The sequence below is a fragment of the Pimephales promelas genome, chromosome 25, assembly GCF_988280905.1.
Source record: "Pimephales promelas chromosome 25, fPimPro1.hap1.1, whole genome shotgun sequence".
Taxonomy (NCBI): domain Eukaryota; kingdom Metazoa; phylum Chordata; class Actinopteri; order Cypriniformes; family Leuciscidae; genus Pimephales; species Pimephales promelas.
In genome coordinates this window covers 8,332,776-8,384,248 of record NC_142793.1, presented here as the reverse complement: position 1 = coordinate 8,384,248, position 51,473 = coordinate 8,332,776, and the positions used below count along the sequence as shown (strand labels likewise).

Sequence of the window (51,473 nt, the reverse complement as noted above, 5' to 3'; positions counted from 1 at the left end):
CAATAGTCAATCAATGTCAAATTGCCAATACATTGGTTTATATCTTGCATAATTAGTGCAGTTGTTTAGAGTTTTTAACTACACTGAGACTAGATAATCAGTGTCTTTATAATGTGTACTTTGATTGGAAGTGCCATCATTTCTCTGGTCTCCACATTTCTGCTTGAAAAATGCGAGTTTCATTTCGTGCACGCGCATATGAACGCAACACACGCGACGCGGTTATGTTTTCCGAGCTGTAGTAAACAAACAATGTTGTTGCACTTTGTCGTTTATCAAAAACAAAACGTAATAAATAATGGTATTTTACTCTCACTTTTGACGGGCAAAAAGTGATGCAAGAGATGCACTGCCTGCCCAGACAAACCATCAAACTTTGCGGACACTAGTGAGGACAGAACACAAGTTTACCTGACTGCTGTTCCCTCAATTCACTCTCATGTTTTTCTTCTTCCTCTTTTCGTGACGAGAAGGATAGTTTCGCTTCATTTTGATGCATCATGGTCGTACACATTAATTAGCGCACGACACGAGATGGAGGCGCGGCCTGAGTAATTTGCGGTGCCTTACCGCACCGGTCGCGTGCAGTCTATGGTCTCGTGGAAACAGTTTGACTTTCAATTTTTTTTTTTTTTTTTTTTTGGAAGTGAATGAGGCTTTGCGATTTTTATATTATTTTTTGTCTAGGCCTACGTGAAATTCTACATCCATTGTAAGATTTTTTATTTTTTTTTCCTCAGAAGGGCAACCTGAGTCGAGAAGGGCATATGGGCAGTTGCCCGGGCAACCTGAGCAACCCCCCTGTGCACGTCCCTGCTACTGGGGATGAGAATCAAGCCACTGTTGCTTGTAAAGTGATGAAAGTGGACTTTGTCTTGGCATGTAGTGGCTTTCTTCAGAAGGTAATCACACCTGGGTTTATTTTTATAGCCTGTTGAGCAATATTTGATTTCAAAGCCTGAAGAAAAAAAATTCATATACATTTTTTGAATATTTGAGCAAAAAAAAAAAAAAATGCTGCCTTTAAGAATAAGACGAAGGTATCTCAGTAGACAGGATGTGACACGATCACTGGATTCAGACGTGCCTCGTCTCCTTCCTGCCGCCATGTGGAGGCACTGAGGCCACATTTCTCAGTTTTCGGACGCTATGGTTGTAAACCATAAACTAGTAACTCTGTTGTCCATTCTGCTGTAGTCTCAGCCTCATGTGTCATTGTGGTGTCTGTCAGGAGTTTAAGGATTAGTTCACTTTTAACAAAACTTTTGCTGATAATTTACTTACCCCCATGTCATCCAAGATGTCCATGTCTTTCTTTCTTCAGTCGAAAAGAAATTAAGGTTTTTGATGACAACATTCCAGGATTTTTCTCAATATAATGGACTTACATGGGAACCAGACGGTCCAAGTTCGAAAAGACAGTTAATAACAGTTTCGGATGCAGCTTCAAATGTCTTTAAACGACACCAGACGATGAGTAAGGGTCTTATCATGCGAAACGATCGGTTATTTCAAAACTTATTCCAAAAATGAAGTTTTATTAACTAAGTTCGGGAGGAGCATGTTCAGATAACACGAGTGGACAGCAATCAGCAATCAATGATGAGAGGGTACAAATCAGCAGTCTTACCTCGATTCATTGACAGTTTGCAGCATCCCTCCTCCACCCCTTCTCCACACTCCTAGTTCTCCACACTCCTCTTTCTAAAAAATCACTTACATAGGCGGGGAGTACTCTGGGTTCGGGCTGAATTCGAGCTCGGAGCCCTCCCTCCGTACAGCACGCCAAATACGCATTAAATCTTATTCCTCAATTATATGTAAGTGTGAACTCGTGAAATGTAACTTTTCTAAGGACAAATGCTAGCCTTGCTCTATACTGTGAGGCGCGTTTGTAATACGTAATACGTAATTACGTGCAAAAGGTCACGGGCGACGTAGCCGGAAGTACAGAATCAAAATCGTCCGACATCGTTGTTTTACCTTTTAAATCCTTTTTTTGTAAACAGCGTTTGAGTTAGTTTGCACGTTCAACCTATGCGTTCAACTTGTAAACACTGACTTTGTACTTACGGCTACGTCGCCCGTGACCTTCTGAACGTGATTCAGTATCCTTCGTATTCGTATTTCGTATCCTTAGAAAAGTTACATTTTTGGAATAAGTTTTGAAACAACTGATCGTTTCGCATGATAAGACCCTTATTCATCGTCTGGTGTCGTTTAAAGACATTTGAAGCTGCATCTGAAACTGTTATTAACTGTCTTTTCGACCTTGGACCGTGTGGTTCCCATGTAAGTCCATTATATGGAGAAAAATCCTGGAATGTTTTCATCAAAAACCTTAATTTCTTTTCGACTGTAGAAAGAAAGACATGGACATCTTGGATGACATGGGGGTGAGTAAATTATCAGCAAAAGTTTTTTTCAAAAGTGAACTAATCCTTTAAGCAACTAATCACACGAGAAATGGGACATCCATTTACTCATTCACTTCCGTTCTCACACATGACAGAACACAATACTTCAAATAGTTGTCACAATGTAGTTGGGGTTTTGGTTCCTAGACACTGTCACCTTTGGCTTTTGGCTTGCTTAGTTGGAGACATTTAATAATAACAATTATTATAATAACAATAATATTGATTTGCCCGCATTGACGCCATTATATGAAAACTGGACTAAGCTGAGGTGCGTTTCCCATACAACGATGTAGTTCGCTGCTTCACTAGCATAGTACGATGCATCGTTGAAATCAACTAGCTAGTCACGACTGTTTCCTGAAACCCATTGTCGCAAAGTATCATTCAACCACGTTGAATAACTACTTTTAATTAAACTGTTTGAGATCCAATTAATGCTAGATTTTTTATATATAAATTACAGACATGTAATCTGAGGACTATTTCTAATTGTTCTCAGATATTTTGCTTTATTACCAGACTCAATATTTGGCTCGTTCTTACACAGTAGAGAACGTTCGCACATGCACACTCTTCAAAATCGGTACTTTAAATATTTTGAATATTATATTTGTATGAATTCTAAATAAAAGGCACCGGTTGCACTGAATGTCAGCTAGCTTATTTTGCTCAAGATAAGGATTTATTACCTCCAATTGTGTTCTCTACCGATCCACCTGGAAAGGGTCAACTGGATTTTCAAAGGTTTGTGAAGAGTTTTTACAGGCTGGTCTGTTTTAGGCCTTATTCAGAGCCAGGCAAGACAGGTATGAAATCAAGGCTGTGAGGACTTGACTGCAAAGCTTTAGTAGTATCCTCTGTAAGATTTCTTGGAAAGATATTTCATCAGCAGAACAATCCAGCACATTAAATAACCCACAGAAGAGATGTATGTCTATCCATGATTCCTGTTGAAAATCAAAGATGGTGTTGCTGTAAATAAGGTCTAGGGGACACCAGGGATGAAAGTAACACCTTTCACTTGAGCATCGGTAACTCAGCAGTTTGTGCTCTAAAAACGTTATACATCGTAGCCATATTTGTCTGCTACAAATATAACTTACGTGGACATGTACAACACGATCACAGATTATGTGAGTTATTGTCAAACACAAAGATTTCCATTGTTACAATTTACCCCACTACTGGAGTGAGTTGTAACACAGTCTCGGGATAGACGTAACAGTGGGAAAGTCGTGACCTAATGGATAGCGAGTGCGACTGGTAACCCAAAGGTTTCTGGTTTGATTTCAGTACCGGCGGGAAATGACTGAGGTGCCCACCACAGCATAATGGTTGCCCACTGCTCCGGGGGTATGTGTGTCATGGTTTGCAGTGTGTGTGTATCACGGTTTGTAGTGTGTGCGTGTCACTCCTATGTTCCTAATTAGTATGCACTAACTTGTATGGGTTAAGGACAAATTCTGAGAATGGGTGGCTTGGCCGACGCTGAAATAAGATTCACACAAACTCAATTTATTCAAGAATGTTATTGAAGAACAAAGATGAAATGATGGTTCAGTGTGGGTGATGGAAGAAGACAAGGGGTCGGCGAATACTGGAGCTTGTGTGCTTTATTATAATCACTCTTTCCACGGCGACTCAGCGCTCTGATGGAAATGATGGACATGTATATTAATTCTAAAAATGTCCACAAAAAAAACGTATGTGCTCAATTGAGGTGGATAACAGGATTTTCAGGAAGAAAAGTTTTTATTGTTTTTTATTGTAGATACTTGCATAATCTAAAGTAGCTGTAGTGTAATTTGATGCTTTCCATTCATGCTAACTTCAAACCAACATGCTAAAACAGTTAGCTAAGATGTGGCTGTAACAAGGGATAGTTTTAACAGTTCAATAAAAATGTTACTACCAAACCCTTATGATGATTCCAGTTAGAAATCACATCCCCTGTTAAGACAAAATAAGAAAAAAGTTTTTTTCAAGTCATCCTCATTTATATAGCGCTTTTAACCATGTAGATTGTTTCGAAGCAGCTTTGAGATGAACATAATTTAACAGAGATTGGTTTGATTGAGGGATTGAGGGATTTATGTGGTAAATATGTTTCCATCAAAGATTATGGATAAAAACATTTTTGGTCATAAAATGTACCAAAATGTGCTGTTGATCACAGTAACAGCACTTCTCTTGTGAGCTCAAAAAGGTGATGCAGTGTATGATATTGATGGCATCACCAGCTCTTTTCTTACGCGTCAGTGTAATGGGATTTTCAGGAAGAAAAGTTTTTATTGGTTTTTATTGTAGATACAGTTGACTTGCATAATCTAAAGTACTGTAGCTGTAGTGTAATTTGATGCTTTCCATTCATGCTAACTTCAAACCAACATGCTAAAACACAATGTCCCCTGTCGTAGAGACGATTGCTGCGTCCCAATTCAGAGGCTGCATCCATGTCCAACGGCGTCACCGCGGCGTGAAGAGGGCCGTCCCAATTCAAAGGCTCCTCCAAATGCGACCATGGTTTCCTGTGAAATGAAGGAAACACCAAATGATCCTTGGCTGGCTAATCGAGCAGCATTCATTGCACACCTGTGATGACAGGATTGTTTTTAGAGAAATTGCCAAATTACACTTTTAAACATGAGTATTGGGTTTCAACTTACTCAACTGTCCAATGAGACAAATGGAAAAACAAAAATAAAAACAAAAATTGTAATTGTTAAGATGCAATATAGTTTATATTATTTATGTCTCCGTACTGCTCAAATGTTGCTGTAGTTGGTAGTTTTTTGTGTTATATATTGTGTCTCTTTTTATTATTTTTATTTAATGTTTAAAAAGTCACAAAAATCAGTATTATAAACTTTATTTAGATGTGCCATGAATTTTAGTAACTGTGCTGAAAAAAACCTAATAGAAAACAAATGAAAAATGTAAATTTCTAAGGGTTTCTAAAGGTGTCTTTTTAAAATAAATAAATGAACAAAATTACATTGTCTAAATGCTTGAGTATATTGTCTGACCAATGATTTTTTAAACTTTTAGTATTTGTACTACAAATTCCACATTTTTCTGTCTTTCCTTATCCTGCTCCTGTCCCAGAAGCGTCCCGCCTTTCCATCTACAGATAAATCTCTTCTGCTTTCTCTAAAAACCTCAGGATGTCTATAAATCCTAACAAAAAAATCACAATACTCATGTCTTTAAGGAGGAGGGAGATAAACTTGCTTTTCACTCAAAAGTTAGACAGAAGAAAGTTTGAAAATGCAGAGCCTAACACTTTGACAGCACTAAGCTGTCTAAACTTCAGACGACCTAACCGTGTCTCACAGATTTGAGGACAGGGGGTTTGAAGTCATTTGCATGAACCATTGTACCACACAAGTTTGGCTTCTCTTTTTTTTCTGATGAGAGCCTTTTGGCCATTTACTTCCACCCTGGCTGGCTGTTTGGAGCCGTGAATGGCCTTCACTCCAGGCCCACACAAAGAAGCCTTTGTGCCACTGCTGCACCATATTCATCATGTAATGCCTGTTAGACAAATCTGATTGGACGCTCCTGTCACTTTGATGTGTGTTCAGGGGGCGAGCGGTTTGGTAGTGGTGAATTTCACTCTCTTGCTCGCTCTCTCTTGACCTTTAGGCCTAATATAGATGGGAGGTTCGGGTGCTGTGCCGGGGATGGAGACCCTCATTATGTGCGAAAGCAATTTCATAACAATTACTTAAGTCGCACAAAAAACGGGTAGAGATGATTGACGTTACTTTACTCTGGCCTGAACAAAACCCAGATTTGAGCAGAATAACAGATGAATGTGTAGAGTGTGGACTTAATTCAAACAATTTTAATCCCCCCCACCCCCCCACACTTTATTCACCCCTCAAACACCCCCCCCCCCTTTGTGGCTCTTTCACTCTTTTCAGCTTTCCATCCTTTTTTTTTTGCCCAGAATTCCTGATTTTCAGGGTAATTCCACACAGACAGAGCTGCTAATTAAGTTCATTAAAGCAGGGGGCTGCTAGACTTCTGATAGTGAGCTTATATCTGTTTAGAAATCTGACTGTTGGAGCTGGAATTCACTGAATTGGCTAATGAACCAGGAGGTCTGGTTGGTTTGGCTGTTTTTGCACTATTTGCTGCTTTCGAGTGGAATCTTTATTCTATGACATGAAATTGAACTTTTGAGTGAAAATGAGAGATGGGGATCTTTAAAGTTAAATTTACTGCACAACCTCAAATGTATAGGCAAGACAAGTTTGTTTAGGAATGGTTTGTAGGGAATTGATTCATAACTATAGAATCAATTCTTTTATCACAGGTTCACGTTTAGAGTCTGTTTAGAGAGAATGGTTTTAGAGAGAAACAGTTTTAGAGAGAATGGATTTAATAACAAATGATCATTTCAACGGAAGTGAATCAATCATAACTTTAGCAGGAAAATAACATAACATGGTATAAAAGCAAACCAATCTCTGTTACCTTAAATTGTATGTTTATCGTAAAGCTGCTTTGAAACAATCTACATTGTTAAAAGTTAATTGCGCTATATAAATGAGGATGACTTGACTTGACTTCAAGTCAAGCTCTAACAGTCTGCGTGACACAAGAATGAACCTCATTGGTTCTCGTGGAAGCTCAAACGTACTGTGTAACACGAGAATAAACACGAGACTGAACCTCATTTACCCCTTTTCCACCAAAAAATAACTGGCTCGAAACTGGTGCTGGTTCAAAGTTGGTTCGGAGTTGGTTCAACTTGCGAACCCTTTCAGAACCTGTTCAGAGCCCAGGGAACGACGTTGTTTCGTCACTGTCTCGCCGTCATTTGTCTTAGCTAGAAACGCTTGCAACATTACTTTGGGATTACCTCTAACTCGTGTAGGTCTACCAAGAAGGCTTTAAAAACAATTGAAATATGTAAGTCTTTTAATCTTCTCTTTTGATATGATATCTTTTCTGATTAGTTATGTTATGTGCCCCTGTCTTTTTTTCTTTCAATTTATTTGTTCTATATTGTGACTGTTTTGTTGTTTGCTTATAATGTTTTCAATAAAAAAAAACTGTTTTTTTTTTAATAGAAATGCTTGCGCCAACTTCAAGCAAAACAATTATAAAGGTGGACTCCATTGTGTTTCTGCAAATGTTTCTCCTGGCTTTGCGATCCTTTATTATGGTCAGAAAAGATGTTTAGAACACATCTAAACCCAGCCCAGTCCCTGACGTAAGCATGACGTGGTAAAAGAACGGTTCTAGTCCAGCAAAGAGTTGGTGCCGCTTTGGAACCAGTTTTCCTGGCCGAGAACCGGTTCTTTGGCTGTCGAAACACAAAGAACTGGTTCGCCCACATGCTAATAAACCTCATTGGTTCTTGCAGAATATCAAACATGCTGGGTAACACGAGAGTGAACTTCATTGGTTCTTGCTGAAGCTGAAACGTGCTACATAACACACGCGAATGAACCTCAGAGGTTCTTGCAAAAGCTCAACCGTGCTGTGTAATAAATACGTGAATGAAAATCATTGGTTCTTGCACTTGATCAAATGTGCTTTTTAATATAAAAACAAACCTAATTGTTTCTTGAGGAAGCTCAAAAGGGTTGCGTAACATGAGAATGAACCACATTGTTTCTTGCTAAAGCTCAAACGTGTTTCGTAACACGAGAATTGAACCTCGTTGGTTCTTGCAAGAACAAAATGGGGGTGCGTAGCACATGAAAATAAACCATATTGGTTCTTGCAGAAGTTCAAACTGTGTAACACATGTTTGTGTCCAGCCTCTCACGGGGATTTCGGATGCCCCAACGCCTGTGATGAGACGACTCAACGCCTGTGATGAGACGACTCAACGCCTGCGATATGCTATGGCGCCGTTTGATTCATAAACAATATTTATATTTAATATTTATATTTAAACAATATGAATGTAAGCCAGAGGAGAACTGGCCCCCGACTGAGCCTGGGTTCTCCCAAGGTTTTTTCTCCATCCAATCTAATGGAGTTTGGTTCCTTGCCACTGTCGCCTTGCTTTTGGCTTGCTTTGAGCTTGCTCAGTTGGGGTTATTTAGTGTTTAGCAATGTTGTTGATCTGTGTTGTGCTACTTTCATGTTATCACTGTGAAGCTGCTTTGATACAATCTGTATTGTGAAAAGCGCTATATAAATAAATGTGACTTGACTTGACTTGACATGTGAATGAACCTCATTGGTTCTTGCTGAAGCTCAAACATACTGTGTAACACGAGAATGAACCTCATTGGTTCTTGCTGAAGCTCAAACATACTGTGTAACACGAGAATGAACCTCATTGGTTCTTGCTGAAGCTCAAACATACTGTGTAACAAGAGAATGAACCTCATTGGTTCTTGCAAAAGCTCAAGCGGGCTGCGTAACAAAAGAGAACAAACCTCATTGGGTCTTGCAGATCCTCAAACGTGCTGCGTAACACTAGAATGAACCTCATTGGTTCTTTACAAAACTCAAACGGGCTGCCTAACAAATGAGAACGAACCTGATTCTTGCAGAAGCTCAAATGTGCTGTGTAATATGAGAATGAACCTCATTAATCTTGCAGAAGCTCAAACGTACAACGTAACATGATATCAAATGTTACACGGGTCCATGCATACATAAATATATGTCGGCTAACAGACTGTAATACATGACGCCGGTGTATGCGCGTAACGTGCATGTGTATGTGTGTGTGTGTGTCCATGCACAGTTGCAGGCTTACCCTGTGACATTTACTCCCCCTTCCCCAGACACCACTCGTGGTGTCCTGGAGAGGAAATCTGCGGTGCAGTTTTCCGAGCCAGTCCGATAGACAACCTCAAAGTCGAATGGCTGCAGAGCCAGGAACCACCGTGTTATACGAGCATTCGTGTCTTTCATTCGGCCCAGCCAAACCAGTGCCCGATGATCAGTTTCTAATTTAAACCTCCTACCCATTAGGTAGTACCTGAAAGAGTCCAAGGCCCATTTGACCGCCAGGCATTCCTTCTCTACGGTTGAATACCGTGTCTCTCGTGGAAGGAGTTTCCTGCTGATAAAAGCAATGGGTCCTTGTTCTCCCTGCAAAAGTACAGCCCCAAGGCCAAATTGTGAAGCATCAGTCTGCACTGTAAAAACTTGGTCAAACTCCGGACTCTGCAACACTGATTCTTCACATAAAGCATCTTTCAAGTACATAAAAGCACGCTCACAGTTTGCAGTCCAATTAGGCTTGTTGGGTTTGTTCTTCCTTGTGAGCTCAGTAAGGGCTAAGGCTTTCTCAGAAAAGTTCGGGATAAAGCGTCTATACCACCCCACCAGGCCAAGGAACGACCTTACTTGCTTCTTGGTTACAGGCCGCTCAGCCTGTTTAATGGCCTCCACCTTTCCAACCTGAGGGCGTATGACTCCATGCCCCAGCACATGACCAAGATAACAGGTCTCTGCCTTAGCTATCGTGCACTTGTCTGAGCGAATAGTAAGACCAGCATTTTTTATTCGATTTAACACCTCCTTGAGATGTATCAGATGACCCTGCCATGTCCTACTAAAGATAATGATGTCATCCAAATATGCCGCTGCGTACTTCTCAGTTCCACTAAGGATCTGATCGATCATCCTCTGAAAAGTCGCAGGAGCCCCATGTAGCCCGAAAGGAAGCACGCGGAATTGGTAGTGCCCAAATGGAGTCTTGAACGCTGTAAACTCTTTACTGTCTGGACTTAAGGGCACTTGCCAATAGCCTTTGCACAGATCAAGAGTTGTGAGGTATTGTGCACTACCAAGCTGTTCAATTAAATCATCCACTCTGGGCATAGGGTAAGGATTAAATTTGCTCACCGACTTGAGTTTTATAAAGTCCAAACAGAACCTTAGGGACCCATCTTTTTTTGGCACCAGCACAATGGGGTTGTTCCACTCGCTTACTGATGGTTCTATGACCTCTAGTTTCTGCATAACTTCCAACTCTTGCTTCATGATGGGCACCAGCCTTTCTGGAACTCTGTACACTGGTTGTCGGATCGGTTTCACATCCTTCAAATAAATGTGATGTTGTACTAGATCTGTCTTCCCAGGTGTGTCCTGGAACAGCTGCTCAGGTATACAATTTTGCAACTGACTTTTTTGTTCCACTGTCAAATGCTGAAGATTTAAAGGGTACTCACTTCCACCAACAGGCAAGAACTGCTCCTCTACTTCGTCCTCTTCCTGTACTGCCCTTACCAAGAGGTCCTTCACCTCCGCTCTTACTGGTTCTGGCTGTGCAGGCGGACTGTGCCATTTTTTCAACATATTGACGTGAAAAGTCTGCAAAGGTTTATTTCTGGATGGCATTTCTATTTCATACGCTACTGGACCAACTTTCTTCCTCACTTGATATGGGCCTTGCCATTTGGCCAACAGTCGGTTCTCTGACGTTGGAAGTAACAACAACACTTGCTCTCCTGCTTGGAAAGTTCGGGACCTGGCCTTCTGGTCATACCATATCTTCTGTTTCACTTGTGACTCCTGCACACTCTCCCGTGCCTGGGTGGATGCCAGTTGCAACTTCTCTCTCATTTTGAGGATGTACGAAAGAATGTTCTGCTTGGTGGGCTTGTCATTGGCTTCCCAACTGTCTCTCAAAACGTCCAATGGACCCCGAGTCTGGTGAGCAAACAGTAATTCAAAAGGAGAAAACCCAGTGGATGCTTGAGGAACTTCACGGTAAGCAAAAAAAGGTAAGGCAGCCATTTGTCCTAGTCTTTTCCATTCTCAGACACAAACTTCTTCAACATTCCTTTTAAGGTCTGATTAAATCTTTCTACCAGACCATCAGTCTGGGGGTGATACGGAGTAGTCCGAACTCTCTTAATGCCCAGTAACTGATAGACTTGTTTTAGGGTACGACTCATGAAATTGGGGCCTTGGTCAGTCAAAACTACTTTAGGAATGCCTACATGTGAGAAGAAGTTTAACAGTGCAGCCGCAATCTGTTTTGCAGTAACGTCTCTTAAAGGGTTGGCCTCGGGGTATCTGGTTGCATAATCACAAACCACCAAGATAAAACGATTCCTTTTCTGACTTCTCTCCACCGGTCCAACAATGTCCACCCCTATCCTCTCAAAAGGTGTATCTACTGCAGGTATCGGAACAAGAGGTGCCTTTGCAGGTGCCCTACCAACTGCTAACTGACACTCAGGACAGGTTTTGCAATATTCTTTCACTTCGGTATACATACCGGGCCAATAAAACCGTTTAGAAACTCTCCTCAATGTCTTCATGAATCCCATATGACCTGACCAAGGAATTGAATGGCTGAGCTCTAACACCTTTCTGCGCTGAGATTTGGGTACCACTAACTGTGAACCTTCCTTTTCACTCTGTCTGTAAAGAAGACCTTGTTCCACCATAAACGTCTCACCATACAATGAACTCACAGTTGCATCTTTGCTAACTTTCCCAAAACATTCAGACAAGGTAGCATCCTCTTTCTGAAGCTGTCCTAATTCACTGGGTATGACAAACTCTGACTCAGCAGTCTCTGGTTCTTCCCACTCAAAACTTTGTCTGTTGTGAGCTATCAATCAAATCTGCCACTTTTTTCCTGCGTTTGTCCAATCTATCTTCCTCCGACAACCCTTCTTCAGCTAGACTTTCTTCCAGAAAAAACGGCATATCCTGCAGGGTGCAATCTATCGAATCTTCAGTTTGTGCTACCCGGGTATACTTTTTCGACTGCGCTCTAGTAACTATCCCACACCAAGCTGTCTCCTGCACTAAGTCTGCTAATATGGGCATATCAGTTCCTAGCAACACAGGATAGGGCAGGTTTGTGGTAACACCTACATTCATCAAAAATGACTGCTTGTTAACCTCCAAATACACCTCAGCAGTAGGTAATTCTGACTTATCTCCATGTAGACAACAAACCGTTACGGTTTCCTCAGTCCATGACTCTCTAGCTATATATTGTGACTGTACTTACGTACGTGTACATCCTGCTTTAGTTTGAGAGAACGAACTACCCCCTGACCCCACAGACTTACCTCTCGCCTCCGGGAAGACACCAGAGTACCGAAAGGCCCCAGAAGATCCCTTTCGCGCTGCTATATAGGATTCTACCAGGTCAGCTGCTTCTCCTGCGGTACTGGGATTTCTCTCCTTCACCCAGATCCTCACCTCCGGATACAGCACTCTCATATACTGCTCCAATACCAAGGTCTCCATTATCTCGGTTTTACTGCTCACGTCCAACTGGACCCACTTTGAGAACAAGTCTTTTAAGCGAATGTACAACTCTGTTGGGGACTCCTCAGTGTCGGTGCTCAATGAACGAAATCTCAGTCTATGTGTTTCTGGACTAATCTCATATTTCTTGAGAATCACCTCTTTGACTTTGTCATAGTCAGAGGTAAAGGCAGGTGCCATGGCGACAAAAGCACCTCTCGCTTTTCCAGTGAGCAAGGGAATCAGATGAATCGCCCAGTCTTCTCTTGGCCACCTGAATACTTCTGCCAATTTCTCAAAGGTGGTCAGAAAATGTTCCACATCATCACTGTTTTGTAGTTTTGGCAATGGAGGCACATGATTCAGCACTCGTAAACCTGCCTGGTCTAAATGGGCAACTTTATGCCTGGCATGCTCCTCGTCCATCTGCATCTGTGTGACCTGATGATTGAGGACCTTGTACTGCTGCTCACGTCGTACCGACTCTTTCTCTTGCCTCTCATCCCTGTCCTTCTGGTACTCCAGAAAGGCTTGAAACATCCCTGCCAGGGCTGTCACAGCCCTATCTCCTGCGGTGGTTGGGACCTCAACAGCTTGGACACCTTCCTCTGGAACGCCACCCACTGCACCTTGATCTCCTTCTGACCCCTGACCCCTGGTCTTCGGTGGCATTTTTAAGTTACAGTCACTTTAGCCGCTGTTAAACACCAACTGTTATGAAGCTTCACTTCTGACACCAGATGTTATGAACGCCTTGAGCGGTTGGAGGCTCCCATTGACAAAGGAAACAGTTGGCCAGGGTTAACAGTGCTTTTATTGCAGTGCAGGGTGACAGTCACTCAGAATTTGTGGAAAAAACAGAAAAAACAAAAAACAAAACTTAGAGGCAACCAAATATATGACTGCACAAACATATAAGGTCAAGCAAAAGAGCATAACCTGACCTGTGCAAAAGCACTACATAAGTAGTATTTTCCCAGAGTTACAAACTCACAAGCAGTCCATGGTCTGTCTAGACCTCTCCTTCACCTCCTATCTCTCAACTCCCCTAATAACTTTCTGGAGTCATTTTATAGCCCTGACTCCTCCTACTCTGGAACATACCACCTTAAAGGTAACACATTTCATACACTTACAGGAATGCATGATAATAAAGAAAACAAAAACAATAACAAAAGTAATAAATAAAAATAAACAAATATATAATAAATCATATCCACAAGTATATATATATATATATGTATATTCAAAGAAACCCCATAACTTAAAAACTATGAGAATAAATTGTCCGGTGACGTCATTTACATGAACGCGCCGCTAATTGGCGCGGACAAAAGACCTATAAATAGACCGGATGTTCAACCGAACAGATTTGGCCAACGACTCATCACAACATGGTAAGCATCATCTATATCTCTTCCACTTTAATCAATAAAATATGTTAATCAAATACTCGTGGTGGTGATTTATTTCCGCATGAGAAAAGACACTTCTATTAGCATAATCATATGCACTCGTATACGATTACTAGTGGTCATAACTCAGATAAAACTACACACAGACCATCATACAACAAGTTTACAACACAATGATATAAAATGTTACACAGGTCCATGCATACATAAATATATGTCGGCTACAGACTGTAATACATGACGCCGGTGTATGCGCGTAACGTGCATGTGTATGTGTGTGTGTGTGTCCATGCACAGTCGCAGGCTTACCCTGTGACAACGATCATAAACCTCATTCTTTCTCGTAGAAGCTCAAACATACTGTGCAACACGAGAATTAACCTCATTGGTTATTGCATTAGCTAAAACAGGCTGAATAACAAATGAGAATTGACCTCATTGGTTCTTGCTGAAGCTCAAATGTGTTGCGTAACACAAGGACTATTGCAACTTTTGCTTAAATATTGGGGAAAGATACTCTTGTTTCATGTAGTGGTATTTGTTACCCTCTTGTTCCTTGTAGTTACAGGGTAAGTAAGTACAATAAAAATGCATACACACAATCATCACTGACTCAGAAACCTTTATTTATTATACAAGCACCACAAGAGTCTTAGCTTTTCTTGCCTTGAAACATGTTAGCCCAAAAATTTTCAACATCTGCAAAAAATAAATAAATCTTTTTTTATTTAACCTTTTTTTATTTTATTTAAAATTTTAATTTTTAAAAAGCCTATACAGTATGTATTGATACACAATTGCCACAAAAAGGTACGCAGTGAATGTTCTCACTAAATTGCTCCCAAATGTTAGATTGTTGTATCTTAATACAGCCTGGTCTCTGTGACGATCAGCAGCCGTGGTGCCCTCGAGAGCCACTAGAGGGCACCCTCTCCCCATGTTTGTTTCCCCATGGACTCTTTGTGTTTCATTATGTTCAGCTGTGTTTCATTATTGGTTATTGAGTTCCTTATTTAAGCCTGAGTTTTCCCTGTGTCCCTTGCGAAGTCTTGTTACCCTGTAAACGTACAATTCCGAGCGTTATTCCCTGTTCTGTGTCTCCGTGTTTCCCTGGACTCTTGACCCTTGCCTGTTTCCTGGACTGCTCTCGAACCTGTGCTGCCTGCCTCGACCATTGCCTGTTTAGACCACGAGTTTCTGGATTGCCCCTTTGATTAAGTGTTTGCCTGTGTTCATGTCTGCTTGCTTTAATAAAGTGCTGCACATGGATCCGACCGTCTCTGTCCGTACGTTACAGAAGACTTCGCCAAACGAGGATCCAGCAGACTTTCTGCATCTATCCGCCGTGGTCAAGACCCGCTCTTCAATGCTAGCCTCTCATAGTTCTCAGCTGGCGAGACTAACTTCTCTCCTCGAGGAACTAGCTAGCTCCGTGCAATCATGGTCTCCGCAGAGCTCAAGCACAGCGGCTAATCAAGCCCAAACCCCCGCTGCACCTGTTCCACCGCAACCCAGTGTGAGTACCGCATGCAGTAATTCCAGTACGCCGTTTCCCGAGAAGTTTAATGGCTCACCTGAAGCGTGTGAAGGATTTCTGCAGCAGTGCAGCTGGTACATGAGTCATCAGCCCCAGTTATACGCCTCGGATATCGACCGCGTTTCTTTCATCTGCTCACTGTTAACTGGAAAGGCTCTGGAGTGGGCAGGCACGTTTTGGGAACCAGGTGGGATGTCGTTTCCTTCTTTCGACGTGTTTACCGCCCTGTTCAGAAAGGCTTTTGAACTCCCCGCAGAAAAGGAGGGTCTCGAGGAACTGCTCTTTTCCCTGCGCCGGGGAGGTTCGTATGCGGCGGATTTCTCTCACTCACTCCGCACGCCGCATAAGCCTCAGCTCGCTAAACTGTTTGATCCTCCCTTAAGGACCGTCAGAGGAGCTTCTAAGCATATCGTTCCTGCCAAAACCACTCATCATGTCGGACCCCTCGAGCCCGTATCCCGCACTGGCCCTGTTAAAAGTGCTGTTCCTAAGACAGCAGAGGTGTCGCGGGTCGAACCGGAGTTTGAGAGCGTGCCAGCCGACTCGAGTGAGTCAAGTGCCGAGCTGAGTGAATCAAGTGAGTCAAATAGCGAGCTGAGTGAATCGAGTGCCGAGTCAAGTGAGTCAAGTGCTGAGCCGAGTGAATCAAGTGTGTCCAGTGTTGAATTTAGTCTGTCCAGTGAGTCTTCAGTTCAAGTAATTGAATCTCCTCTTCAAGTGAGCGCTGCATCTCCTCTTCAAGTGAGCGCTGCATCTCCTCGTCAAGTGAGCGCTGCATCTCCTCTTCAAGTGAGCGCTGCATCTCCTCTTCAAGTGAGCGCTGCATCTCCTCTTCAAGTGAGCGAGTTGTCCAGCCAAGCGAGTGTGTCTAGCCCTGTGACGCGCCGCCGCAGGAGGAGAAGGAGGACTCGTTTGGTTCGCCAGGCCCCGGTGAGCGTGCCCAGACTCCTCGCCCTGCCGGCCCCGCCTCTGCGCCTCGCCCTGCCGGCCCCGCCTCTGCGCCTCGCCCTGCCGGCCCCGCCTCTGCGCCTCGCCCTGCCGGCCCCGCCTCTGCGCCTCGCCCTGCCCGCCCCGCCTCTGCGCCTCGCTCTGCCGGCCCCGCCTCTGCGCCTCGCTCTGCCGGCCCCGCCTCTGCGCCTCGCTCTGCCGGCCCCGCCTCTGCGCCTCGCTCTGCCGGTCCCGCCTCTGCGCCTCGCTCTGCCTGCACCCTTCAAGCTCCGGGAGGCCTTTCCTGTACCCGTTCACCACCCAGAGGTTCCTCCCGGGAATTTCCCCAAGTATTTTTTGGGGGGGGGCAGTAGGTACTCTGTGGGGGCCATGGAGGTGATCCTGACATGGACCTCTGAGTCCGTGAGGGCCATGGAGGCGAGGCTGTCATGGACCTCGCCTGTGTCTGCTCCGCCCTGGCCGCCATCACGTCCTGCTCCTTCCTGGTCACCCACGCTCCACGGCCCCAGGCCTCTCCATGTGCCGGGCCTCCTGCCTCTCCATGGGCCTGGCCCTCCATCCCAGCCCCCGTTGACCTCCCCCCGGAGCTCTTAGGAGCGTCTGGAAGCCGCTCCTTAGAGGGGGGGTTATGTGACGATCAGCAGCCGTGGTGCCCTCGAGAGCCACTAGAGGGCACCCTCTCCCCATGTTTGTTTCCCCATGGACTCTTTGTGTTTCATTATGTTCAGCTGTGTTTCATTATTGGTTATTGAGTTCCTTATTTAAGCCTGAGTTTTCCCTGTGTCCCTTGCGAAGTCTTGTTACCCTGTAAACGTACAATTCCGAGCGTTATTCCCTGTTCTGTGTCTCCGTGTTTCCCTGGACTCTTGACCCTTGCCTGTTTCCTGGACTGCTCTCGAACCTGTGCTGCCTGCCTCGACCATTGCCTGTTTAGACCACGAGTTTCTGGATTGCCCCTTTGATTAAGTGTTTGCCTGTGTTCATGTCTGCTTGCTTTAATAAAGTGCTGCACATGGATCCGACCGTCTCTGTCCGTACGTTACAGTCTCATTGTTAATACGTAGCTATTTTACGTTTTTGCAAAGATAGAAAACGTACTTTTTAGTACGTTTGGATAGATGCTGAAACGTATAATATAGACGTATCTGCAACATTTAAACGTAACATTATTACGTTTTTACAGCTACAAAACGTAAACTATTTACGTATATTCTATATCATAAAGATATCTGGATAGTTTCCCTTTTTACTATTTTATAGATAAATGTAAGATCCCGTAACCCTAATCCCAAACCTAAACATACCCATTTTATACTTAATATAAAAAAGGATAAAACGTAACAGACAGGTGTTGGGAAAGGGCAGTTTTATTAACAATATAGCATTAAAATATATTTTGAGCCACCTACTCCTACCCCTAAACCTACCATAACAATTCCTTAAAACTACGTAAAAAAACTACAATTATGAAGAAAAACATAACTAACAGACAAGTATAATCACAATAATTTATTTATTGCGAAAATGTCAAAACCGATACCAAAAGCCGTTCACATGATGAAGCGTTGCAGTCGCAGTCTTCTCTCTGGCAGTATTGTAATAGTTTTGTATGAAGTACAGAGCAGAAATTAAATTACTAATGAAAATGTTAATCCGGCTTCGGTTGGTTCGCGCTTCTCCATTTCAAAATTCAAATGAACTAAACTAACCAACCGTCTACAGTCCTTCATGTCGCAAACTGTGACGAAGCAGGGAAGAGCCAATGAACGTTTGATATCGCTGCCGTAAAAGATGACGTATGGGCGCAATATTTGAATTTGAATTCATCACCAGCGCGGGGTTTGACTTGTAACGTTACGGTCGCTGCTGAGAATGGAGATCAAGACTGGATAAGAGGCTGAAATCGCTGAATTAGGAGTTGTTTCTTGCAAACAATATGGATTCTAAAGATTTGGATTACATCAAACTATTAAAATTGATGTCTTTTGTGAATTTTTGTTGTGTTTTATAGGAGAAAACGCTTTATGTGTCTCAAGGTAAATAAACTATTACAAAATGGTTGAACGAGTAACGTTAAAGAATGTATTTTTTAAGGTTTTATAGTGTATTGTTTAACACCATGCAGGCGAAACGAGCAAAATGTTAATATTTATGAGTATTATATCAATAATGCGACTGAAAACTTCATTAATAAGACAGTGGGATGCAATAGTCAAAACATAATGCTACGATATTAATATGCATAAATTGTGATACGTACAATGTGTACGTCGGTGGATTTGTTCATACGTAAATAAATTACGTTTTTGTGCTGTCAATACGTAAATATTTTACGTTTTAGTACTGTAAATACGTCAGTATTATACGTTTCTGCGCATATAAAACGTAATTATATATACGTATGATAGAACGACACTTTACGTACACATACATACGTATTCTCATGAGATCACGTTGCTTAATAATAGAATAAGTACCCCTTAGTTCTATAATACTATAAATATTTTGGTAACACTTTACAATAAGGTTCATTAGTTAACATTAGTTAATGTTTTTACTAACATGCACTAACCATGAGGAATACATTTGTTACTGCATTTGTTTATCTTTGTTACAGTTATTTTTATTCGCTTTGGTACTATTTTCACAAGTAAGGTGTACATTTTCAAAACTCTTAGTACAAAAATCCAAACTGATCACACTTGTAACGCAGCTAGTCATTCTTTCAAAACCTGATGTAATGCTTTCAGTCAGTTGCACATGTTTTCAGTCCACATAATCATTGTTTCAAACACAAGATTATTGTAATATGTAATGAGAACATTTGGTTTAATCACTGAAACACAACAATATGATCTTCTTTCAGTTTAGTACTTTTAACAATCAGTTCATCCAACAGCAAACAATGCAAGATACATGTTTCAAATCGGCCTTAGAAGTGCTGAAATGAATATGCTACAGTACTATAAAAGACAGATTACACAGTTTTACTGTAACATTAGGCAATACACTTACAGTACCCAACATTTACGTACATAATCTATAATTTCCAAATACCCATCATATATGTAGGCCTAATCAAGTGAAGGATCAATGAAGACATCCTCTACAGTCATTTAGGCAAATTATAGTTTTTATTTTTCAGATAAAATTGTAACATAGGTATACTTTCTATAATGAAATGTAACTACGTAAATAAGAACAAAACATAACATTTAGTGCACACATTTGGCCAATTGTGGTTACCACTATGTGAAATCAATTAGCTATAACGAGTATTCATCATGTGAGGTTACATGTAATTTAATGTAAGTATTCATACAAACACACATTTTATTTCTGTAGTTCTCAAAATTCATATACTGTATATTGCTGAATTGAAAATTTAAAGGGTACTCACTTCCACCAACAGGCAAGAACTGCTCCTCTACTTCGTCCTCTTCCTGTACTGCCCTTACCAAGAGGTCCTTCACCTCCGCTCTTACTGGTTCTGGCTGTGCAGGCGGACTGTGCCATTTTTTCAACATATTGACGTGAAAAGTCTGCAAAGGTTTATTTCTGGATGGCATTTCTATTTCATACGCTACTGGACCAACTTTCTTCCTCACTTGATATGGGCCTTGCCATTTGGCCAACAGTCGGTTCTCTGACGTTGGAAGTAACAACAACACTTGCTCTTCTGCTTGGAAAGTTCGAGACCTGGCCTTCTGGTCATACCATATCTTCTGTTTCACTTGTGACTCCTGCACACTCTCCCGTGCCTGGGTGGATGCCAGTTGCAACTTCTCTCTCATTTTGAGGATGTACGAAAGAATGTTCTGCTTGGTGGGCTTGTCATTGGCTTCCCAACTGTCTCTCAAAACGTCCAATGGACCCCGAGTCTGGTGAGCAAACAGTAATTCAAAAGGAGAAAACCCAGTGGATGCTTGAGGAACTTCACGGTAAGCAAAAAAAGGTAAGGCAGCCATTTGTCCCAGTCTTTTCCATTCTCAGACACAAACTTCTTCAACATTCCTTTTAAGGTCTGATTAAATCTTTCTACCAGACCATCAGTCTGGGGGTGATACGGAGTAGTCCGAACTCTCTTAATGCCCAGTAACTGATAGACTTGTTTTAGGGTACGACTCATGAAATTGGGGCCTTGGTCAGTCAAAACTACTTTAGGAATGCCTACATGTGAGAAGAAGTTTAACAGTGCAGCCGCAATCTGTTTTGCAGTAACGTCTCTTAAAGGGTTGGCCTCGGGGTATCTGGTTGCATAATCACAAACCACCAAGATAAAACGATTCCCTTTCTGACTTCTCTCCACCGGTCCAACAATGTCCACCCCTATCCTCTCAAAAGGTGTATCTACTGCAGGTATCGGAACAAGAGGTGCCTTTGCAGGTGCCCTACCAACTGCTAACTGACACTCAGGACAGGTTTTGCAATATTCTTTCACTTCGGTATACATACCGGGCCAATAAAACCGTTTAGAAACTCTCCTCAATGTCTTCATGAATCCCATATGACCTGACCAAGGAATTGAATGGCTGAGCTCTAACACCTTTCTGCGCTGAGATTTGGGTACCACTAACTGCGAACCTTCCTTTTCACTCTGTCTGTAAAGAAGACCTTGTTCCACCATAAACGTCTCACCATACAATGAACTAACAGTTGCATCTTTGCTAACTTTCCCAAAACATTCAGACAAGGTAGCATCCTCTTTCTGAAGCTGTCCTAATTCACTGGGTATGACAAACTCTGACTCAGCAATCTCTGGTTCTTCCCACTCAAACTTTGTCTGTTGTGAGCTATCAATCAAATCTGCCACTTTTTTCCTGCGTTTGTCCAATCTATCTTTCTCCGACAACCCTTCTTCAGCTAGACTTTCTTCCAGAAAAAACGGCATATCCTGCAGGGTGCAATCTATCGAATCTTCAGTTTGTGCTACCCGGGTATACTTTTTCGACTGCGCTCTAGTAACTATCCCACACCAAGCTGTCTCCTGCACTAAGTCTGCTAATATGGGCATATCAGTTCCTAGCAACACAGGATAGGGCAGGTTTGTGGTAACACCTACATTCATCAAAAATGACTGCTTGTTAACCTCCAAATACACCTCAGCAGTAGGTAATTCTGACTTATCTCCATGTAGACAACAAACCGTTACGGTTTCCTCAGTCCATGACTCTCTAGCTATATATTGTGACTGTACTAACGTACGTGTACATCCTGCTTTAGTTTGAGAGAACGAACTACCCCCTGACCCCACAGACTTACCTCTCGCCTCCGGGAAGACACCAGAGTACCGAAAGGCCCCAGAAGATCCCTTTCGCGCTGCTATATAGGATTCTACCAGGTCAGCTGCTTCTCCTGCGGTACTGGGATTTCTCTCCTTCACCCAGATCCTCACCTCCGGATACAGCACTCTCATATACTGCTCCAATACCAAGGTCTCCATTATCTCGGTTTTACTGCTCACGTCCAACTGGACCCACTTTGAGAACAAGTCTTTTAAGCGAATGTACAACTCTGTTGGGGACTCCTCAGTGTCTGTGCTCAATGAACGAAATCTCAGTCTATGTGTTTCTGGACTAATCTCATATTTCTTGAGAATCACCTCTTTGACTTTGTCATAGTCAGAGGTAAAGGCAGGTGCCATGGCGACAAAAGCACCTCTCGCTTTTCCAGTGAGCAAGGGAATCAGATGAATCGCCCAGTCTTCTCTTGGCCACCTGAATACTTCTGCCAATTTCTCAAAGGTGGTCAGAAAATGTTCCACATCATCACTGTTTTGTAGTTTTGGCAATGGAGGCACATGATTCAGCACTCGTAAACCTGCCTGGTCTAAATGGGCAACTTTATGCCTGGCATGCTCCTCGTCCATCTGCATCTGTGTGACCTGATGATTGAGGACCTTGTACTGCTGCTCACGTCGTACCGACTCTTTCTCTTGCCTCTCATCCCTGTCCTTCTGGTACTCCAGAAAGGCTTGAAACATCCCTGCCAGGGCTGTCACAGCCCTATCTCCTGCGGTGGTTGGGACCTCAACAGCTTGGACACCTTCCTCTGGAACGCCACCCACTGCACCTTGATCTCCTTCTGACCCCTGACCCCTGGTCTTCGGTGGCATTTTTAAGTTACAGTCACTTTAGCCGCTGTTAAACACCAACTGTTATGAAGCTTCACTTCTGACACCAGATGTTATGAACGCCTTGAGCGGTTGGAGGCTCCCATTGACAAAGGAAACAGTTGGCCAGGGTTAACAGTGCTTTTATTGCAGTGCAGGGTGACAGTCACTCAGAATTTGTGGAAAAAACAGAAAAAACAAAAAACAAAACTTAGAGGCAACCAAATATATGACTGCACAAACATATAAGGTCAAGCAAAAGAGCATAACCTGACCTGTGCAAAAGCACTACATAAGTAGTATTTTCCCAGAGTTACAAACTCACAAGCAGTCCATGGTCTGTCTAGACCTCTCCTTCACCTCCTATCTCTCAACTCCCCTAATAACTTTCTGGAGTCATTTTATAGCCCTGACTCCTCCTACTCTGGAACATACCACCTTAAAGGTAACACATTTCATACACTTACAGGAATGCATGATAATAAAGAAAACAAAAACAATAACAAAAGTAATAAATAAAAATAAACAAATATATAATTAATCATATCCACAAGTATATATATATATATGTATATTCAAAGAAACCCCATAACTTAAAAACTATGAGAATAAATTGTCCGGTGACGTCATTTACATGAACGCGCCGCTAATTGGCGCGGACAAAAGACCTATAAATAGACCGGATGTTCAACCGAACAGATTTGGCCAACGACTCATCACAACATGGTAAGCATCATCTATATCTCTTCCACTTTAATCAATAAAATATGTTAATCAAATACTCGTGGTGGTGATTTATTTCCGCATGAGAAAAGACACTTCTATTAGCATAATCATATGCACTCGTATACGATTACTAGTGGTCATAACTCAGATAAAACTACACACAGACCATCATACAACAAGTTTACAACACAATGATATAAAATGTTACACAGGTCCATGCATACATAAATATATGTCGGCTAACAGACTGTAATACATGACGCCGGTGTATGCGCGTAACGTGCATGTGTATGTTTGTGTGTGTGTCCATGCACAGTCGCAGGCTTACCCTGTGACAACGATCATAAACCTCATTCTTTCTCGTAGAAGCTCAAACATACTGTGTAACACGAGAATTAACCTCATTGGTTATTGCATTAGCTAAAACAGGCTGAATAACAAATGAGAATTGACCTCATTGGTTCTTGCTGAAGCTCAAATGTGTTGCGTAACACAAGGACTATTGCAACTTTTGCTTAAATATTGGGGAAAGATACTCTTGTTTCATGTAGTGGTATTTGTTACCCTCTTGTTCCTTGTAGTTACAGGGTAAGTAAGTACAATAAAAATGCATACACACAATCATCACTGACTCAGAAACCTTTATTTATTATACAAGCACCACAAGAGTCTTAGCTTTTCTTGCCTTGAAACATGTTAGCCCAAAAATTTTCAACATCTGCAAAAAATAAATAAATCTTTTTTTATTTAACCTTTTTTTATTTTATTTAAAATTTTAATTTTTAAAAAGCCTATACAGTATGTATTGATACACAATTGCCACAAAAAGGTACGCAGTGAATGTTCTCACTAAATTGCTCCCAAATGTTAGATTGTTGTATCTTAATAATAGAATAAGTACCCCTTAGTTCTATAATACTATAAATATTTTGGTAACACTTTACAATAAGGTTCATTAGTTAACATTAGTTAATGTTTTTACTAACATGCACTAACCATGAGGAATACATTTGTTACTGCATTTGTTCATCTTTGTTACAGTTATTTTTATTCGCTTTGGTACTATTTTCACAAGTAAGGTGTACATTTTCAAAACTCTTAGTACAAAAATCCAAACTGATCACACTTGTAACGCAGCTAGTCATTCTTTCAAAACCTGATGTAATGCTTTCAGTCAGTTGCACATGTTTTCAGTCCACATAATCATTGTTTCAAACACAAGATTATTGTAATATGTAATGAGAACATTTGGTTTAATCACTGAAACACAACAATATGATCTTCTTTCAGTTTAGTACTTTTAACAATCAGTTCATCCAACAGCAAACAATGCAAGATACATGTTTCAAATCGGCCTTAGAAGTGCTGAAATGAATATGCTACAGTACTATAAAAGACAGATTACACAGTTTTACTGTAACATTAGGCAATACACTTACAGTACCCAACATTTACGTACATAATCTATAATTTCCAAATACCCATCATATATGTAGGCCTAATCAAGTGAAGGATCAATGAAGACATCCTCTACAGTCATTTAGGCAAATTATAGTTTTTATTTTTCAGATAAAATTGTAACATAGGTATACTTTCTATAATGAAATGTAACTACGTAAATAAGAAGAAAACATAACATTTAGTGCACACATTTGGCCAATTGTGGTTACCACTATGTGAAATCAATTAGCTATAACGAGTATACACACATTTTATTTCTGTAGTTCTCAAAATTCATATACTGTATATTGCTGAATTGAAAATCTATAGGTTTACCAAATGATTAATTGATTACAGTTTTTGCCCATTGCTTGAACACTATAGACACATGCTTAAACCAAAGTAACATAACCTGAAGTTGTTCTTACTATACCTTAAACAAAGTGTAACCATACCTTAAACAAATGCGCTGCTTTGCACTTTAGTTGCAATTCTGTAACACACTTGCTCCTTTCTGCAACACACTTGCTCCTAGACACTACACACTATTTCATACATAAGACACTTAGTTCAAAAATGAAATCTCAGGGTACCATTGGGAAAACACATCTATTCAAAATACAACACACATTGGTTAATTGAAAAGACATAGACACACACCTGAAAACACTTACTTACAAAAATGAACACCAATCAGCCAGCTACAAAAATGCCTCAGTTAAGCCGTTTTGAGAACTTTGCAAGCATGGAGGCAGGGAGAGCTAGAGGCAGAGGAAGAGGAAGAGGAAGAGGAGGACAGAGAGAGAGAGGGGGACAGAGAGAGAGAGGAGGACAGAGAGAGAGAGGAGGACAGAGAGAGAGAGGACGAGGACGTGGTCAAAGAGGCCACACAAGGACCATTATTTCGGATGACATAAGAGCAACTTTGGTGGACCATGTTATAAACCATGGCCTGACTATGAGGGAAGCTGGGCAGAGAGTCCATCCTAATCTAAGCCGCTTCACAGTTTCATCCATAATAAGGACATTCCGACTGGAAAACAGGTATGTCTTCAACTCTCTACTCTACTCAGACTGTATCTAGAGTATTTACAGTACTGTACCATATCACGTTACTGTATCACATGTATTGTATTCCAGAGTGCTAAAGCTCCTTTTTTTCAACAAAAGTGGTAGTTTTGTGAAACATACCATGATACTGTAACGTGTTGAGATGTTTCAGTGCTGTATATGGTAAATACAGTAAAGTTCAGTATACACAGTACTGTAAAAAAGAAGAAAACGAGAACAATTTGTGGTTGCATTTTTCTGCAGAATGACAAGACGACCTGCTGGGGGTGGACGCCAACGCATGTTCACGCAACAGCAGGAACTTGCCATAGTGAACCTAGTCAGAGCAAACAATGCAATCCGTCTCCACCAGCTACAGCAACAAATACTTGCAGATAGACAAGTATTCAACAACATAAATCGAGTAAGCATTACAACTATCAGACGGATCTTGGTAAAGCACCACATGACCATGAAGCAACTGTACAGGGTCCCATTTGAGAGGAACAGTGTCAGGGTCAAAGAACTTCGACATGAATATGTGCAGGTAAGTGTTTCAGTCCTTTACATTTACAATAAAGAATGGGTGCACAGTAACAGATGAATACCACTGGATTAGTACCACATAGATTCATTCAGAAAGCTACACCGGTATCTTTGTGGTGGGATGGGTCGGTTCGGTTCTGTATAGTAGTGTAAGTGTGTGCTTTGAGTAAAGCCATCCACAAAATGTATTTTTTGTTACAGAGAATCTTGGACATGGATGGGGCTGCCCAGCCGCATGAATGTATTTACATTGACGAGGCTGGATTCAACCTTAGCAAAAACAGACGACGGGGACGTAATATCATTGGCCAAAGGGCAATTTTGCACGTCCCAGGGCAGCGTGGGGGAAATATCACTTTGTGTGCTGCCATAAGTCTTCGAGGGCTACTGCACCATCATGCCAAACTGGGTCCCTATAATGCACAACACATAATAACATTTCTAGATGCCCTTCATGATGCAGTTGTACAGGATGGACCAGAGCAGCCCAGGTTTGTTTTTGTCTGGGATAATGTCAGTTTCCATCGGGCTGCTCTGGTCCAGGACTGGTTCACAAACCATGATCAATTTGAAATTCTGTATTTGCCCCCTTACTCGCCATTTTTAAATCCTATAGAGGAATTTTTTTCCGCTTGGAGATGGCGTGTATATGACCGCCAACCACATGCCCGTATGCCTCTTCTGCAGGCAATGGAGCAGGCCTGCAGAGACATTGAGGTGAGGTCAATCCAGGGATGGATTCGGCACACAAGGGGATATTTTCCCCGATGCTTAGCAAGAGAAGACATTGCTTGTGATGTTGATGAGATCCTGTGGCCAGACCCCAACAGACGGCAGGATCCATAAGCCCACTTGCGCACAATTGTGTTTTTCTGTGTTTATACGTAATATTGTGTTGTTTGTTTTATTTTTGATTTAACTGAATTTTCTGTACTGTAAAATATACTAATTTAATAATTTTGAATTCATTATTTCATTTTTTGGTAACTGTGAAAACATGCCCTCTATGGAATTGAATAAAACATTGACAACAAAAGACTGTAGTTTTTTATATAAAGTAGACTAGTGTGTTGCTGCTGATCTGAAAGTGTATTCATATGATGCAAGTGGGTATCATTTTGTCATCAGAGTGACATTTTGACAAAGGATTGTTAGGTTTTGATAGTAGAGTTTAAATTTGACATAGATGTGAATGGTTTATTTTCCAATGTTGTGTCTTATTTGCTTTTGTGTAGAGTTTTGACACAATGAGCCAAATTTAGCAAAATGTGTGTAAGCAATGGGCAAAAACTGTAAACATTAAGATCAGTTGGATTAAATAATAGACAAAAGTATTAAACTGAACAAAAAGAGATGCAAATCAAAAGTTTGATAGTAAGAGCTTTATGAAAGGCAGTTACTGTGAATGAAACAATAATGTAGATGAAACACTTATTTTGTGTTGTGACAAGGATACTTTGTGATTGTGTGAATTGTACTAACAGAGTTGAAAACATGATGAAATGTTTGAAAAAAGTGCACTTTTGATGATCTGTTGTGATATTAGCACTAAGAGTTTTGAAAATGTACACCTTACTTGTGAAAATAGTACCAAAGCGAATAAAAAAACTAACAAAGATTAACAAATGCTGTATATGTGCTATTCATTAGTTCATATTAACTAATGTAGTTAACTAATGTTAACTAACGAACCTTATTGTAAAGTGTTACCAATATTTTTTTTTTAATTCTCCAAGTTGTTTTTTGGTTGTTCCCCTTTATTCCCCAATTTTTACATATTGTTTCAGCTTCTACATTTCAGCTTCTGAAACAACCAATGAGATTCATTCTCATGTTACGCAACCCTTTTGAGCTTCATCAAGAACCAATGAGGTTAATTCTCATATGTTACGCAACCCTGTAGATCTTCTTCAAGAACCAATGAGGTTCATTTGCGTGTTTTACGCAGACCTTTTGAACTTCTGAACCAATGAGGTTAATTCTTGTGTTATGCTGCCCGTTTGAGCTTTATCAAGTACCAATGAGGTTCATTTATGCGTTACACAGTATGTTTCAGCTTCCGCAAGAACCAAGGAGATTCATTCTCATATGTTATACGCAACGCAACCCTTTTGATCTTCCTCAAGAACCATGAGGTTCATTCGAGTGTGTTACACAGACCTTTTGATCTTCCTCAAGAACCAATGAGGTTCATTCGCGTGTTTTACACAGACCTTTTGAGCTTCCTCAAGAACCATGAGGTTTCATTCGAGTGTGTTATACAGACCTTTTGATCTTCCTCAAGAACCAATGAGGTTCATTCGCGTGTGTCACACAGACCTTTTGAGCTTCATCAAGAACCAATAAGGTTCATTCTCGTGCTACGCAGTACATTTGAGCTTCTGAATCAACTAATGAGATTCATTCTGATGTTACGCAACCCTTTTGAGCTTCATCAAGAACCAATGGGGTTCATTCTCGTGTTATGCAGCCTGTTTGAGCTATTGCAATAACCAATGAGCTTCATTTGTGTCACGCAGCACGTTTGAGCTTCATCAAGAACCAAGGACATTCATTCTCATATGTTATGCAACTCTTTTGAGCTTCCTCATGAACCAATGTGATTCATTTGTGTGTTTTACGCAGACCTTTTGAGCTTCTGCAAGAACCAATGAGGTTAATTTTTGTATTACGTAGCACGATTCAGCTTGCACAAGAATCAATGAGGTTCATATACATATGTTACTCATCCCATCTGAGCTTCTGCAAGAAGTAGAAGTGCACTGAAGTTTATTCTCTTGTGTTATGCAGCACCTTTCAACTTCCACATATTAAAGGAAATGCACTGCACAGTATTCTACATGTAATGATATGCTGTGTAAATGTCAAAGTGTTTCAAATCTGATTTCACTGGAAGACATCTTACTGTGCCTGACCCTGCTGAAGAGCCACATAATAAATATCTAAATAAATTTCCTCACATCTGTGAGCATGCCTAAAATAATTCACAGGTGAACCTGCTTATAAGCATGACTATTAGCATGGCTAAAACACTATTCAGTAATTACATACATCACATAAATTTGTCAGTAGTGTACATCCCTGCATAGCTAAATATATATTCTCTATTATATTTATAAAGAAACAGAAAAAACTACATTCAATGTGTATCGTTTATCTGTATTAAATAAAAACAAACTATTGAAAGGTCACACAGCCAGATAAATATGGTTATATTCTTAAAATACTATTCCTTCTTACTGATAATGCCCCACATTGCTCTTTTCCTTTTTTCCATTCTTGGCTTTTCGAATAATGTCCCAGCAAATAGGATTAGTGAGCACCATTTTGTGGGACTCTTTTCATTTCATTAGTTTGTGACCTCTCCAGTTAATTATCTTGATCTGGCCAAAGACTGGGCATAGTTTAACTGCCCTGAGTGACACACTGCCCAGAAACACACACACACACACACACACGTACAAACAAATACACACAATAGTTAACGCACCCAGGGTGAATGAATGAAAAGGCCAGAGAAGGCAGAGAATGAGAGAGAGAGATTGAGTGTGCCATTGATCGCTATAAGAATCAGGTTGAATTGATGTGGAATCTTTTTTGGAAGGAAGTGAAATGCCTTAATAAGCCTTTTGTTGAAATATGCAATTGTTGCAGATTGATGGAGTGCTCTTATTGACAAGGCAAAATGGCACTAAGCTGATTTCAGTGGAAAGAAAAAAGAAAGGAATTAATGGTACCTCTTTTGAAAAGGTAGAAAATAGCATTAAGTCACATGTTACCGGAATTCAGAAAGCCCCTTTTGTTCACTTTCACATTTTATCTGGTTTCAGTAATCTGAATATTTACAAAGATAGCCTTCTGCACTTTTATACGGTCTACTTTAAGGTTTAATTTTAGAGTTAGCTATAGTTTAAGCTCAGTTTTGGCTTTTTAACTTTTGTTCTTGCTTTAGTCTACATGTTTTAAGATTCATTGTTTTAACTCTTTTAGTTTACAGCAAGCTTAGATATTTTCTTTAATTTTAGATTTAACTTTATTTTAGCTTTAATCAGCCTTTTAGAGTTTATTTTAGCTTCAGTTTTAGATATAACTTTAGTTTAGCTTTATGTTGAGTTTCATCCTCAGTTTTGGTTGTTTTAGCTTTTTTAATTTTAGGCTTTATTTTTTAAAAGATATTTAGCTTTAGTGGTTAAATTGTAGCTTCCCATCCACAGACAAACAAAGCAACAAAAACAAAACATTAATTGTTCCCAGATATGTTGAGAAACAATATTTATTTACTGTAGGCTACTGTACTGAACTTCTAAAACTAAATCACTATTACTAACACCTGATGCTATTATATTTTACTTTTGACTGATGTAGGACTTAATAGGTGTTGTAATTTGTCAGTCAAGACTAAACGCTGGTCCAAAACGCCTCACCTGATGGGCCTCTCTCTTCTGCACCTGTCTCTCCAAGTATTAGCTATACACATCCCCTCTTATTTGATCACTTTGTTGATATTTGCGGAGATGGCTTCAGTTTGCTGTCTGCTTCATATGCAATATTGAAAACAAATGCAATCAGATGCAGCCAGTTTGCATAGTGCAACCTCTATTGTTTGACCAATCAACAATGAGGAATGAAAATCCTTTAAAATGTTTTGGGAGGAAATACTAAAAGGGCCTGTTTTTTTTCCAACTTTTTTTCTTTTCTGAAAGCCAGAATAGTCTAGTCTGTCTGGCTATGCATGTAAAGAGAGTCCTCCTTTTTGTTCCAACTGTGGCTGTGAGCCAAGGTCTTCAAACATACTCACTCACCACCCTCCACACACCAACAGCACCAACCTCCACCCCTCACCCCGTCCAACCCAGACCACCTCGCTGGAAAAGTGTTTCAACACAGGAGACGGTGAACATTTAAAAAGCAGGTGTTTTGAGTTATAAAGAAAACTCGAAATGGACATCCTTTCAGCCATGAGTTAAAGTAGACAGTCGGCCAATCAGCACAATTTAACAGTGGCACAGGATCCCTCTCTCAGACGGACAGGCAGAATAATGCTGGCCAATTGATTGGTGCCTCATTTAGATTTGAAGTGTGGATAAGCCTTTTAGACGGCCTTTTACGGTCAGGCCTCATAATTGTTAATCTGTGAAAAGTAGTCATTAAATATGACAGCAAGAGATGACAAAGACAGAAGTACACCTGTTCTGAGCATTGAAGAAACGGACTCAGCACTTCATATTTTCCTTACACTTTAAATAGACCAACAAGTTTTTAAACGTATTTAACAAATGTTATGAATCATTCATAAATTACATTATTTTTGTGGAGAGTCACACCTCACCTGAAATAGCTAACCTTTCCAGATATTTAAGAAACTTATTGACCTTTGTTTACATTATTTACAGAATGTAGTCTAATACATAGAGAAATGCAGATAACAGTGAGGTTTATTTACAGCAGAATGGTGAATATGGGTAAGTATGCAGATCAAATGGTGACAGATTAACTTGATGACTTGTATTTACAGGTGCACTGCAGCCAACACATCGTGGACGGATGGTTGAATAAATGCACACACCTCGACGTGTTTGGCGAGTATGATGGTAATGGTCTTTGCTGACAGCAGAACAGGTAAGTAGTCCAACATGGTCTGAACAAGAACGGACCATGATGTGAATCGAGGTGTGTGCTTGATGAGAGGCTAGATGGGTTGCATGTGCGGGTGATTTGTGAGGAGTGTGTGCAGAGACTCAAGGCTTATGGAAAATGTAGTGACTGAGCAGCAGACCAACGATATTGTGACACAATATAAGATAAGAGTAGCCCTCCAACCGTATTCACTTTATAGCCCTTAATCCTGTAATTGTGGAAAAATGTGGGCACAGAGGACTCAGGTCTGATCCTAATTTTTATTTATTATAAATGTTACATCACTGTCTTCGATAAAGTTTTGTCTTATGGTGTTTTTTTTTTTAATTTTGGGGGTATTTTTAAAATTTATTTACTTCAAAAAGTTTTATTTTTTTAAAATGTTTTAACTATATTAAAATATCATTCCAATAAGTTCTTAGAGCTAAAACCTAAAGATGAAGTGACTTTGCTGTCACCTGGTGTCTTATTTTGGCTTATTTAAGAATGTTCTAAATGACAGTGTTTCCCATTCATTTCTATGGATGCCCATTTTTGACCCAAATACAAGATTAAGGATTTTTTTTTTTCACCCACTTAACATTGTAGAATTGAGTAAAAAAAATGTGTGTGTTCAGGAGGCAAACCTGGGAAAATTAGCCAAGTCTTGTACCGCTCAGATCAAGGGAAGTATTTTTTAAAAATAAATCAACTATTTTGCCCACATTTGTCCAGAATACGGTTTTAGTTAAGCCAAATAACTTATGTTTTAAGAATTCTTTCTTAGTGGACAATTGCATCACCGTGACTTTTTACTTTAAGAAAAAAAAATCAAATAATTTTTAATTCTAAAAATGATAACATGCTGATCCTAAAATAGGTGTGGTCAAGTCATTGAATTCATACACAATATATTTAACAAATTGAGAATATTAAGAGTCAAAAACATGACCATTATATGCCACTGTCCCAGATAATTCAATTTGTTATTTCTATAGCAATTCATTCTTACGGAAGCAGACTCAAGAGATGGATATAGAAATTAAATAGGAGTTTATTGACAAAGAGTGGGAACAGAATGCAGGCAAGTGATATGAACAATGATAATTTGGTGTGCAGGCATTGAGTGGAATGGTTCCTCTTTCAGGTGTGAAGACTAATGGTGGATGAGACACATGACAGGAACAAGGAACACCAAAGACACAGAGGAGAGACGAGAGACTGGAGTGGAGATTGGTTGTTGAAGAATATATAAGAATCAGGTTTGGTGATCATAAGTTAAGTAGTCCTCTTCATGCGAATGTGACCAGACAATGAACAATGGTGAGGAGTGTGTCTTTATAGTGATAGTGATGATGATGATGATGAGGTGCAGGTGTGTGAGGGACGACACTGGGGTAACACTAGAATACGGTTCCTTCGTTAATGAATAACTACGCAAGAACCAATGAGTAACACAATATTAACAATCTAGTAACTATTATGAACTAACAAGAAACTCGGATTAATGAAGTAATAAGTAATAGCTCACAGATGAAAGTGGTAGTTCACTATTAAGTAATCCATAACTACTATTTTTTCAATGCTTCCCAGAGAACTATACTGAAAAAATTTATTAACAATCTAGTAACTACTATTAACTAAAAAAAACTTTCAGTAAGTAATAGTGCGCAGATGAAAGTGTTACTACATACTTCTGTGGGAATTACTAATTATTTGGATTTGTTTTATAAAGTGAAGACCATTGAAACTAACTGGTAATGACTCAAGTGCTACTACATGATCTAGTCATTATTTGTGCAACCAAACACTAAAGTCATTTCATTCGTTAGATATTTTTGGTGAACTTTAGTATACTTTTACAAAATTTCTTTAGAAGTATATTGAGTCATTACTAGTTAGCTCCCATGATCTTCACTTTAGAATACGGATCCAAGTAATTAGTAATTCTCACAGAAGTATGTAGTAACACTTTCATCTGTGAGCTATTACTTATTAGTTTGTTAATGAGAGTTTTTTTAAGTTAATAGTAGTTACTAGATTGTCAATAAACTTTTTCAGTAGTTCTCTGGGAAACATTAAAAAATAGTAGTTATGATTAGTTAATAGTGAACTACTACATTCATCTGTGCTATAACTTATCAGAGTTCATCAGAGTTTCTTGTTAGTTAATAATATTTACTAGATTGTTAATATTGTGTTACTCATTGGTTCTTGTGTAGTTATTCATTAACGAAGGAACCGTATTCTAAAGTGTTACTGGTGCAGGTGTGAGGGAGTGCACTGTGATTGGCTGGTGTGAGAGCCTGGCTGATCTACAGTGGTGGAGGAAGTACTGAATCTCAGTACTTAAGTAAAAGTACAAATAACCAGATAAATATTTACTTTAGTAAAAGTAGAAGTAACACAATGACAGCCATACTTAATTAAAAAGTAAAAAGTACCTGATTTTAAATGTACTTTAAGTATTAAAAGTAAAAGTACTTGCATAACAATTTATTCTCTTAATGTCTATTTTCTAATGATTAATAAAACATTTAATTCTAACTCATTCACCCTAATACTCCTATAATGATGTTCAATAATTATGGAAAAAAATTGTTGTCATCATTTCTCAAACAAGCTTGCAATTCGGCAATATACACATCATGCTTATCCTTAGCCTACTATATGTTAATAACTCTGTTTGGCAGTAAACGCGATTAATTTATGGTGTAATTCTGAACCTCTTGGCTTGCCATAATCCTAACCAAACGTATATTACACACGGTGCGTTTGCACGTAAAAACAAATTTTCGGGTATAAATTGTACGATAAACACACTGCGTGCGAGGCGCATTTTATTTAGTGTAACCGGGTTGATGTATCTATGGCAACCAAACGTCACTAGTGAGACTAACGTGCAACGAACGGACGGTCAGATTACGTTTTGGCAGGGGAAAAACTGATCAGAAAATGTAACGAAAATGTAACAGAAGTTGTAGAAATGTAGTGGAGTAGAAAGTAAAATAATTGCTGCAAAATGTAACGAAGTAAAAGTAAAAAGTATGCAATATTTATTCTACTTAAGTAAAGTAAAGATACGTGAAAAATGTACTTAAGTAAAGTAACAAAGTATTTGTACTTCGTTACATTCCACCACTGCTGATCTATAACAATTATAGAAATATGTATTACAGCTTAATTCTTTAGCATTTAGCTTATGGCCAAGTTAGGCTTAGTCAGTACCAGGACAAATATCTCTTATTAATGTTAATATGAGATAATATTGTGTTTGTTGCTTTATGGATTTGTTAAGCCCAATTTAACTTGGCATTTGTCTCCCTTGTGTGACCATTAGGCAGGCTGTTTGGAGATGGTTTGATTAGATATTGGTGAGCTTTTGTATGTCAACACTGAGACAGATGCCAAGCCTTTTACAACACAGTCAGAGCCCATCTCCAGGGGTTTATGGGTAATAAAAGAAATAACACCATTTCCCCTCTAGTTTCGCTCACCATTGATCACCCACTGGGCATATAGTCCAAATCTGAATATGGTAAGATCATATGGTATTCATTCAGTTCTGTGATATGCAGTATTATGATACCACTTTTTTTGTAAGGGGTGTTATGGTTATTACTATTACTATTGCTTAGTTACTATTACTATTAATTACTATTGTTAGCAATAGCAATATTTTGGATGCTGGTTGGATGCTGGTATATTTTGGATGCTGATTGGATGCTGGTACTACCAGCCATTTAGGGGTGTACAAATTGTAACTGACATTTTCCTGTTCATCCTGGATTAATCATTTAATTAACAATTAACATTTAACAACATCTTTTCATTGTGGTTGGAGTTGGAGGAAGTTGTTGTGCTGGTGTAAGGGTCTGTTTAACAACCAACATTACACATGAATTATGTTGCAGTTCTAGAAACCCATCCCAAAACTCTTGAACATCCTTGCCACTTAGATAAAACTTGTGTAGGGAGCGCGGGGCACAACCTAACGCGGGGTTAAATGTACAGTACATTAACACTGACTTTTTACATAGCCAGTCAGGATCAAGCAGGTTGACTTTTCGCTCTTTTTCTCTTGCTGCCAGAATACGGTGTGAGTGTTTTGACACCATGCAAGTAATTTTTTTCATCATAGATTTTTTTTGTGGGTTGGGTGTATACGTTTCCAAATCTATATGCCTTAGTCTTGTTGGCTCAAACATAGCACCGTTTTGAAACATGTCAGCAATTCCTAGCTACTGTTAGCTAGGCTTAAAATATGTAATACACTGCGGGGTTATTTGTAACACAGTGTTACAACTAAGCCGCCAAGTGTACAATGATAATCAAATGAAAACGGAGCCACACAACTTTTCAGGTTTGAGTATACATTTAACTTTGTTGGACGTTCACAAACAATGTTGGAATTTAAAATGTTTAAAATTTAGTGTTCTATGAATGATAACTTGTTTATTTATTAAAAATATGGCCTGTTTTTAATGTAATAAACCCTTTAAATTGTTATTTTAAGCTCATTTGTATTATTATTACTGTTATTATTATTAATAATAATAATTGTACGTGCAGCTACCACACACAAATCTAATTTAATTGCAATTACAATATTTTATAATTGTATTTATTATTATTTGTTGCAAAATTGTGCAGCCCTTTTCTATGTCTCTATCCATGATATTGATCCACAATAAAAGGATGATTGGATGAGGGATGGATGTGTGGATATCTGTCTATACAGATGCACAAACAATATCAAACTAAACTATACAAATAAAATAGTACTAAATTATGTGTGACACACAAGTGTTACAACTAACCCCTCTGTCTGTTACAATTAACCCCGCATATGGGGTAAGTTGTAACATTTGCACTTCTGTCACTTTCAGTGCAAATGTACGAAAATGGTAGGTCCTAGAAAAAAACTTGTTGTGTTCATTTGTAGCAGAGATGTGTATGTTGCTTGTGTAAAAAAAATATGAATCTAACCTAATTATTTTTAATTAATTGAGCCAAAACCAAAATGCGTTAGGTTGTGCCCCGCTCTCCCCTATTTCATACACAATGGTTATTCAAAGTGCATTAAATAGGTATGATAAAGAAAGTCAACATTACATAATTGATGATAATCAGATCATTCAAAATGCACACTTTCTAGAGTTTTTGAACTACAAAATTACAGTTTTTTTTATTCGCTTTGGTACTATTTTCACAAGTAAGGTGTATATTTTCAAAACTCTTAGTACAAAAACCCAAACTGATCACACTTGTGACGCAGCTAGTCATTCTTTCAAAACCTGATGTAATGATTTCAGTCAGTTGCACATGTTTTCAGTCCACATAATCATTATTTCAAACACAAGATTATTGTAATATGTAATGAGAACATTTGGTTTAATCACTGAAACACAACAATATGATCTTCTTTCAGTTTAGTACTTTTAACAATCAGTTCATCCAACAGCAAACAATGCAAGATACATGTTTCAAATCGGCCTTATAGACGTGCTGAAATGAATATGCTACAGTACTATAAAAGACAGATTACACAGTTTTACTGTAACATTAGGCAATACACTTACAGTACCCAACATTTACATAATCTATAATTTATAAATATCCATCATATATGTAATCAAGTGAAGGATCAATGAAGACATCCTCTACAATCATTTAGGCAAATTACTGTATAGTTTTTATTTTTCAGATATAATTGTAACATATGTATACTTTCTGTAATCAAATGTAACTAAATGAGAACAAAACATAACATTTAGTGCACACATTACAGTAAATTACTGTAATTTGGATCAAGCCTGTCCTGAGCATTTGGCCGTAGATTCTTGTCCACATCACAATGAATGTTACAGTATATAGTGGCCAATTGTGGTTACCACTATGTGAAATCAATTAGCTATTACGAGTATTCATCAGGTGTGGTTACATGTAATTTAAATATTCATGCAAACACACATTTTATTTCTGTAGTTCTTAAAATCCATATACTGTATATTGCTGAAATGAAAATCTATAGGTTTACCAAATGATTAATTGATTAACCATTAAGATCTGTTGGATTAAATAATAGACAAAAGTATTAAACTGAACAAAAAGAGATGCAAATCAAAAGTTTGATAGCAAGAGCTTTATGAAAGGCAGTTACTGTGAATGAAACAATAATGTAGATGAAACACTTATTTTGTGTTGTGAAAAGGATACTTTGCGATTGTGTGAATTGTACTAACACAGTTGAAAACATGATGAAATGTTTGACAAAAGTGCACTTTTGATGATCTGTTGTGATTTAAGCACTAAGAGTTTTGAAAATGTACACCTTACTTGTGAAAATAGTACCAAAGCGAATAAAAAAACTGTAAGGAAAAATGAAATAGGAAGGAAAAAAGAAAGATAATTTACATGACTAAATTGAAAATATCTGTGCTCTGGCTGGTATTACTTACTGTATATGTGTAAGCGTTGGTGAGTTTGTAAGCAATTGTGTATTCCACACAAAATCTCGTTTAGGTCTGAGGAATGCTCGGTTTGTCCTTCTATTCTTCGAGAAGGTCCTTAATCAGATTCCTGAGTGGCAGATTTCAGATGGCGTTTAAATGGCACAGCGTGAGAACTGAAGTACGTAAGTATCTGATAACTGCACTCAGTCAAATCCTGTCACAGTAGGAACAGGCGGCTAACTTAAAAGAGTTTGTTCTTCTTATTAATGTCACTGTGCTGTAATGAAGTTAGTGTGATCAATCAAGCCAGACCTGGAGCTGTTGTTTAAGACTAAGACTGAACAATTCAAATGTAAGTGGCAGGCTTACTTTATACTGTATTTTAAAAGAGATTTAAAAATGTTGTGTTTTACAAGTTTGCTACTAATAGCGGTTAACGTATTTTAACAAATAATAATAAATAATAAAAACATAAATAAGACACTCCGAGGAGGGCCGAAATGCATCAGTGTGCAGTGTTTTAGTCATTTGGAATGTTTACATGATGTGAATAAAAGCTTTTTAACTTTTTGGACTGGAATTAAATTTAAGTTTTAAAGGGATAGTTCAAGCAGAAATAAAAATTATGTCATCATTTACTCACCTTCAAATTGTTCCTAACCTGTATGAATTTCTTTCTGTTGAACACAAAAGAAAATATTTTAAAGAATGTTGGCAATCATTCTTGAAAATTCTTGAAAAAGTTGATGGTAGCATTAAAAAGCACCCGGAACACCTTTGCAACCACTAACAATAAACTTAAAGAGCTCCTATCGCATTTGAAATGTTCCTATTTTTGTTTTGGGAATTCCCATAAACAGTTTAACGTGCATGCAAGGATAAAAAAAAAACACTTTATTTGTCTTTTAATATGCATTTATTTTTACCTGATTTGCTCAACGACTCCCAAATGATTCGTTCGACGATTCATTTTCCCATTTCCCCTAAACTTTGAGTGACGCGAATCTGCGGCGATTAGTCAAATGACCCAGTCAGTTGTTATTGGTAAACCGTAGGGAGAGATTGTCGGCAAAGGAACGCCCATCACCATTAATGGATTATAGCTTGCCTTGTCAAGTGTTGAAAATTGTATACAGTGTATGAACAAACATGTCAGAAAAAGTGCACTTTCCACACGGTCCCTTACTCGCGTCTCCATCAAGAGTGAGCTTTCCCGGCGAAACTCACATTGCGGCGGCTTTTGAGGGGCAGTGCTTATTATATAGAGCGAAGTGACATTTGGCTATGTCGTTTAGGAGGTAATTGCCATTTTTCAGTGAATGTCTGGGGAATATAAAAAAACAAAACTAACTTTACCCCGCTTAGAAGCTGCGCGGAGTGTACAAAACACACACAACAGAATATAAATATATTGTTTATGCTACAGAAAACATTACAGCAAACATTATTAATAATACTTACAGATTGTGATTCGGAGGAGGACGAACCTGATCCATATACACAGGATATTGAGCCCTCCTTTGGGAACAACCGGCTTGCGAATCCACATTTGAATTCATTTATGTTTTTGAATGATTCGTCATTAAAATAATGAGAACACAAGGTTCGGGCTATACTGTTGTGGTATCGTTGCAAATATGAACTCTAACCACTGATTCATCACATGCTCGTCCCTGGACAATGAAAACAAGTGGCTGAACTATCTTTGCAATGTAGAACACAGCGTCTTCTCGACATGACGCTATTCAGCTGAAGTTTTTGAATGTGTTCTAGAGTTCAAGTTTACACTACCGTCTGTGCGCGCAGTTGTTGGGAGCGACCAATGAGCTAATGTTTCGTATCTACGCCACTACGAAACAGCTAATGACTCGTTTCAAAAACAATTAATTACATAGACTCAGAGTCCACTCTCACTTTTGAAAGACAATAACTTTATATACGCTGCACTTTCAGATATAAATCTTTGCAGGATGTTTTCATTCTATATTCCACACTACATGAACAGTCATTTTCAAGAATCCATGATAGGTGCTCTTTAAAGGACAAGTTCGTTGTTTTATAATTAAAGCCCCGTTTTAAGATCGTTTCTGATGAAATAGTATGGTTAAGATTGTTTTTTAGACAGATGCTGCTGTCCCGAGAATTTTCGGATTCTGTGGTAGCACCCACCTTCACAATAATGGTTGCATATGTGCACAGGAACAATCCTTCATTAAATGCATAAAACTTTAGTTTACAAAGATGTGAAACTCACCGAGTGGTCTGGGGTGTTCACTGATATGCTCACACAAAAATCGCTGCAAAAGATGCTTTCCAACAGGTGTTTTACCATTCGTTGTAAAACTGTAGACGAATCCGAATCCGATCGCTCAAATCACTTGGAGGACGTGGTCTGGGCTAGCCTGGCTGCGCCCTCCTACGCACTTCCGCTCAATTTCATTTTACTGAAATGAACAAGAGTCTGGTTGAACCAGGCTAGGTCTGGGCCGCATTACAGACGAAACTGGCTATATCTGTCATGTTATTTTAGTCAGATATGATGATGCTACTGCGACACGCATGATCGATCACCTCAGATGAGCAGCTGAGCCCCTATTCATCAAGCCAGCGCGCCGCAATCTATCGCAAATCAAAGTGAAAGTAAGTCGCAGACGCTTAACGCTACCATCTTCATTAAAGGGGTCATGAACTGGCTTTTTAAATGTTATTATATTGTTGTCTGAGGTCAACTTATAACGTTCGCTTGGTTTTTGCATTCAAAAACATCAAAATGAACAAGTAATAGGCTATTTTGTACCCTGGTTGTGAGCCTACGTTACCTAAAAAACAGTCGGTTTTTATGGGCGTGTCGCACTGAAGACTTGGAAGTAAACACCCACTGCTGCGAGTGGAGAACAGTTTTGCATATCGGTGTACGTGGGGGAAAACGTCCAATGTTGTCAAATGGCAACCGGATTCGCCCATATATGTTCAACCCAGAGTCCGTGTGTTGCACAATATTCCTGTCAGATCCAATATAGACGGCACAGCACCGTTCTTTACTCTTAATCTGTCTGCAAATCCAGTCTTGTTGACAAAACAATCCTCAGTGAAATGAAGCGAACAGACGACGATGTTTTACCCTCATCAGCTGGAACGTCATTAAAAATAAATTTTATCCATGCAGTCCTATTGGAATCCACAGGAAGCTTATGCAGCGACTGTCTTGCACAACCAGGCACTGCACAATATTCTGTATTGCTCCGTAGCGATCCAGTTTGTCATCACAAGGTAAGCATGTACATGTATGATACTTATGTTATGTGTGTAATGCGCGAATCGGTGGGCGGGGCTAAACCTGCCGTGGTGAAGCAGGCGTTGATTATCTTCTGTGGGGGTGGTGTTTTATCCTCTTTGTCGTCATAGTTCCCCACTTTTAAAAATGAGTCGTTTTTAGAGGCTGTGTCAATAAAAGCTTTTAATGGACTAACAAGGACGTTTTCAGTTCTGAAACTTACAGGATATTCTTATAATATGATGACCTCTTAGATGTCAAAAGCTCAAGGAAAATTTGATTTCTCAGTTCATCACTCCTTTAAAATTAACGAAATGAAATGATCTTACCAGGGCTGTTGCCGCTCTCTCTTATTGCTTTCTTTGCTGATTTTGAAATTAGCCGATGAATAAAATCCAGCTCATATCTGTTGCTTTCGGTGATGTGCACTTCATTAAATCTGTATATAGCGCGGGAATTGAAGATCGGATTTATATCCGTTTTGCAAAAACACATTTATGTGACCAGCTGTATGGAATCGTTTTGATAAATCAGGTAGCTATCCGATCTGAGAAAATGCATGAAGTGGCCAGGTGTAAACAGCCCCAAACAGACCAGCTTGTAGTTCATCCCAAACCCCAATGCAAACTCCACGTGAGACAAAGAAAATAAAACTCTTGTCTAGTGCCAGACGTTGGAATAAGATGAGAGTCAACATCGGGAAGGCTTTCAACATGAGGCTTTCAACAAGAGATCTCCGGTATGCTCTAGGGCTCAAAAGGGTCCTATACAAAGTAATAACTTATATTGTTCATGAATGTGTTTCCATGATAATACAATCTTAAGTGGATACAGTAAGCACATAAAACAGTTCAACATGGAGATAGATGGAAACAAAAACCAAAGTTTTCTTTCCCCGTTTTTTTCTTTCCCCGTTTCCCCCTCAAACACACACATGAGTGTGTAATTTACTCAAATGCCTTTCCTTTCATATATTTTAAATGGCTTGCAGATTTATAACTTTATTACCTCTGAAGACATTATGACTGTAACAAAAGATGTGTGCGGCTGATGCTCCTTTGGTCATGAACAGCTCGTGCAAATGTGCGTGTGTGTGTAAGTTCCATGAGCGCGCACACCTCTGGTTGCAGTTTCCCATGTCGCCAGAGGGGGCGTAGTTCTGCAAAAACTCACAGACTTGAGTTTTGCACCTTTAAACATTTTCTTCAATGACTTTCTGGGCCGTCAAGTTTCGATCCCTTAGGCAGCCTATGTAGCAGTGATCCACCTCTCAAATTTAATCAAAAATATCTTCATTTGTGTTCCAAAGATGAAGAAAGGTCTTACAGGGTTGGTACAGTATGGGGGTGAGTTAATTAATGACTTAATTTTTATTTTTGGGTGAACTAACCCTTTAATTGTAAAATACCGATTAATTGTTCTTTAAACATCTGTATTATTTGCCATATTACAACTGCGCATTGTTTAATGACCAGGATATTCATGTCATCATTCAGCCTTTCTATGTGATTGATACAAATTCCATATGACTGATAAACATTCAAGTCAAGTCAAGTCAAACTTTATTTATAGAGCACAAGTTTAACACAACCGTAGTTGATCCAAAGTGCTTTCCAGTACAATAAAATAGTTCAAATAAAATAAAATAAATAAAGCAAAAAGAGATAAAAGCAAGTAGCAAAACCTTTGGTGTATCGACATATACAACCTGTAGAACACCGACTAATTTAAAAATAAATACATGACCTTATTCAAAAGCAAGAGAGTAAAAATAGGTTTTTAAACTTGATTTAAAAGCAGCCAAGGATGGAGAGATCCTGATGGTTAAAGGTAAACTGTTCCAGAGCTTTGGCGCAACAACAGAGAAAGCTCTATCACGAAAAGCTCTATGGAGTAGGACTCGGTCGCCCAGACAGAGCGCCTTACGGTGGAACGCGTCCAGTCAGTGCTCACCTGCTTCAGATCCTTTCGAGGCAGGACAGCGGTTCCCCTGAAACTATTTCAGAGGCTCCTTGGGCATATGGCAGCCGCAGTCCATTAAGACAGCGCTCCTGTTAACATTGGCCTCTTTCAAGAGGGTCGGGGATCTGAAGGCGTTTTCGGTCGACGTATCGTGCCTAGAGTTCTGGGCCGGGCCATTTTCGTGTTATATTGAGACCCCGCCCCGGATATGTGCCAAAGGTTCCTACCACTCCCTTCGCGGACCAGGTAGTGAACCTGCAAACGCTGCCCCAGGAGGAGGCAGACCCAGCCCTAGCTTTTCTCTGTCCAGTCCGCGTCCTGCGGGTTTACATTGACAAAACGTAAAGCTTCAGGAACTCAGACCAGCTCTTTGTTTGTTACGGTGGCCAGCAGAAACGGAAGGCTGTCTCCAAGCAGAGGTTAGCTCACTGGTTAGTGGATGCTATCACCCGAGCGTATGAAGCTACGGGTGAGCCTTGGGACTACCTCAGGGACTGCCATATGTTTCACTATCCCCCTGGGCTAGTAAATATGTGTATTCCAGGCCTTCATCAGGCGGCTGGCTTCCGCAGCGTTCCCTTCCTCTTCTTTGGGTTGGGCACGCTTTCCCAGTGTTATCCAATGTCCACTGATTGGGTCTTGCGGAACAGCAGTGTGAGTCCCTAGCTAGCTACCGTTATTTCTGAAACTGCGTGGGTAGCGTCGCTGGGCGCTGGAAGGGGCCAGCACCATGGCGTTTTATTAGGGATCCCAATTCGTCAGGGAACTCCCCGACGACACGTTGGAGTTCCCAGGACGAAAGGGAACGTCTCGGTTACGTATGTAACCCTCGTTCCCTGAGTACAGGGAACGGAGACGTGTCGTCCCTTCGCCATGTTGTTGTACCTTCGCGGAGGGCTGGACTCTGTTCGGCTCCTCAGAGAAAAGTGTCTATGCAATGTTTACTTCCGCTTTTATATCCGCGCTTGTAGGCGGCTCGCGGAATGCAAAGATTGCATGCCAATGGTTACTGGCTCGTTGTTAATTCTATCATAGGTAATAAGGCTCCCTAGTGTGATCCCAATTCGTCAGGGAACTCCCCGACGACACGTCTCCATTCCCTGTACTCAGGGAACAAGGGTTACATACGTAACCGAGACGTTTTTTCTTCTTCTGACATTTGGCCAAAATCTCTGCAACATGATACACACAGCCACTCTAAGACACTCTTCTCCGCTCCTCAAACACAAAAAACATTAGTTTTTATAAATAGTGTTTCTTGAGTTAAAAAAACGTACTTGCAAACAGACAGTTCTTTATTTACCCTAATATTGTAAACAAGCAGAGATCTCCCTCCAAACTGTGTGCAGCACTTCATTCACAACTGACGCAGATGGAGTTATGAGGTCTGACTGACAGTCTGAAGAGTCAATGGAGTTACAAGGTTTAGTCACAAGCGCTTTTTAATACTTTTAAAGGGTAACTCCACCCATTTGCATTAAGCTTTCCATTGTTAGAAACCCAGTTATACTATTGAATGGTCGTCCAACACTCTCTCATTTTCCCCTGAGACAAGAGAAATCTTCTATTTACCTTTTTCACTTCCTCCTACAATGACGCAGAAATCGTCATTTTACGTCATTGTAGGAGGAAGTGTAAGAGAGGGGGATTTCTGAAAAAACTACAAGCACAAGATCCCACCCTTTCAAATCCGCCCATAGGGGGTTGGACCTAATGCGCTAACAGACCTATCACAAATCAGTGCCAGTGCGTTTGATTTCACTGGCAGAAACGTTTTGAAAATATGGATGAAGGTACTGAACAACACGCAGACGGATGCATTATGGAGGATTGGGATTACACATCTTTTTTGGACGCTAAGCTAGCAGGCTCTTGTTCTGAGGAGAAAGGTTACGTCTCAGGTGCCGCTCATCGGTAATCAAGCCACCGGCCTCGTGTCGTTCTCCACACAGCTCTCACTCGTCCCCGCTCTCCACAGTAAACATGACTCGCGTCATTCTCCACACAGCTCTCACTCGTCCCCGCTCGCCATAGTAACTCGCGTCGTTTTCCACACAGCTCTCACTCGTCCCCGCTCGCCACAGTAAACATGACTCGCGTCGTTCTCCACACAGCTCTCACTTGTCCCCGCTCGCCACAGTAAACATGACTCGCGTCGTTCTCCACACAGCTCTCACTCGTCCCCGCTCGCCACAGTAAACATGACTCGCATCGTTCTCCACACAGCTCTCACTCGTCCCCGCACGCCATAGTAACTCGCGTCATTCTCCACACAGCTCTCACTTGTCCCTGCACGCCATAGTAACTCGTGTCGTTCTCCACACAGCTCTCACTCGTCCCCGCTCGCCACAGTAAACATGACTCGCGTCGTTCTCCACACATCCCTCACTCATCCCTGCTCGCCACAGTAAACATGACTCGCGTCGTTCTCCACACGGCCCTCACTCGTCCCGCTCCCCACAGTAAACATGATGAATGACGACTGTAGAACGCAAAAGTCAAGTCAAGTCAAGTCAATTCACATTTATTTATATAGCGCTTTTTACAATACAGATTGTATCAAAGCAGCTTCACAGTGATAACATGAAAGTAATACAACACAGATCAATAATGTTTTTGAACATTAAATGTCCCCAACTAAGCAAGCCAAAAGCAAGGCAACAGTGGCAAAGAACCAAAACTCCATCAGCTGATTGGATGGAGAAAAAAAACCTTGGGAGAACCCAGGCTCAGTTGGGGCCAGTTCTCCTCTGGCCAACATACATATTGTTTCAAAGCAGCTTTACAGAAAGTGCATTTCAGAAAAGTACATGGAAAAAATACATTTAGTTAAACATGTAATATTAAGGGCATAACATATTGTCGGCACTGAGTCGTTTCTTCACAGGCGTTGGGGCATCTGAAGTCTCCATGAGAGGCTGGATACAAAACTGGGGCTGACGAACGCCATTTTTCTCGGGACAAGCATCCCGAGATAACGGCAGAAAGGCAGATGGGAAATAATTAACATAGCTGATGTTCATTATGATTTCCATTACACAAGAGTACTGTAGATGTTAAAAAACAACAATCTCACAAACTCTCCGCAACCCAAACTCTCCGCAACCCAACCATACACGCCGACCCGTTTGACTAAGGCTGTCGAGCCCCACTGGAAATGCGTTTCAGTGGCAACAGTTGGCATACCATCTACCGCAAAACACAATATCTGCCCAACCACCCGTCATCCACACAATACACACAGGAAAGTAATGACTGTAAATACTATGCAACCAATACAAATAACCTAGAGACGTTTCAAGTTTTATAGTATTTGTTGCAGAGGGACTATTGGCTATGTAGGCCGGGGTGGAACCCGGAACCTTTGTTTGGTGATTGTGTTTCACGCGGGTCCTAGTTAAGTGGGGGGGCTCCCCGGATGTTTTGGTTGTGGCCGTTTTTGCAAGCCGCTTTTCTGTACCGTCTGCTGAGTTTATTAAAAAGGCTAAACAGCAACGTCTGCGTGCATCTTTATCTGCTCGGGTTACCACAGTATTAATGCATTTGATCTGATTCAACAGAGGAATAAAAGGTTAAGCATCATGTGAATGCTTGACTAAAGAGATGCGTCTTTAATCTAGTTTTAAACTGTGACAGTGAGTCAGAGCCTCGGACCGTATCGGGAAGGCTATTCCAGAGTTTCGGAGCTAAATGCGAGAATGCCCTCCCTCCTTTAGTGGACTTAGATATCCTAGGAATGACCAGAAGCCTCGAATTTAGTGATCTTAAAGAACGCGGTGGATTGTAGGGCGAATAAAGGTCCATTAAATACACAGGAGCTAAACCATTTAGGGCTTTTTGGGCGATCTCGAAACACATTTTCGGACAGATTTATCATGGAGAATCACTAGTTAGACTGTTGTTTACCTACTGCGATGTTAGTGGTAGGCGTGGCCTCCTAGGGCAGCGAAGCAAATGCATTCTGGGAGTTGCTGTCCTTCATCCACATAAGCCAAAAATAAATTTTCTGTCTTTTCTCAGTGTAGAAAGCTCCAAATTAAAGAATACTTTCACATTTCTTCTACATAAATCACCCATTTTAAATACACATTCATCTTTCCAGAGGTGGAATGCCCCTTTCATTGGTTTTACTCTTCCTCCTCCTCTGCCCATGGCTGCAACCTCCCTAAGGACATTTTCACAAGAGGAGAAAAGGCTTCCCATTTCTTTTGTTGCTGATGCCAAAGTCAGTGTATCAACCCAGAAGTATCCATTTGAAAGAAAGTTTGCTTAAGTGTTCTGAAATGTAACTGAATCTGTCAGTCACTTCGATGTGAGGTCGATGACTCACACTAGGTCATACTAGGGAGGCCCAATCACAAGGGTTGGGAATCAAATTCTGGAATCAAATTTTTAAGTTTTTGAGGACCTGACTCTGTGATCTAACAGGGCCTTCCGCACTAATCTAAACGTGGGTTTACATGATGGGCCGCAGGAAGCGCTCCAAAGTGTGACTAAATTTTGCAATGTCCGAAGACAAAGCTAAGTGTTACTGTGTACTGTGCGAATCTGGTGCAAGAAAGGTGTCACCACCAATATGGCAAAGCATCTGCGGCTGGTTCACCGTATAGAATTGACAGAATGCACAGTGTAGGATGCATTGCGCATCCCTATAGTGCTGAGTGCCATTCATTAGCCGGTACTAGCATAGCAAGGACGCCACTAAATGTCACATGTGAGACCCCATTCTTCCTCGCTTGGAATAGAAAAAACTGAGGACATGATCACAGCATTTATAATCAAAGGGCTGCATCCCTTTTATTTTGAGTCACTATCATTTAGGTAGGTGTTACATTAGTGGGGAAATTATTTTTAAAAAATAATATTTTGAGCTAACCTAGCGACGTTTGTTTATTCCCAGGAAGAGGACCAGGGCGCTCAACCCAAAGTACACACCTTCTTCCAGGGACAGCTTGTCCAACAGCTTAATACCTGCATGGTAAAAGTAGAAAAGGAAAACTTTACAAGGAGCTAACAACTGTAGGGAAAGTTGCACTGCCAAGTCTCTCTTAAGATCATTACAACGCATTCTCATCCCAAAGCGCCATATACGACGCTTTTGCAAAAGCGTAAATATCCACCGCACATGGCACCCTTTAACGTCTAATGAGACACTTCGGTTATGGTTAAGTTTAGGTATGGTGTAGGGTTAGGGTTAGACCACTAGGGGGCGCCTTCTGCCCAAATATATCTGCGTCTCATTTGACGTTAAAGGGTGCCATGTGCGTTGGATATTTACGCTTTTGCAAAAGCGTCGTATATGGCGCTTTGGGATGAGAACGGCTCATCATTATCTCACAGTAACGGCACACTACATTCTTGAAGGGGAAATGACACAGAAAGTTACCAACAAAAGCCAGGTCCCCTGAACTGCCTTCACCTCCCTGGCTCCCTGAGCTAGAGCCACCCCTCGTCAGCCTCCGGGGCAAAACCCTCCCAACCCTGTGGATTTATTTTCGTGCGGGGACGCAACTTCTGAGAGGGGGATGTACTGTCACGTTTTGAGTTTTTTTTTGATTTTTTTTTAGTTTTTTTAGCTGTTTCTCTGCTCTGTTCATGTTTGAATTTCTTTTTTAATCTTCTAGTCTGATAGTTCTCTTTCGTTTTCTCTCGGTTTGATTTTATAGTTTCTAATTGCTTAGGTTCCGTAGGTCAGGTGTGTCTAGTTTCTCCATTTGTCTGCAGTGTATATGAGCTCTTAGTTTGAGTTAGTCTTGATTCCGGTATTAGTCGTGTTAAGTTGTTAGCATGCCAGAGGCGACAGTAGGCACTCAAACTGCATCAGTGGTGGGGAGGAGTTGCAGCTGGCCATATCCCAGCAAACAAATTTAGGTTCTGGGAACGTTAGTTTTTGGTTCCCAGAACGTTCCTAGAACTTTCCCTTAAGGAAGGGAATGTTCCCGGGAACATCTCTTACGTTATAAAAATGGAACCTAAAAATAACCTACATGGAACGTTCTTGTTTGGTTCCCAAAAAAATAACCTCATTGGACCATTCGGGAATGTTAGGGGAACATTCTGTGTTTGCTGGGTAGGATCTGTGGCAGGACTTGTGGTCTTTGCTGAGGATCTGGGCCCATATTGATGTCTGCTGTGGTCACTGTATTCCCTTTCACACAGAGATTCCGGAAAAGTACACAGATAAATACAGTACAGTACAGTACACAGTGAGAGGTGCTATATACACAGATAATGTGACCCGGCATTTGTCCCGGGATTGTATGATTTCGGTTCATTCACACTGCCCGTGATTTGCCGGGATCTGTGAGTGCGTTCACACACAACCCATAAAGATCCTGGAAAGACACATGACGTCAGGATGAGACGTGTAACGTACGTGTCGAAAACATGTACACGCACACACCGTTCCACAAAGCTGTTGAATGATCTCAGGTTCAGAGTGGATAGTGAGGAGCTCCTGGTCTCTGCTTCGTTCCAGTTTGCAGACATTTGTTCGTCCTTTCTTTGTTGATGACGAACACAAACTTTCTTCTAAGAGCAACAGAGTTGTGCGATGGCATGAGTGTCATCACTATGACATACCCCTTATGGCATTGGTCCTGGCTTTTGTTCACACAGCGCGCGTTCCGGGACTGATCCCAGCAATGTTACTAGGTCCCCAACCCGGGATCGATGCCGGCATCAATCCCGGGTCATGTTTGCGTTCACACAGAAGGCGTTCTGGCAAGTTTTCTGGGATCAGCGCGCTGTGTGAAAGGGGCTTGTGTGAAGAGTTTCGAAGAAATTACCTATACTGAGAAACGGGTTCTGGTGATTGTAAAAAAAAAAAAAAAAAAAAAAAGAAATTGTTTAAATCTTTTTTAACAGCATGTTGTGTCTATTAGGTAGTTGTTTTTTTCATTGACATGGCAGATTGTAACAAAAATGACATTAATACATTAATAAATAACAATTGACATTGAACACGATATAGATGTAGTGAAAGTTTTTGTGAAATATCTTCACAATCCTCTAATGATGTCTTTATATCCTTCATTATGTGTGTAGTGTACTCTGAGTGGCAGTTCCTCTCTGCAGATGATAAGGTTATGAAACCTATCATATCTACAGATACAGCCTCTGAAATAAACAAATTGAGTTTAGAGTTACATTGTGTCTCTTCCATTTGATTATGTAAAACATATTATGGTCATTATTAGCCCTTTTCCAGGTTAAAAGGAAAAAAGTGATATAGGATAGCTTTATGTCCAAACATACAAAATCCCCCCAAAAAACTTTGTAGTTTGATTTTTTTTAAATCAAACAACATGGGTCATAAATATCTTTTAATAAAAGTCTTAAAAGTCTTAACTGAACAGAGTTGCTCACACTTACATGTTCATTACTGTAAGCTAAAAAAAAGAAAAAGACACAAGTATTAGGAAATGATTGTTACAAATTTTAAAGCTATAATTTATTGTCATTTTAAGAAAGAAATCATTTACCTGTTCAGAGTATGTTGAAGTCTGTGAGTAACTGTAGTTGTATAGCTGAGCTCCAGGACATCAGTAATGAGGAGGCTTTGACAGTTACAGATTTGAAAAAAAAAAGGCGGGAATACAGAACCCTAAACTCGAACACAAAGAACCATTTCAGCATATAAATATCAGGATGACACGGTTCTAAATAGAAATGTTTCTATGTCTAAATAATTTTTAAAGAACCATATTTATTTAGAGTGAAGAGGCATTACTATTTTTAATATCAGCCAACGCATTCTAGCCTGGCATGCC

At 40.2% G+C, this 51,473-nt stretch overlaps 1 protein-coding gene and 1 pseudogene across 1 annotated transcript; both read left to right on the top strand.

Annotated features, from left to right (window-relative positions):
* Positions 1-25,715: 25,715 nt before the first annotated feature.
* On the top strand, positions 25,716-27,672 carry LOC120492436 (uncharacterized). Its single transcript, XM_089127602.1, has 2 exons — positions 25,716-26,395; positions 26,596-27,672. The coding sequence occupies exons 1-2, from the start codon at positions 26,114-26,116 to the stop codon at positions 27,238-27,240; spliced, it is 927 nt and encodes a 308-aa protein (XP_088983728.1). The 5' UTR covers positions 25,716-26,113; the 3' UTR covers positions 27,241-27,672.
* Position 27,673: 1 nt separating this feature from the next.
* On the top strand, positions 27,674-29,149 carry LOC148965032 (uncharacterized; annotated as a pseudogene).
* Positions 29,150-51,473: the final 22,324 nt, after the last annotated feature.

Excerpts from the sequence above, each read along its gene's own strand:
- LOC120492436 (XM_089127602.1), top strand. The coding sequence starts at position 26,114 with ATGACAAGACGACCTGCTGGGGGTGGACGCCAACGCATGTTCACGCAA. Across the intron at positions 26,396-26,595 it reads TTCGACATGAATATGTGCAG|AGAATCTTGGACATGGATGG; the intron begins GTAAGTGTTTCA and ends TTTTTGTTACAG.